Source organism: Sorex araneus, chromosome 1 (assembly GCF_027595985.1).
Source record: "Sorex araneus isolate mSorAra2 chromosome 1, mSorAra2.pri, whole genome shotgun sequence".
In the NCBI taxonomy this organism is placed as follows: domain Eukaryota; kingdom Metazoa; phylum Chordata; class Mammalia; order Eulipotyphla; family Soricidae; genus Sorex; species Sorex araneus.
In genome coordinates this window covers 12863649-12935737 of record NC_073302.1, presented here as the reverse complement: position 1 = coordinate 12935737, position 72089 = coordinate 12863649, and the positions used below count along the sequence as shown (strand labels likewise).

Here is a 72089-nt window from a genome sequence, read left to right as displayed (position 1 = left end):
GCCGAGGATTGAACCCAGGTCGGCCTTGTGCAAGACAAATGCCTTACCACTATACTATCACTCCAGACCCTTATTTCTTTTTTTTTTTTTAATTTTATTTTTTTTATTTTAATAGTTTATTTTTAATTAGTGAGTCAACGTGAGGGTACAGTTACAGATTTATACATTTTTGTGCTCATGTTTCTCCCTTACAAAGTTTGATAACCCATCCCTTCACCAGTGCCCATTCTCCACCACCAGTAAACCCAACATCCCTCCCCCCCTCCCCAGTCCTGTCTCTCCCCACCCCACACTGCCACTATGGCAGGGTATTCCCTTTTGTTCTCTCTTTCTGATTAGGTGTTGTGGTTTGCAATAAAGGTGTTGAGCGGCCATTGTGTTCAGTCTCTAGTCTATATTGGGCCCGCATCATCTTTCCCCCACATGACCTCCAATCACATTTTACTTGGTGTTCCCTTCTCTGAGTTGCCCAGAATGAGAGACCAGCCTCCAAGCCATGGAGACAACCTCCTGGTACTTATTTCTACTATTCTTGGGTGTTAGTCTTATAGTCCAGACCCTTATTTCTAATACTCTTGTTGATTATGATTTTTGGTAGAACCTAGACTTTTAATTTCTTTAAGCTTCCTGTATTTTTATGAAAAATTTTGCATCATGCATGGTCAATGACATATGCACAGATATCACAGATCATTTGGCCAAGTATATCTTTCACATAATAAATGCATGCATAATAAACTTTTAAAGGGTAAATGTGACCCGAAATCACTACATAGTAAGTTAGTAGTAAACTGGGACTAGTAGTGGGCAAACTACTGTCTACTGACACTGCATACTGTTTTTTAAAGCCGAATTGCAAGAGTTTATACTCCATCTTTTCTGTCTTAAATCAATTTAGGAAGTACTTCTTCCTATACGGTACACACCCCACTAGGCAACATCTTACTGCCTGGTAGCTTTTCACACGCACCCTGATGTCCTCCTATTATTAGTTTCCCGATATGGCCAGTGTTTCTTCGCCATACATCTGCTATGTCACAACACTTGAAAAAAGCTTGTGAACAAGCGGGACCGACCGTAATCCGGGCAAATCTTTGCTCGAAGGTCTCCTCCTTTACATAGGCTTCATCATAGCAGCACTTCCGGATTATTGGATGTTTGAATGTGGATCCTAAGAGGAAAATACAATTAGTCTTAGTGAAGTACAGATTCAAAGGACTAGGGTTGGAGATTTGGGTCGAGCTTCCTTTGTGGTATTCCCTTGTGGCGTATCTTTTTTGAATAGCCTTTTGTTTTTCCTTTTTGGGTCACACCCAGCGATACACATGGGTTACTCCTGGCTCTGCACTCAGGAATTACTCCTCGCGGTGCTCAGGGGACCATATGGGATGCTGGGAATCTAACCCGAGTCTGCCGTGTGCAAGGCGAATGCCCTACCCGCTGTGCTATCGCTCCAGCCCCTCAATTTTATACTTGAATGTAAGAAGTGTTTTATCTCTGAGTCAATAAGATTAGAGCTTATTCGTATAAATGCCTTATAAACAAAGTGATATTAAAATTGGTTGCCTTTGAGGGTCAGTTTCTGAACATGCAATAAATTATGTTTTAGTTCATTCCCTGAGAAAACAAGAATTAAGAATTTTGTTTTCCCAAATAAAGCTTTCCCAAATAGCTTCTTGATGGAATTACTTTCTCCCCAGGTAGCTGTTCTATTTCACAGAGCTCCAATTGCTGTAATATTCATCCTGACTTCTGAACCAAAATTTAATTAAAATTACTACTACCTCTGGAGTTCATCCCTTTGTGCATATTTGTGGATATTTGAAGACAGTCTCTCTGACCACCTAAGTCTCATTCTTTCTCTGGTAAACTTTAGTGGTTTTCTTCTATTTAAAAAAATTGAACTTGTTTGCAGGGGATACGACTAGTGTCTAAACCCTCAGACAGTTCTGTCCACTGAGCACTCTTTTGACAGAGAGAGTCAAACTACAGTCAGTGCCTAGCCTGAGAGTTTCCTTAGAGAGAAAAATCTTTCACTGCTATTGCCCTTCTGAGTGAGGGTTGGAGCCAAGAGGTAGCATGATACAGTGTAAGGCCTTTGCATCACAGAACAAAAACTCTGACACCTGTGACTGCTCCAGTGCTCCCCATCATTTTGGACTAATGGGATGGAGTCATTTTTTTCAAAATGCACTTCCCTATCCTAAGTTGATTACAGAGGCCAGAGAAATAGTACAGAGGGTAGGATATTTGCCTTGCATGCAGTCAACCTTGATTCCATCCCTGGCATCTCATATGGTTCCCCAAGACTTTCAGGAGTGATACCTGAATGCAGATCCAGGAGTAAGCTTGGAGCACCATTGGGTGTGGCCCCAACCCAAACAAACAAAAAATAATTTTATTAAAATTCTGTCTAGCTAAAGTCAGAGTGTGGCTTTGGGAAGAGGCTTAAAAAGAACAAAGCCGTATGTTATGCTTTTTGTGTTACCCCTGGATTTAGTGCTCTACTTGCAAATCTCATTTAAGTCTTCTAACTCTGCAAGGAAGAGAGAAATTATTTCAATTTTTCAGAAAAATGGAGGTGCAGCAAGATTAAATAACATGGCAAAGGCCATATAGCTATATATAGAAGCCAACACTCAAATAAGTTAATTATAAGGAACACAGTTTTTGTTCCTCTGTGATGCCTTCTAATGATACTGCTATCTTTTTGGCAAGAACCTTCTGGAATGCTGGGGATTCCAGAAAACCATATCAGTAGCAGTATCCTCATCATTATTAAAACATAGAATCTATAACTCAGCCAGTAATGAACTTTTTAAGCACTGTACCTAAATTCAAGTGACATATACAAATTGGGTTCACTAAGATACACCTTTTCTATAAAGGGGATATAAAGGGGAGGGAACCTGAGAACATAGATGGAGGGATGTTGGCACTGGTGGTGGGATTTGTGCTGCAATATTGTATGATTAAAACTCAGCTATGAATAACTTTGGTGCTTTAATAAAAATACCTTTTTAGTAGTTTGGTTAGGTATTCTGGAACTCATAATATATCAAAGAAAAACAGTGCTTAGTTAGACTAGTGACCCACAGTGCACAACTTCCTGTAACATCCACTATCTGATTTCACAGGGTCTGTTGATTCATTGTGTGTTATTTAATTATCACTAGTTTATCTCTGTTTTCAATGTCTTCATTTGGAAAGTAGGAGTAATGAAAGCAGCTGTAGAATGTAATTAATATGAGGATTCAAAGAGAAACTTATGAGACTTATGAGATTTTCACAAAGCCTGTTATACAGTTAATGATGCATTTATTACCATCACCTTATTAAATGTATTACATGATCACAAAAGTCATATATTTTGGTTTAGTACCATCTAAGAGACAGTTAAAAACAGACTCCTATATAATTACAGACTATGCACATGATGAAGACCTCTTTCCTTTACATCAAGACTATGTAAATAAGTTGGCTTTATTTCCCTAGGGTGCTTGAGCCATGGAAAGTAAAATAATAATAATAATAATAATAATAATAATAAAATGACAGAGCCCATAAATATTTCCCACCTCCTCTATATCGATTAGCCAGAAAGAGAAAATGTCACAGACACTGAGTTAATACAACAGAACATCAGAAAAGAAAACAAAACATTGAGTACTTGTTTCTTCTATTTTCTTCATCAATTCTCTTTTTGATCTGAGATTTTTTGTAAATGATCCATCTATTAAAAATATCAGATTATCACTTAGAATAAGTATTTCAGTAAAATAGAATAAGCACTGGAAATGGTTGTAGATTTGTGGTGGGGGGATGCTTAAAGGGTTGGCGGGTTTGATTTGTCTGTGCAAGGCCCTGACTTCGAGCCCCAGCATTTGCTGACTCTCCTTAGTATCTCCAGGTCTATCCCTGTAGGGCTCCAACCAAACTCATTTTTTCCCAGATGTGTGTCATGCATAACAGATATATGTGATGACCTTTCAAACTATCTTCTTGGCCCCTGGGTAATAATTGTTTTGCTTATGAGAGCTTTAAAAAAAACTGTTTAAAAGTAGCTTTACAATAAAAGAATAAATTTTAAAAAATTAAAAATACAAGTAGCTTTTACTATGGTAAAAAATTAATGAAAAAAAATTCTCAAATCAACATTTGGAGGAATAATGAGTGTCGCATCAGGAAGATCACTGTATTTCTTGGGAATAATTATCAGAATAGGGGCTCAGAGATAGTTTAGGCGTCAAGAGAGGGTGCCTTGCATACCCAAGGCCCCAAGTTCAAGTCCAATCCCCGGCAATGCATATCCTGTAGTATCTCCCAGGACTACTGGACTACATCCCAGAAGGTCCCCCGTCTCCCAGAACTGCCTGAGATGGTCCAGCTGACCCTTGAGTACCACCAGCGTCGAACCATCCTGCCCAGCTGGCTAAGTGGTACGAGGAGTGGTTCCTGGGCTTCTCCAGCATTGTTTGGGAGCCTCCCCCATACAAAGAGAATCTTCAGGTTAGTAGAAAACCAAATGAGTTACCCTCTTGCTGGGAGTGATCTGCATCGACGTTGGTAAGGCCAGTGAGCCCCGTGGAGGGGAGCACCTCAGTTTTATTTCTGCCCCCGCCGGCCCACAGTCCTGGCCACGTTTGGGTAAAGTCTGAAGTATCTGTTCAGAGAAGAAACCATTCCCAACCCCCAAGGAACAACAGTCAGTGGCCGCTATAGGGATGACCTGGATTCTCCAACTTCCCTAAAACTTCCCCCTATTTTTATCTTAACAATTTACAGAGAACTTCTATTCAGATTCATTTGCAAATGAAGCCTTAAGAATATTACTGATATGGGGGCCGGAGAGATAGCACAGCGGGTAGGGCGTTTCCCTTGCACGCGGCCGACCCGGGTTCGATCCCCGGCATCCCATATGGTCCCCCAAGCACCGCCAGGAGTAATTCCTGAGTGCAAAGCCAGGAGTAACCCCTGAGCATCGCTGGGTGTGACCCAAAAAGCAAAAAAAAAAAAAAAAAAAAAAGAATATTACTGATATGAAAGTATTTAGAAAACAATGTATAATCTCCTAAAGCAATCTACATAGAGTTATCTATCGACATCGACAAATGAATGGGTAAATAAAATACTGTCTCTCGTCATTCTCCTCCACATCTAGGCTCTAATTTCTGACAGAAATGAGATTTTTTAATATTAAATTATATTGATTTCCTGAACCTGAGCGATAGCACAGCAGATAGGACATTTTCCTTGCACTCGGCGGACCTGGGTTCGATTCTTCTGACCCTCTCAGAGAGCCTGGCAAGCTATTGAGAGTATCCCGCCCGCATGGCAGAGCCTGACAAGCTCCCAATATTCTGAAAACAGTAACAACAAGTCTCACAATGGAGACATTACTGGTGCCTGCTCCATCCACCATCCACCATCACAATTTCAGTGCTGTTGTTACAGGAGTGTGGGGTAACTACTACAAGAAAAAAAAACTGCCTAAAAGTTTATTATAGGCTTGTGATTACCAATTTCTTGATAAAGAGAGAACTTTGGAAAATGAGTTCAAGCCAGTTGGTAGAGCAAACTCAGTGGATAGTATCCTAACCTTATTTTACTTTTCTTCTTCTTAAGCCCAGAATACAGATTAACGCTTGTGCCCCTTAGATACACATTTAGATTAATGATACAGTGTATGAGCAAGCATTTCCCACATACCATCATGTCTAAATATATAGCACTTATCTCTCATCTATCAGTGATTTAACTTAAGTATGAAGTATCACATATTTAACTACATAGGTACAAGGGATCAATGTATCATCTATGTGTGTTGTGCTTTACAAAAAAAAATCTGACATGTGAAAGAAATGAATACATACAGTTAAGCTTGCAGAGCCTTGAAATTTATTTTCTGGAGATAAATATAGTTGGCCAAGAGAAACTTTTGTGAAAAAGTTTATGTGAAACTTTTGTCAGGATAACTTCTAATAGCAAAGGATTCTATATATCCATGAACTTGAACCATTACATTTTCAGAGGCACCAACATAGAATACTTTAGGTGCTAAGACAGCATACCTGTTGAAAAGTGAAATTATAGAAATAATCTTAATAAAACACAATATTTAAATATTTTTTACTTAGGAGAGTCAAGGTAGTTTATTTGGCTTTTACATTTGGAAATTTTTCAAAATTTTATTGCTTATGATTAAGCTTGACTACATCTCTGAAAGCATCCTAAGGGTGTAAATTTATGGAGGCAGATAAAAGGGAATTTGTTAGTTGCATCAGGTGAAGTTTAACAGAGTCCCCTAAATGAAGTGCAAATGTGGATTGTTCTCTGTCTGTTGAAGAATCAGTTTTAATCAAAATACTAATCAGCAAGTTACTTTTTATGGGTGCAAAATGTAGGTAATAGTCTATACTAGAATGCAAACCATGAATGGCTAGAAATGACATTGAACAACAGAGAAAAGAGAAAATACACTGGCATTTTCAGAAAAAGCAAGTTAATTTCATAGGGTATGGACTGAATTTCTTTTCCTTTATAACAATCATCAAGACACACTGCAATTAAAAATGGGCTCCTTCACTTACATTTGTTCCTGTCCCCAAATTCTTCCCAAGTAGGAAAAAATACACACTATGCTTAAGATTTCCATGGCTGGGGTCAGCCACATCAAACTGTTGCTGAAATCGCTTCCATTTCGCAAGTGTTGCTTAGAATGCTTGTTTAAATATGTCTTTGGATTAATTATTAATGACTGATAATGGGTTCAATGAGAAGAAAAGCCTAGAATTTAAGTGGTAACCTTTTAATGTCCACAGGAAATTTTGGAATTTGAAGGAAAGAAACTTGATTTTGATGAATAAAGTGGAAAATCCAAATGAAAACTTCTTGCAAAAAAAAGTTTCAGTCCTTCAAAAAGTAGAAACTGAGCTTCCATATAACCCTGCAATACCACTTCTGGGAATATATCCCGAGGCTTCAAAAAAAACACAGTAGAAATGACATCTGTAAATATGTTCATTGCAGCACAGTTCACAATAGCTAAAATCTGGAAAGAACCCAACTGCTGAGAATAGACGATTGGTTTAAGAAACTTTGGTACATCTATACAATGCAGCTGTTAGGAGAGATAAAGTCATGAAATTTGCTTATAAGTAGATAGACATGGAGAGTATCATGCTATGTAAAATGTCAGAAAGAGAGGGACAGACATAGAAGGACTGCACTCATTTGTGGAGTATAAAATAACATAACACAAGACTGACACCCAAGGACAGTAGACAGAAGGGTCAGGAAGATTGCTCCATAGTTGAAGCCTGCCTCACAAGCGGGTGGGGAGAGGACAGCTGGAATAGCGAAGGGATCACTAAGAAAACGATGGTTAGAGGAATCAGTTGGGATAGGAGATGTGTGCCAAAAGTAGATAAAGAACCAAACATGATAACATCTCAGTATCTGCATTGCAAACCATAATATGCCCCAAAGTAGAGAGAAGGTATGGGAATATTGTCTACCATGGGGGCAGTGAGAGGGTGGGAAAGGGAGGTATACTGGGGATATTGGTGGTGGGGAATGTGCACTGGTGGAGGGATGGGTGTTTGATCATTGTGTGATTATAACTCAGATATAAAAGCTTATAACTATATCTCATAGTGAATCAATAAAATTTAAAAAAAATGTTTAAAAGGTGGGTACAGATACAAAGTACTTGACAGCCACTGGTGTCCTGAACTATTCTCTTCACAGAGCCTGGTGCATCCATCCTACCGATGTTGTGGTGTCAGTAGCTAAAATTGTCTAATTGCTCTTCTTTTCTAGGTAATTAATCTCACCCACAGAGACGGCTTGTCCAGAAAAGACTTGGGAGTCATTTCTTTTGCTAGGATTGGTGTCCATTGTCAACAACTTTATGATTTGGGGGCTACAAGTAGGTGCCCAAACTCAGTATCAAAACCTTGTGTATTATTCATACTTCTGCGCCCCAGATCAGGCTAAGATCTCAGTTGAATTCCCATGTTCCTTTGCATCTTTTCTGCATGATTCTACTTCTTTGACTGCTTCCAAGTTTCTTTTGAGAGAAGTCTCACTCTAAACTAATTGCAAAAGAATATCTGCCTTAGGTTCAGTTTCTAAACGAAAAGAATATGGGAGGAGGCTACCATGCCCATCTCCTTTCAGAGTGGAAACATTCTGAAATGTCCCCTGGAATGGATGTAGTTTGAATTTGAACCTATCAGTCCTGAATTGATCTACTTTAGAATAGTTCTGAAGTTCCAAAGCAGTCTCTCAAATACTGAGGTATACCTAGAAATTCTAGCACTAGAAATGTCTCATCAATGACTGGGACATGGAAAAGGAAGCTCTGTAGCTGCCTTAATTATTGAGTGTATAGATCCATTCTGGGCTGGATTGATAGCATAGTGGGTAGGGCGTTTGCCTTGTATGCAGCCGACTCGGGTTCGGTTCCTCTTTTCCTCTCTGAGAGCCCGGCAAGCTACTGAGAGTATCCCACCTGCTTGGCAGAGCCTGGAAAGATACCTGTGACATATTCGATATGCCAAAAACAGTAACAACAAGTCTCACAATGAAGATGTTACTGGTGCCCGCTTGAGCATCGATGAACAACGGGACGACAGTGCTACAGTGCATTGGTCCATTCTGAATAACAAGTCTTTAGGTGCAGGTGAGATGGCTGATTACAATGATTTTTTGTAATTGCCTCTTCATTTGTCTGTACTGTTCTCTACACTTTAAGTTTCAAGAGGACTGGTATTGGTTGGATCTGACATATGAAATGTTAGTTGCACTAATACCACTTAGTTTGCAGCTAGTGCAATTAATTTCTCTGGCATCAACCTACTCCAGAAAAATTTCCCACCAACAGTGTCAGAAGCAACTCTGGTGAGAGTGACTGTTGTATTTTATTATTGGATAGATTGTCTCAATAATTGAAGCAATCTTCAGGGAAAACCAAAACTTGTCAAGATGTCAAATGTACTCAGAGCAGCTTCAAACTTATGACCACAAGAGGACACTGTATCTCCTATTTTGGACTCAGTCCGGTCCATGAACTCACATTAGCACTAGGAAGGTACATTCTTAGATACGAAGAATTGTAACTCAAAATATTCTTGGACAAATTTGTATATTATCAGTACTGGCATCACTTAAATAAACCACAAACATTTCATTCTTCCTAATACTAAAATAATTATAGATATTCTTTTTCCTCAACTTTAACCAAAAGAGAGGGAAAAATAGTAGTTGTGGGAGTATGTTAGTCCCATTTGTCTCAACCACAACCCTGCAGTATTAAAAAAATTTTTTAATTGAATCATCGTGAGATACAGTTACAAAGTGTTCATGAAAAGCTTTTATTTTCAGTCATACAATGATCGAACACCAATCCCTCCACCAGTGAGCATTTTCTAACACCGATGTTCCCTGTATCCCTCCTGCTACCCCAACCCCATCCCACCTCCTGCCTCGGTGGCAGACACCTTCCTTCTTACTCTCTATTTTTGGGCATTGTGGTTTGCAATACAGATACTGAGAGGCCATCATGTTTGGTCCTTACTCTACTATTAGCACACATTCTCCTATCTCAAGTGATTTCTACAACCATCATTCACTTAGTGGTCCCTTCTCCATCCCAACTGCCTTTTTGCCTAGCACATGAAGTGGGCTTTAAAACTGTGGACTAATCCTCCTGGCCCTTGTCTCTACTGTCTGTGGGTATTAGTCTCATATTATGTTATTTCATATTCCATATACATGTATGCCTCTTGGAGAGCCCAGCAAACTACCAAGAGTATCTCACTCGCAGGGAAGAGCCTGGCAAGCGCCCCGTGGCGTATTTGATATGGCAAACACAGTAACAATAACAGGTCTCATTTCCCCTGACCCAGAAAAGAGCCTTCAATCATTGGGAAAAACGAGTTAGGAGAGGCTGTTAAAATTTCAGGGCTGGCATTTGACCCAGCATTACCACTGCTGGGAATATATCCCAGAAAAGCCAAAAAGTATAGTCGAAGTGACATATGCACTTATATGTTCACCGCAGCACTGTTTACAATAGCCAGAATCTGGAAAAATCCCGAGTGCCCTAGAACAGATGACTGGTTGAAGAAACTCTGGTACATCTATACAATGGAATACTATGCAGCTGTTAGAAAAAAATGAGGTCATGACGTTTGCATATAAGTGGATCAACATGGAAAGTATCATGCTAAGTGAAATGAGTCAGAAAGAGAGAGACAGACATAGAAAGATTGCACTCATCTGTGGAATATAGAATAATAGACTATAAGACTAACGCCCAAGAATAGTAGAAATAAGTACCAGGAGATTGTTTCCATGGCTTGGAGGCTGGTCTCTCATTCTGGGTAACTCAGGGAAGGGACCACCAAGTAAAATGTGGTTGGAGGTCATGTGGGGGAAGGGTGATGCGGGCCGAATACAGACTAGAGACTGAACACAATGGCCACTCAACACCTTTATTGCAAACCACAACACCTAATCAGAGAGAGAGAACAAAAGGGAATTCCCTGCCATAGTGGCAGGGTGGGGTGGGGGGAGACGGGACTGGGGAGGGGGGGAGGGATGTTGGGTTTACTGGTGGTGGAGAATGGGCACTGGTGAAGGGATGGGTTATCGAACTTTGTGTGGGGGAAATATGAGCACAAAGATGTATGGATCTGTAACTGTACCCTCACGATGACTCTCTAATTAAAAATAAACTAATAAAAAATCTTAAAAAAAAATTTCAGGGCTGGGACAAATGGAGACATTACTGGCGCCTGCTTGAGTAAATCGATGAACAATGGAATGACAGTGATACAGTGATATATTCAACAAATAAGTGCAGTCATTCTATGTTTGTCCCTCTTTTTCTGAACTAATTTCACTTAGCATGACATTCTCCATGTTCATCCACTTATAAGCAAATTTCATGACTTCATCTTTTCTAACAGCTGCATAGTATTCCATTGTGTAGATGTACCAAAGTTTCTCAAGTTTCTTTAACCAGTCATCTATTCTTGGGCACTGGTTTATTTCTGGCTATTGTGAGCAGTTTCCTCCCCCTCCCCCCACACACAGCAGAGGCTGGCAAGTTACCCGTGGCATATTAGATATGCCAAAAACAGTAAGAACAAGTCTCACAATGGAGACATTACTGGTGCCTGCTTGAGCAAATTGATGAACAACTGGACGACAGTGCTACAGTGCTATTATGAACAGTGCTGCAATAAACCTACAAGAACCCTGCACTATTGACAGCTGGATTGGGCAGCAGCCCATTGCATTGTAGGCTGTTTAGTGGCTGCTTAGCATCTATCACTAGTCATCATAGTATCTGCCACATCATGAAAACATTATGTCCTTGACACTGCCATAATGCCCTAGTGCCAGATAGGCAAAACGATCCTAGGTTGAAATACCAGTGAATTGATGTATCGGTTAGTACCTAAAAGGAGGATGTGAAAAGTTCTATCTTGTGTTCTTATCGAATACACACATTTTGGGAAATGGTCCCCTAGTAAAACTTCCAGGCCAGGATAACCTTTGGGCAAAGCAAGTGTAGTTTAGCCTAGACAAAGGGGGCTACAAACATGTAGCCAATCAGGAAAGGTCCTGCTAGAGTAGAATAGGAGGTTAACAGAATTTCAATGTTATTATTATTTTTTAAATTTCATTGAATCACCATGAGATAGTTACAAGCTTTCATGTTTGGGTTACAATCACACATTGATCAAACACCCATCCCTCCACCAGTGCATATTCCCCACCACCAATATCCCCAGTATATCTCCCCTTTCCCACCCTCCCCTTGACTCCATGGCAGACAATATTCCTCACATTCTCTCTCTACTTTTGGGCATTATGACTTTCAACACAAACACTGAGAGGTCATCATATTTGGTCCATTATCTACTTTCGGCACACATCTCCTGTCTGACTGATTCCTCCAGCCATCATTTTCTTAGTGATCCCTTCTCTATTCCATCTGCATTCTCCCCTCCACTCATGAAGCAGTCTTATAGCTATGGGGCAATCCTCTTGGCCCTTGTATCTACTGTCCTTGGTGTCAGCCTCATGTGATGTTATTCTATACTCCACAAATGAGTGCAGTCCTTCTATGTCTGTCCCTCTCTTTCTGAGTCATTTCACTTAGCATGATACTCTCCATGTCTATCCATCTGTAAGCAAATCTCATGACTTCATCTCTTCTAACAGCTGTATAGTATTCCAATGTGTAGATATACCAAAGTACTTGCTGGCTGATCACCATCATAGGGCAAGAACTATGTAAATAGCCCAGCCTTTGTTCCAAAGGTGTGTGTTAACTTGCAAAGAATGGCTTCCCTAATGGAGCTGGAGGAAGGTGTCTTAAATAAACAAACAAACAACAACAACAAAAAAACCAAACTGCCACTTGCCAGGAACTGTCCTGGACAAGTGAGATGTCTGGTCTGACTTATTTGCAACTGACCAACTCTGCAATTCTGTAGGACAGAGATGAAAGTGCCAGATCTGGTTTTATGGTGGCAATCTCCCACATTGGTATATTTTGGGTTTTGACAATTCCTTCAGTTTCCTCACTAGGAAGAAAGTCATTACTTCAAATACCAGCTCTCTATTCCTAACTATTTTATCTATCTATCTATCTATCTGTCTATCTATCTATCTACTATTTATTTATTTATTTTAATAAGCGAGTCACCGTGAGCGTACAGTTACAAATTTACCCAGATTCGTGCTTGTGTTTCCCTCATACAATGTTCGAGAACTCTTCCCTCCACCAGTGTCCATTCTCTACCACCAATGAACCCAGTATCCCTCCCACCCTCCAATCCTGTTCCCCCACCTCACCCCACCTCTGTGGCAGGGTATTCCATTTTGTTCTCTCTCTTTTTGGGTGTTGTGGTTTGCGATAGGGGTATTGAGCGGCCATCATGTTCAGTCTCTAGTCTACTTTCAGCATGCTTCTCTCTTCTCACGCAGAGTCCCCAACCACATTTCACTTGGTGTTCCCTTCTCTATCCGGGCTGCCTTTCCTCCAGCATGTGAGGTCAGCTTCCAAGCCATGGAGCCAACTTCCTTGTATTATATACTACTATTCTTGGGTATTAGTGTCCTACTCTGTTATTTTATATTCCACAGATGAGTGCAATGTTTCTATGTCTGTCCCTCTCTTTCTGACTCATTTCACTTAGCATGATACTTTCCATGTTGATCCACTTATATGCAAAGTTCATGACTTCATCTTTTCTAACAGCTGCATAGTATTCCATTGTATTGATGTACCAAAGTTTCTTTAACCAGTCATCTGTTCCTGGGCACTCAGATTTTCCAGATTCTGGCTATTGTAAACAGTGCCGCAATGAACATATAAATGCAGATGTCATTTCGACTATACCATTTTTTTTTCCTCCGGGATATATTCCCAGAAGCGGTACTGCTGGATCAAAAGGAAGCTCAATTTCTAATTTTTTGAGAAGCGTCCATATTGTTTTCCAAAACGGCTGAACCAGTCAGCATTCCCACCAGCAGTGTAGAAGGGTCCCTTTCTCCCCACATCCTCTCCAACAGCAGTTGCTTTTGTTCTTTTGGATGTGTGCCAGTCTCTGTGGTGTGAGGTGGCATCTCATGGTTGTTTTGATCTGCATCTCCCTAATGATTAGTGATGCAGAGCACTTTTTCATGTCCCTTTTGGCCATTCGTATCTCTTCCTTAGAGAAGTTTCTGTTCATTTCTTTGGCCCATTTTCTGATGGGGTTAGATGTTTTCTTCTTGTAGAGTTCAGCCAGTGCTTTATATACCCTTGATATCAACCCCTTATTGGATGGGTATTGGGTGAATACTTTCCCATTCTGAAGACTGACTTTGTATTTTGGTCACTGTATCTTTTGCGGTGCAGAAGCTTCTTAGTTTAATATAGTCCCATTTGTTTATCTCTGTTTCTACTTGGTTGGTCAGTTGCATGTCATCTTTGAAGATACCTGTAGCTTTAATATCATGGAGGGTTTTGCTGACCTTGTCTTTGATGTACCTTATGGATTATGGTCTGATGTTGAGATCTTTAATCCATTTTGATCTAACTTTTGTGCATGGTATCAGGTCGCGGTCTAAGCCCATTCTTTTGCATTGGTTGTCCAGTTATGCCAGTACCATTTGTTAAAGAGACTTTTCTTGTTCCACTTCACATTTCTTGCTCCCTTATCAAAGATGAGATGATCATACATTTGAGGTTGTGTGTAGGGATATTCCACCCTGTTCCACTGGTCTGCGGCTCTGCCTTTGTTCCAATACCATGCTGTTTTAATTGTTACTGATTTGTAGTAAAGTTTAAGGTTGGGGAGAGTGATGCCTCCCATCATCTTTCTATTCCTAACTTCTAAACTTTTGTTTTCAGTGGGGATCTCTCCCTCTGAACGGTGGGGTGCTCCAGAACTTCTTTTTACCTTTTTCTATGTACATTCATTCTTTAAGATATCCTATCCAGTGTCGAGGTCTGAATAACGTCTTTTTTTTTTTTTTTGCTTTGCTTTTTGGGTCACGCCTGGCAATGCAGAGGAGTTACTCCTAGCTTTGCACTCAAGAATTTCTCTTGTTGGTGCTCAGGGGACCATATGGGATGCTGGGAATCAAACCCGGGTTGGCTACGTGCAAGGCAAATGCCCTACTTGTTGTGGCATTGCTCCAGCCTTCCTGAATAACATCTTTATCTACAAACAACCTAAAATTTATAGACAGGACTTCTCCTGAACTTGAGTTACATATCTTCTACCTTAAAATTTCTACTTGGCCTCTTAAACTGAATATATCTCAAACAAATACTAAATATTTGTCATGAAGGTAGAACAAACACCAAAGATATACCAATATCTGATAAGGGATCTCCTGTGAAATATGAGAACCAAATTCACAGGTCAGTCCCCAAATCCCTTAAATCTCAACATCTCTACAAACCTTGGTATGCCTGGATAAAACCTGAGGAGAAGCTGAGTGGGGTTGTTAGGGGTCAATGTATGTCATTAATCTTTCCCTCTGTGGCTCTAACTCCAAACATGATTCACACAAAACACCACTGTTTCTAACTCCAAGCCATTCCACAGAATTTAATTTTTTTTGTATTTCCCATTAAATTTTATTCTTGGCAGTTCTTTGAGGGATCTGTTTTAACATGGCATTAAAATAGAATGTCACACAGTAGGGTTTTAAAATATAGATATAAGGAATAAAAGAGAAAACAAGGAGAAATGAACAGCAACAGAATAAAAACAGTAGGCAAGCATAGCATAGTGAGATAGTATTCTCAAGGGCTTTATAAGCCAACTGAAGGAGTATAATCCTTTTTTAGGCAGATCAGTTGTATTCTTGTGAGACATCAGTTTGTTTTCCTATATGAGTATTTATTTTATAGGTGTAATGCAAAATTTTCATTTGGACATAGTATATGCTTATATATGTGTGTGTGTAAAAATTATAGCTTACTTGATAAGATTTTTAAAAAATCAGTTTATTTAAAATGTGTCTTAAATTCAGTAAGATATTTTAAAGTCATGCTAGCAAAGAATAGAATGGTCAAAACAGATGCTGTTATATCTGTTAGACAAACTAGTTTGAAGCAAAATTGCAAAATGATCAAACTGGTTTGTGAAACATGCGACCTGTTTAAACAAACAGTAGTTTTCCTACTGGTTGAAGAAAAGAAGCGAAGGACAGCTTGGTCACACCGCCACAGCTAATATTCGTATGTAACTCTGTTGGATTACATACAGGTCTAAGCATTTTAGGTTTAACTTTGGATTGTCCTTGTTCCTTCTGCAGGAGCTTAGGTTTAGTGAGTTGCACCCATCACAGTGCTCCCTAGGCATACCCAATTCCATCAGGCACTCCTAATCCTCTGTTTATCTTTCACTTCTCCTTTGTACTCTTCTTCCCCTATCACTTATATCCCCAAATCAGACTGAAACCTGTAAAGTCAAATACTTCTGAGGGCTCTGGGGGATTTTGTGTTTGTAAATGAAATATTGCTTTTTCTCTTTATGTCCTCTGCATAATTTATTTTAGTGCAATGTCCTTTTCTTTTCTTTTCTTTTCTTTTTTTTTACTTTTTGGGTCACACCCAGCAATGCACAGGGGTTACTTCTGGCTTTGCACTCAGGAATTACTCCTGGCGGTGCTCAGGGGACCATATGGGATGCTGGGAATCGAATCCGGGTCAGCTGCATGCAAGGCAAATGCCCTACCCGCTGTGCTATCACTCCAGCCCCCACATTGCTTTTAATACTGTCTTTAGAGTATAGTTTAAAGTTATGTAATGCAATGCCTTTCATCTTTTATTTATTTATTTATCTTTGTAAATCAGAATTGCTTTCGCTATTCAGGAAGCTTTGGGGTTCTATACAAATTCTGGTAATTTTTTAATATCTTTAAAGAATGTTATTGGAATTTTGATAGTGATTGCATTGAATCTGCATAATGTGCTTTTGATAGTATGGTCATTTTAACAACGTTAAATGTTTCAATCCATAAACATGAAATATTTTTCCTTTTCCTTGTATTGTTGTCTATTTCCTTTACTAGACAGTTTGGAGTTTTTCATTTCACCTGTCATGTTTTTCAAGTCTGTCACTTCTGCTTGTACTTTTATTTGCATTTTCCAATTCTGCTCTCATATACTCCTGTATTTTATTGGCAGTGAATTCCATGGTTTCTTTGAGCTTCTTATGTATCCGTTACAACTCCATTCTAAATTCCTTAGCAAAGAGGTTACATAGCTCGTTATTACTCGTTGGGCCATCTAGGCTAGCTTCTTCACTATCTAATCCTGGTGGCTTTCTGTGTTGCTTTACCATCGTGACCTTTGCCATTTGCCATTAAGTGGTTAGGAGCCTAATTTAGGATGTACTTGCATGCGTAGGATGAGTGACAGAGTGGTGAAGAAACGTGCAGCTGCGGAGAGAAGTGGAGTGAAGCGACACAAAGAGGGACACAAAGAGTGCCCTCCAGTGTCTGTCCATGTGCCTGCCCTGGGGTCCCCGAGTTCCCTCTCTCTCAGTGCTTACATGCTCCTCGGGGCGGTTATTCATGCATTCTAAAATGAAACTATTTGATCGCACCTTATGATTCTTTTGATATTTGTTCAATTATATAAGATTTTGTTGAGGTTTTGCTTTTTGTGTGTATATATTTCTCAATGATGTTGGCCTTTAATTTTTTTGTAGTATCTCTGTTTTCATCATTAGGTAATGTTGTCCTTAAGAAACTGTTAGGAAAAAATGCAGTTTCTTCAATTCCCTGGAATGGCTCTAGAAGCATAGCTAGTAGTTTGTTCTTGAAGATATGCCAGAAATTATTAGTAAACCCACCGGGACATGGGCCTTTGTTTTGGGGGAGATTTGTGATTACTGTTTTAATTTTATCTCTTTAGGTCTTCTACTTTCTGCCGACCCAGTGTGGAAGGTTGTATGAGTCTAAAAATCTAGGTTCTTCAGCAAATGACATTAAATTCACATTTATCTCTCTCTCTTTTTTTTAAGTTCACACCCAGTGATGTACAGGGGATACTCCTGGCTCACACACTCAGAAATTACTTCTGGAGGTGCTCAGGGGACCATATGGGAATCTGGGAATCGAACATCGAACCTGGGTCAGCCTTGTGCAAGGCAAATGACCTATCCGCACGGTCACCTCTTAGGATCTTTTCTATTTCTATGGTATCTGTTGAAACTTTCCCCTTTTTACTTCTGATACTGTTCATTAGAGTTTGTTTTTACTTCTTTCTTTTGTGGGTCGAAAAAAGGTTGTCAAGCTTTAGAAAAAAATCAGCGCCTGGTTAAGTTGACATTTTATATTGTTTCCTCATAATTAATCCTATTTTATTTTATTTTTTATTTATTTATTTATTTATTTATTTTTTGCTTTTTGGGTCACACCCAGCGATGCTCAGAGGTTACTCCTGGCTTTGCACTCAGGAATTACTCCTGGCAGTGCTTGGGGGACCATATGGGATGCCGGGGATCGAACCCGGGTCGGCCGCGTGCAAGGCAAACGCCCTACCCGCTGTGCTATCGCTCCGACCCAATCCTATTTTATTTTAGGTCGTGTTATTTGCAATATTCTTAATGGTAGTATTTCATCCATAAAACATTCAAACACCACACCCTCCACCAGATTGTCCACTTTCCTCCATCACTGTTCCAGTGTTCCCCCATCCTATTTCTTCATTCCCTTGCTGTGGTAGACTTTCTACTGAAAACCAAACCTCAATTCCTGTTGCCTTAAGCCATTCGTTATTTCCTTACTATGTTTCTTTATATCCGACATAGAGGGAGATCACCCTGTGTCTCTCCCGCTCCTTCTGACTAACAATCGCCCAGCATGATACTCTCTAGCTCCATCCCTGTCACTGTCACTGTCATCCCGTTGCTCATCGATTTGCTTGGGCGGGCACCAGTAGCATCTCCATTGTGAGACTTGTTGTTACTGTTTTTGGCATATCAAATATGCCACGGGTAGCTTGCCAGGCTCTGCTGTGCACCGGGTTAGATACTCTTGGTAGTTTGTTGGGCTCTCCAAGAGGGGTGGAGGAATTGAACCCGGGTCTGCCGCGTGCAAGGCAAGTTCCCTACCCACTGTGCTATCGCTCCAGCCCAGCTCCATCCCTATAGCAGCAAATAATTTCATCTTTTCTTATAGCTGAATAGTATTAGACTGTGTATATGTGCCACAATTTCTATATTCAGTCTTATGTTCTTGGATACTTGGGCTGTTTTCAGATTTTGACTACTGTGAAGAGTGCTACAATGAACATAGAAGTGAAAATGTGTAAAAATCTCCCAGGGCAGCTGGGGGAGAGCCCTGGTGGCTCTCCCCATTGGCGCCTGGGTTCAGGGGTGGTCCCTGGCCACTGGCCCAGTCATGGCGGCCCAGGCCATGGGACAGACGGAAGAGGAAACAAGGGCCAAGCTGGTTGATTGATCAGTTGCCATTTATTCCATTTTCCCCAGATGCCGGTTCCAGTCTCTCTGAACCCCCCATTGGAGCCTCACACTGTCCCTCATTCCTGTCTCCTTCTGTCTCTCCTGCTCATCTCTCTGAGCTCCATCTTGCTCCCTGCTCTGTGTCCCAATTCTCTCCTCTCTCTACTCCTAGGACTCTGGGCCAATGCCACACCCAGTCCGTACCAAAATCAACATAAGAAAGCCCTTCCTAACTGCCCATCAGGCTCAAGGGCAGAAACACCACCCAGGGGCAGGTGTTCTTCTTCTCCTTAGTCCAATAATTTAATTAACACCTTAATACTAGTTAGTTTTGTATGGACACAGTAAGAGATTGAGGCTTGTAGGGTGGCTCTCGGGGGAACAACTTGCTACTGACTCAGACTACAGTGCTCAGGCCAGATTAATCATCCCTAACCCTAGCAGGGTTTGAATCTAGTTATTACTTTTTTAATTATGACAGAATTTGTCCATGATCATGCTCTTAACTTATAGTTGAGCAATATGGTTAAGCCCATCTCGATGCCAGAGTAGCACATAGCTCACTGCTTGCCCTGGGTCCATCCCTCGTCAGGACCCTGCTTTTGGAGGGCTAGGAAGTAAGGGCAACTGAGGCTTAAGTTGAGAGAACAGATGCCAGGAGGTATATATCACTGAGAGTCAATTAACTCCCACGTTATAAAAGCATAACATTTATTGTCTTCCTGTGCCCATACAAAAAGGACATTGCTCTGAATAAACCATGCCAAGGACTTGAGGAGAAGAGGAAAAAAATATTTACAAGTCAACAGAGCACAAAGAAAGAAATTACAATAAACACAGAGGAATGGGAGCCCTGCGATGGGAGTAACCCAAATAAACCTAAGCTTCCTCTGGCAATGTTATCCTATACAAATGTCTTTTCTGAAGAGAACTTTCAGGCCCTCAGGTAGATTAGGAAGTGGAATTGCTAGGTCATATGGAAGTTCAATTCCTGGTTTTTTGATAAGTGTTAATATTCGTTTCCCAAGATGTTAAAGTGGGACTGAAATGGTATAAGGGGGTAGGGTGATTGTCTTGCACATGGCTAATCTGTTTTCAATCCCTGAAGCCACATATGTTTGCCTGGTTCTTGCCATAAGTGATTCCTGAGTGCAGAGCCAGGAGTAAGCCTGGCTTACTGGCACTGCTGAATGTGGCCCCAAAATTAAAATATAAATAAATAAAAGGTTAGACTAGTAAATGAGGGAAGCTTTTCCCCATATTCCTGGACAAACTGCTTGTAATATATGCCAGTCTCACTGATATAAGATGTTATCTCATTGTTTTGATTTTGCATTGTTTCTCATTGTATTTCCCAATAATAAGTGATGCAAACTTTATTTTGTATATATTTTGTATAGCTGTTGTTACCTATATGTCTTCTTTGATATGTTTTTGTTCATCTCTTTGCTCAATTTTTTGACTGGGATTTTGTTTGTTTTTCCTTGTTAAGTTATACCAGTGCTTTCCTCTGTCAGATGAGTGGTGGGAGAATATTTCTCCCACTCTGTGAGGTGTATTTTTTCTTCTTCATTTTATTTATTATTTCTTTTGTGGTGCAGAAGATTCTTAGTTTAATGTAGTATCATTTATTTACCCCATTTGCAGAAATTCTTTCTAAATGCATTTTTATTGGGAAAGAAGGTAAAACAAAAGAAAAATGGGTCTATACTTAGAAGTAAGCTCTGCTATATTTAAGAAAATTTAAACAACTGTTTTTTTGTGTGAGATAAACATTTATTTATTTCTCACATGAAAAATCCAAGGCTATAAAGGCAGTTACACAGGTCGTCAAAGTAAGGTGCTATGGTCCTTTGGGTCCTCCTTTTGTTCCATCTAACTTCCATCTTCAGTGTTACCTCATAGTTGATGTTGACAGTTGAAGCTGCTGAAGCTTCAGTTGTTGTTTCTGAAATAAAGAGATTCAGAAAAGAGGACAAAAATAACCGCTTCCTGTTGAATCAATTCTCTTTGTGATTCCGTCCTGGAAGTCTCACGCAATTTAAATTACTTAGGGAGCTTGGGACTTAGATTAACCAAATTTCAAGAGACAGAATATGGCCAGCTAAAACTGACATTCTTAAATAAGTTGAAGAGGAAGGGGGAGGGTGGAGGAGAAAGAGAGGAAGGGAGCGAGAAGAGAATTCTCTGCTAGTTGGAAGTTTTTGACACAAAGTGTTTTTTTTTCTATTTAATATTTTTGAATGTTGAGAATCTAACACTTAGAAACATAATACAGAATTCTAGAGGTACCAAAGATGATTCATTTTGGAATCTGGATACACTAAATGCTTAATTCACTCAGCAGTGAAGTGAATTGTGTACACTGGTTTTTCATCAGATTTTTCACTTATTGGTTCTAGTGACACACATTAATTTAAGTTCCTTGGTGCCATCCACTTACTTAGGTCCTGGAGTCTGGGTGTTGGAAATGCCCCTCTTCATTGGCCCCTGGAGCACTGTCATTTATGACCAAGAAGTGATCTTCATATACCTTCAGTTGCATCACATCAGTAGCACAGAGACCTAGAAGAGGTGATAGTGCACAAGGTGTATCAGAGCTCCCAGGGTTTATTAGCTTCTCTAGACAGCTTGAATTTTCTTTAAGGAAAAGAAGAGTCTCATATCAAGTTTTCTTCCCCTCCCCTATTTCTTCTGAAGGTTCTATGCAAGAATGCAATGGCCCTCATCCCCTAATCAACTTATACTTTGAATATCTATCATGCACAAACCACTGGTTTAGTGTAAGTAGGATGAGTATTTAAAAACAGATCAATCTTCCCTCTAGTTGAGATACAAACCAGCATTCTTCAATCATTTTACACATTGGGAGGGAGAAAAATAGAATAAATATTTTATGGACCTGTTGATGGCTAAGATATAAAAAAAATCAATGCATTGTCCCATTGATCCCCTCAACAATATAATTCAGGAGTTATGAAGCCACTGCATAATGGGGTAGGGGAATTTTGGCTGACTGGCAGGAAGTTTCCATAGACTGACCATACTTGTTTGTGGGTGACAGGTTGAATCAGGGATACAAAGAAATATGTGATAAAATATCAGGACATGATAGAAGTGATATTTACTATAGAGAAGTTAAGGAATGGAAAAAAACTAGTGATAAATGGTTAAAGAGGGGAACAAAGAGCTACAGGAGTTAAGGTGAGTGGCCAAAAGTGATAGCCCTCAGTTTTATCCTGGCCACACTGTCACCTGAGCATCTCTCTGGATGCAGCCCTGGAAGTTCCCAAGAACTGCTGGGGCTAACCCTGGAGGATCTTGAGCACATACAGGTGGCCTGGATAATCCCCCACACCACAGGGCCATAGCAGCACTGCATTCTTGAACCATAAGTTCAGTTGGTGGATATTTGTTGAGGAGTCCCCCGGCTTCTTGAGAGCTTCTTGAGAGAAAGAAAGAAAGAAAGAAAGAAAGAAAGAAAGAAAGAAAGAAAGAAAGAAAGAAAGAAAGAAAGAAAGAAAGAAAGAAAGAAAGAAAGAAAGAAAGAAAGAAAGAAGGAAAGAGAGAAAGAAAGGAGGAAAGAGAGAAAGAAAGATAAAGAAAGAAAGAGAGAAAGGTAGAGAAAGAGAAAGGGAGGGAAAGAGAAATGGAGGTAAAGAGAAAGGGAGTAAAGAGAAAGGGAGGAAAGGAGGGAGGGAAAGGAAAGGAAAGGAAACAAATGGAGGGAAAAGGGGAGGGAGGGAGGGAGAAAGGAGGGAAGGAAGGATATAAGTACAAACTTTCAGTTACAAGATAAATAAACCCTATGGACAGCCTATCATATAGTAGGGCAATAGTTAATGGTAGTATATTTCTCTTTGAAAGTTGATAAGAACATTTAAAAGTGATAAAATAAAAAATGCAATTATATCTAGCAATGAGTATGCTCTAGTCTGATTGAGGCGATCATTCCACAAAACCCACATATATCAAATCATCATTTTATACAACTGAAATGGCTATGTTTCACATGCCAATTATATATCAAAGAAAGGAAGAGGAGGAGGAGAAGGAGGAGGAGAAGGAGAAGGAGGAGAAGGAGGAGGAGGAGAAGTAGAAGGAGGAGGAGAAGGAGGAGGAGGAGGAGGAGGAGAAGGAGGAAGAGAAGGAGAAGGAGAAGAAGGAGAAGAAGGAGAAGGAGAAGAACTTAACTTTTTAAATAGAATGCAATCTCTATAGGGATCAAAATGATTTAATATCTTTTTCAAGACATTAAATCTTTTTTTTTTTACTTTTTGAGTCACACCTGGTGATGCACAGAGATTACTCCTGGCTCTGCACTCAGGAATTACTCTTGGCGGTGCTCGGAGGGCCATATGGGATACTGGGAATCGAACCCAGGTCAGCCGAGTGCAAGGCAAATGCCCTACCCACTGTACTATTACTCCAGCCCCAAGACATCAAATCTTTAATGTTTTCTTTTAGTTGAGGTGTTAGTGCTATCATTACAAATTTTCATAGATATTTTTGACAGTAAGTCTTAATTCTATTCTTCAAAAAGACCATTGCTGTGGAACTCATAATGCACATAAAAGACAAATATTCTTTTAAAAATACCTTGCATATTGAATTGAACTGAACTGTTACCCATATTAAAATGAAAGTTAACTCTAATAAGTCCAACATTGATTTCCCCAAATTAACTCCTCATAAATCAGAAAGGTTTTATGGTTATGAGAACATTAAATAAACTAAATATTTCAAAGACAAATATTTCTTATTAATCTTTGATTATAATGAAGAGTCTGAAATACACTACTGTGAATAAAATGATAAATTCTTTTCATTGAAGAAATTATTCTCTGATTCATTATATCATATAAGATGCTTACCTTTATTTGAAATGCTAACAGCTTGAATTTCCCAGGTAGATGGAGAATAAGGTAGTGTCAAGTCCACCTGATGCCTAGAACATAGAATATTTCATAGCTATTAAATATGAATGAGTCTTAATTTACTTGGATCCAATTTAATACCATCTTCTATTATGCAGAACTATTTTATTTTCCCATATGGACTCTTAAGTTTAAAAATAAGAAAACAAACCAGTGAACATAAGTAGGGATGAGTTAAGAAAAGAGCAGGGCCTCTTTCAGATTCATAATAATTGCCCGTATATTCACGGCATTGGTTAATAAAATATGATTATATGTGTAGACCAAGAATGTTTGGATATATGAAGATGCATACCATTTTCTATAGGATGAATGTTCAAATTCATATTTGAAACCTAATTCCCAAGGTGAGGGTAGTTGGTTGTGAGATATTCCAATGGAATTAGATAATAATGGGATAGCCTACGTAATTAGAATTAATATCCTTATAAAATGGGCCCAAGGAAATTTCTTATGCCTTCTACAATTATAGCTTAGAGTTGAAGATAGTCATCTAAGAACCAGAATCTGGGATCAAAAACTAATAGTTTTTTATTCTTGATTTCCCATTATTTTGAACTCTGAGAATATAAGATTTCCAGTCTCTATTCTCTCAGAGAAGTTCTTTCTAACAGCTTAAGACATAGTCCTACCTAAAATATACCTGTCTTCTGGTTTCATCATCTTATCTTTATAATTTAAAAGGGTTGTGATATCATAAGTTATCCAATAATAATATATTGACTTAACACTGTGAAGAAAAGGGATTATTATATAAAAATGGTTGAAACAAAAACGGCTTTACCAAAATCCAACAGTCATCTTTTCAGGGGATATTTTATGAATATGTATCATCTGTAAGGCATCATCTTGAGACTAGATGATTCCTCATGGAATTAATTATAGAACAAACAGATGTGAGCAAACAAATTTTTTTCACAGAAGTTAATAAGTGCTTTGATGAACATGTATGAATACAGTGTGATAAACATGTATGAATACAGTGTGATGAACATGTATGAATACAGTGTGACTGCAGGAAAATAAGCGTTAAATTTTTGTTGCTTTTTTAAGACCACATCTGGCAGTGTTCAAGGATCACTTCTGGCAGACTTGAAGAACTTTATGGAGTGCCAGTGATTGAACCAAGATTGGCGGCATGGAAGGCAAACATCCTACCCATTGTACCACCATTCCAGCCCAGAGTATTATCATTTTCTTTGATAGCTCCTTTCCTTGTTTTGGGGCTATCCCCCACACTGCTCAGGACTTACTCCTGGTTCTGTGCTCAGGGATTACACCTTGCAGTTCTCAGGGGGCTATATGCAGTACTGGCAATACAACTATGGTCTGCCATATGCAAAGCGAACTCCTTAACCCCTGAACTATTTCTCTAGACCCAATATATACTTTTTTAGAGAACGCAACCTTAAGTTGGGTTGCAAGTAGAATTTATAATTAAAGTGGATTTAGAGGAGGATTTTTTGAAAAATATGACCCTCCTCAAAAAAAATTATTTCTGGAGCAGAAGTTCATAATGGCAGATAGAAGAGAGTGGTGTGGAAGAAGAATTGTAAAGGACCCTGAAGAAAAGCATCATAATAGACATAGATTTTGTTGAGTGAATCATGGGGATGTGGCTGGAGATGGGAATAGGATGTGTATTTTACTATAACCATGTGAGAGTCTGGAATAATGAATTTGAGAGGAGAAATAGACAAGGCTGGAGTCAGGGAGGATAAAGAAGATTGTTGGGCATCTGACAAGTGTGTAACTGGACAAACAAATTATTCCCAAGTCTTATGGATAATAAAGGCCTTAACGTGTGCATTTAGTGTGAAACTAATTATATTTTTTACTTGTTATATAAATAAATAGTATTGTAAGCAGATACCTAAAGGCATGGTATCCATTGTTAGTCATTTGTTTCAGAGCAATTTCTAGAAAAGACTGACATAAGTATAAAGAAGTGAAGAGTTCATATTCACCCCCAAACTGCCTGCTTGATGAAAAATTTTAAGGTAAGTGAAATGGCTATTTCTGAAAGGGTATTTAGTTTTCCCCTTAATTTTGCTACTGACATAAAAACCACCCAACAATCAAACAATGTCAGTACTATTTATTTCCCAATTCCTTCACTATTAAAGTAATCCTTAGCAGAGAAACAGAACCCTTTTTACTATTTAATGTTTGTATTTTATGAATAAAAGATAAGGTAAAAAAGTTAGAATACCTTTTAGGAACGTGATACACCTTCCATAACCAGTTTATTGTTGATTTTTTTCTTGGTTCTAAATTAGAAATGTAAAAACACAATAAATACAACATACAGCAAGGTAATATATAAAAGCCTAATGGTTAACTCTTAATGAAAAAATTTTACTATATTTGGTTATACAATAACCAATAAAGTGAAATTCTTGATTTAAGATATCTAAATTATATATAAAAATAAGGTACAAAAGTACTATTTCACTAGTATAAAATAAAATATATTGATATATATTCAGGTGTAGATATGCGTTAGTGTAACTAGAGAAATTCAGAAACATAAAATTATAAGCAATGGCAATATCTTGGAAAGAAGGTAGGTATGAAGTTAGGTATTTTTACCTTATTCTTCACACTCTTCATACTGTAATAGTTTTATAAAGAAAGTTGGAATAAACTTCAAAATGAAGGGTAAATAAAAAAGGGTGTATGGGTTCAGATGAACAAAATACAAGGAAGGAAATGAATAAGAAAGCATACTTAACCTGTGAAAAAAACAAAACCCAATGTAATTAGATGAATAGTGACTAAAAATATTTATGTCTCAAAGAAAATACAAATGATCAATGAGTCCAGTATCTGGTTCAATGAAAGGATAAATAAGACCAACAAGCCCTTATGTATTTTCATGAAATAAAAAAGAGGGAATGCCCTATTTAACAGGATCAGAACTGAAAGGAGATACAATAGGAAAGATAGCATGAACGTGAATATAAAGAACCCCAAGACACTGCTACAAACAAGTTTACATCACTGTGAGAACCAAATCTATATGAATAAATTCTTAAAATTATACAGCTTCCAAGACTGGATCCAGAAGAAACAGAAAATGTGGATTGATGGATTACAAAGAAATTAAAGCAGTAATAAAAAGGTCTTCTGCTAAACAAAAGCTCAGGAAAGTGTGATTTTATGGGTGAGTTCTGTCAAATCTTGAAAAATCACCTATTAGCCATCCTTTTCAAATTCTCCCAAAAATTGAAGTAGGTCCAGAAACAGTACTTAGGTTAGGAAAAAGACGTTGCATACACAAGGCCCCCTGGTTCTCTCCCAGCACTACTTTCCTCCTACCCCTAAATATTGGTAGACATGGCGTTAATGACTTCTATACATAACTGGGATGGCCTTAGTGGTCCCAAGCACTGCAGATTTTGTGCTACAGGAGTTGGTTCTAACAGTCAACTCTCAGGAACCATTCAAAGAGCCTAAATAGCTAAAGCAATCCTGAGAAAAAGTCAATGGGGAAGCATCATTCCCCAACTTTAATTATACAACAACATTTTGAAATCAAAGCCATTGTGATATTGGAATAAAAGCAGATATACAGATCAAAGGAATAGAATCAAGATCCTGGAGGTAAATTCTTACATATATGAACAGTTAAGATATGACAAGCGAGCTGAGGCCATATAATGGAGGGGGATGTGTTCAACAAATAGCAGGAGATAGAGTGGACTCACAGATAGAGAGAAGAGCAGGTACAATGAACAATGGTGAAGGGATATTGGTATTTTGGTGGTGGTTATGGTATAGCAACATTGCAACACTAAATTATAGACATGCCAATCTTGTAAGTCAAGTTTATCAATACTTCCAAGGTGTCCTTATAGAATGTCTTATAGAATAAGACATAAAGTGCTCTCAGAAGAGAGACAAAGAGACACAAAACATAGGAAATTACAGTCACGTGAAGACATGGATACATGGATTCCAGTGATGCATCCACAAGCCAAGGACAATGAGAAGTTTGAAGAGGCAAGAAAGAATTCTTCCAGAGAGTAACAGATGGAGTGTAGTCTTACAGAGATATTTTTTCTGCTTGATGGATAACTAAACTTATTCTTGTAACCACTCAAAATATATACATAATTCAATCATCTGATTCTATACGTTAAATTCACACAATGATGTGTCAATTATATCTCAAAAATAAACGCTTAAAAATAAAACATTTAAAATTATATAAAAATGTGAAGTTCAAACTCAAACTAACTTTCAAGTTGGCATGATCTCCACAGTGGTATAAAAAATATAAATAAAAAGTAACCCAAGACAATAGGTTGAAAAACAGGTTCTTGAAACTATAACTTTGATAAATTATACCTGCTACTATTTTTCACTGAAACCATGAAAAATTAAATACTTATTTTCTATATATGCACATTGGGATTTTCTCTACTTCTACTATTTCATGGGCTATGATTTGCAACAGATTCTAGAATAATTTTTTGGTTCTTCAAGGCACACTCTTATCTTTATGCAGATGTTAAACATCATCGTGCAGGGTCAGTGATTTATGCACAAGTATCACAGAACTTTATGATCAAATATTTTACTTTGTATGATCACTCGGGCTGAGTGATAGCACAGTGGTAGGGCGTTCGCCTTTCACACCGCCGACCTGTGTTCTATTCCTCCGCCCCTCTTGGAGAGCCTGGCAAGCTACTGAGAGTATCATGCCCGCAAGGCAGAGCCTGGCAAGCTACCCGTGATGTATTTGGATATGCCAAAAAGAGTAACAATAAGTCTCACAATGAGAGACGTTACTAATACCCGCTCGAACAAATCGATGAGCAACGGGATGACAGTGACAGTGATCACTCGTTATGAACCATAGCCACTACACAGTGAATTAGTGGCAAAGGTGGGACTAACAATATCCAAACTGAGATTATTTGCATTTTCTAGTTGCAATGTAGGATCTTAAGTTTCCTCTTTTCTGAATTACACCATTGGAAGTGTTTCTTTCCACGGCAGCACAAACTCTGGCAAGCACCATTTCATGTGGCTTGGAGGTTTGCATACATACCAAAAACAGGTGGAGCTCTCAGTGGTGCAGAGAGATGAGTGCTCTCGAGTCGCCAGAAATTTGCCCTTTCACAACACACAGAAAAAGCCTTTGAACAACGGGGGCCAACCTTAATCCGGGCAGCTCTTTTCTCGCAACTGTCTTCACTTTCATGAGCTCCATCACGACAGCAATTCTGGACCAACGGGTGTTGGTATGTGGATGCTGAGATGATAACACAATTACTCTTAGCAAAGCGCAGATTCAGAGACTGGGGCTGGATTTAAAGGTCCTGGTCAGGGGCTGGAGCAATAACACAGCAGGTGGGGAGTTTGTCTTGCACGCGGCAGACCCGGGTTCGATTCCCAGCATCCCATATGGTCCCCTGAGCACCGCCAGGGGTGATTCCTGAGTGCAGAGCCAGGACTAACCCCTGAGCATCGCCAGGTGTGACCCAAAAAGCAAATAAATGAATAAATAAATAAAATTTTAAAAAATTTAAAAAAGGTCCTGGTTAGCTTCCTTTCTAATGTCTCCCAGCACACCCCTTCTTGTACAACTGCTGACCACCCCAACGAGAACAGCTCCTTGAGTGGGGATTTTCTCCCTAGACTGCTGATCTCACAGAGTTCCAGTTGCTTAAAATTCTTCCTGCCATCCAAACCAAATTCTAACCCTTAATACTGTACCCATTAAGTTTATTCTTTTGTTAAAAAAAAAGTTACAGAACTTATAAATTTTTTTTGTTTGTTTGTTTTCGGGTCACACCTGGCGATGCACAGGGGTTATTCCTGGCTCTGCACTCAGGAATCAACTCTGGCAGTGCTCAGGGGACCATGTGGGATGTTGGGAATCAAACCCAGGGTCAGCCTTGTGCAAGGCAAACGCCCTACCCACTGTGCTATTGCTCCAGCCCCAGAATTTATAAGTCTTAAGATATTTGAGGATAGTCACCACGACTACATAATCCTTACCCTTTCTCTGGTAAACATCCTGCGAACTGTTTTTGAACATGTTTGCACAGAATAAGATTGGTTTTACTTTTTTATTATTTTCTTTTTATTTCTTTTTTTAATTTTTTATTTCTTTTTGGGGTCACACCCAACGATGCTCAGGGGTTTCTCCTGACTTTGCAGTTAGGAGTTACTCCTGGCGGTGCTCAGAGGACTACATGGGATGCTGGGGATCAAACCCGGGTCAGCCACATGCAAGGCAAATGCCTTCCCCGCTGTACTACTGCTCCAGCCCCAAGACTGGTTTTAAAAAACTTCAAACAGTCCCTCTAAATTGAACCCTCACTTGGTAGAGACAGTTGTAACTAGATGGTGCGCCTTAGTGGTGTCTAGAAAACTTAGAGCATTCACTCTGGTTTCCCTCTTGTTTTCTCAAAATTGGAAATTCGTTAGTCATCGTCTCTGTCATTTAGAAATAAGGAGACAGTGGGGCATAGAGTCAGGGAAGGAGTCAAAGAGGCAGTTACATGAAGTAAAAGGAAACGAGGCCTCAGAATAGAAGCTCTATACTACTTAAGGCTTTCCAGCTCTCCCCATCATTCAGACTGGCAGGAAAAGCCCAGTTGTAGTCCTGCACTTAAAGGTTACAAAATTGTTGTAGTACTGTCTCACCAAACTCAGGGTGTGCCTTTTATATGAAGGGGGTTAAAAATAACAAAGCATTCTAAGTTGGCGTTATGAATTCCTCCTGAGCTGACTGCTTTGCTTGCGTGTTTTCATTTAAATCTCCCAACTCTGCAAGATAAAACGAAATGTTTCCCATCTGACAAGAAGGAAACTGAAGCTCAAGTTAAGTAACTTGACTCATAGAACCATATAACTCATATAAGCATAATATGTACCATAAATAGTAAACCATGGCTCTAGCCTTGTTACTAATTCTAAAATCTTTCTTCCTTGTGATGCCTTTACTGATGCTGTTTTGGCAAGTACCTGCTGATGTTGAAGGGGAATTTCTTTATTAATATGTCATTATTATTACATCACAGTACCTGTAATTCCTCCAATAAGTAAACTTATTAGTAGTGTACCTGAAGTTTAAGTGGCATGTAAAATAATTGTTTCTTTCATACTTCTCTTTCAGAGAAGCTGGATGGGTCCCAAACAGTACATCAGCAGAAGAAATGCTTAGTAGGACACAGTGACCTCCAGTGTTACCAGCTCTGCTCAGAATCTGATGTGGATTTAAATTTGGCCTATATCATCTACTACCATCGAGTATTTTAATGAATTATGATAAATTTCTCTCTGTGTCAGATGTCTTAATCTATAAAATGGGGGATAATAAGGTAACTTCAATGTATAATTAATATAAATATTCTAAGACAAACTTATAATGCTGTTTACGATGCTTTCAAAAAGCTTATAACATAGTAAGTGTTCAGTATATTAGTTATTATTTCATCAAGCAAATGGCTTCCATTAAAGGCTCTTAAAAGCCATACATTTTGATAGAGTAAAATATTAGAGAATGAAAAGCCAATTGTATTGTAACTACCCAGAATAGACATAATAGAGACCAATTTCCTTTATATTTAGAATATATATAAAAAATGTGGTATTATTTACTTGACATGCTTGAGACCTCTGGAAAGTAAAAAACAATACAGAACCCACAGATCTTTTTCATCTGCATTAAATAAATTATCTAGAAAGAGAAAACATTGTGGATGCTGAGTTATTTCACCATAACTTTTAGAAACGAAATGAAATGTTGGTGCACCTAGGCTTTCTATTATGTTTTTCAATTCTCTTTTTGACCTGAGAATTTTCTTTCGTGATCCACCTAAAAGAAAACAGAGAACAATGCTTAGAATAACTAGTTCAGTCAAATGATATAGGCACTCAAACTAATCACAGATATATGGAACGCTCAAAGGGATGGAGAACATTTTGCCTATTGGAAACACTGAGTTCAATCCCCAGCACTACATTCTTGAGCATGATCAAGCATCATCCAGGTGGCACTGGTCAAATTCAGGCCCTCACACAGGTCAGGCGTGAGTGAAAGCCTTTGCACTACCTCCATAGCCTATGAATGTCCATTTTATGTTTATGAGAATTAAATTAAAGTAAAAAGATAAGTATGCAGTCAGAGCCCAAGTACAGTGCATAGGGCTCTTGCCTTGCATTTGGTCGACCCAGGTTCGATCTCTGGCATCCCATATGGTCCTCTGAGCACTGCCAGGAGTAATTCGTGAGTACAGAGCCAGGAGTAACCCCTGAGCATCAGTAGATGTGGCCCGTAAACAAACAAACAAAACATATACATGTAAGTATTTACTAAAGTAAAGCATTTAACTATAATATGAATCTAGAGGAGCTGGAACGATAGCACAGCGGGTAGGGCTTTTGTCTCTCACGCGGCGACCCGTATTTGATTCCTCCGCCCTTCTCGGAGAGCCTGTCAAGCTACTGAGAGTATCACGCCCGCAGGGCAGAGCCTGGCAAGCTACCCGTGGCATATTGGATATGCCAAAAACAGTAACAATAAGTCTCACAATGAGATATGTTACTGGTGCCAGCTCAAGCAAATTGATGAGCAACAGGATGACAGTGACAGACAGTGACAGTGACAGATGAATCTAGAGGTAACTCCAGTGATTCAATGTCAAGCAAATAGAAGCAAAGATACACAACTGGAATTACATCAAATTAAGATGGTTTTGCACTGGTGCAGTAGTAAGATGTTTGTCTTTTTTTTTTCTTTTTGGGTCACACCTAGCAATGCACAGGGGTTACTCCTGGCTATGCACTCAGGAATCACCCCTGGCAGTGCTCAGAGGACCATATGGGATGCTGGGAATCAAACCCGGGTCAGCCGTGTGCAAGGCAAATGCCCAACCGCTGTACTATTGCTCCAGCCCCTAAGGTGCTTGTCTTGTGTACATCTAATCCATATAGATCCCTGGCACCACCTATGGTCCTTTGAGGACAGAGCCAGGAGTAAACCCTGAGCATGGCTGAGTATAACACTCACCTCCAAAGGTCCTGCACCACACAAAAAAATGATGACTATAATATAAAGACAACTCAGAGACTAGGATAAAATATCTCCCACCGCCCATCTGACAAAGGATTAATATAAAACATTTACTAAGTACTAGAAAAACTTAACAAAATAATCAAACCCATCAAAAAGTTAGAAAGGAGATGAGCATAAAGTTTCTCAAAGAAGACACACAGATGGCCATTAGTATATGAAAAAGTGCTCTGCATCACTGATCATCAGGGAAATTAAAATCAAAAGAACAATATGATATCAACTTACACCAGTGAAATTGGCATATATAAAAATGAATGAAAACAACCAGTGTCTGGATGTGAGAAAAAATAACCTTCATGTCCGGAGGGCAATGCCACTGGATATAATCTTTTTAGAAAACAATTTGGACATTTCTTAAAAATCTAAAATTTGAGTTTTATGTGATCCAGCAATGTCTCTTCTGGGTATCCCAAGGGCCCAAAAACTCTATTGAGAAAAGACTATTTGTACTTGTATGTTCATTGCAGCATTATTTAAAATAGTCAAAATTCAGAAACAACCTGTGTCCAAGATCAGAGGACTGGATCAAGAAACTGGTATATATACATAATGGAATACCACTTAGATGTAAGAAAAAAAAGAAACACATTCAATCTGCACTCCATGGATGGAACTGAAGGTTATCATGCTGAGTGAATTAAACCTGAAGGAGAGGGACAGAGAGAGGACGCTCTCTCTTCCATTCCTGGCAAACATTCCTCCTCGAAGCCCTCTGCCTCCACCAGCTATCACTCCAGAGGTTTGTGCAAGACCACAAATTCAAGCCAATTCCATAACAAATACTCTCTCAAGCACCACTGACCATAACCCTGGTGGTTCCCCAGCACAGCTGGACATGGGCCTGATGAACCCGAGCACCACTGGCTGCAGTCTGCCTTGTCCCCTGGCATTACCCTGCACTAGCACTGGATGTTCTGCTCCCAGCTAACCAAGCGTCTCCAAGAGTGTTCCCTGGGCACAGTCCTTCAAAAGGGGATCTTCAGGGGAGTAGAAAACCAAATGAGTTACCCTCTCGTTGGGAGTGACCGGCGTCCACGTTGGTAAGGACAGTGAGCCCCGTGGAGTAGAGCACCTCCGCATTATTCCTGCCCCCGCCTGCTCCACAGTCCCGGCCGCGTTTAGATGAAGAATGAAGTATCTGTTCAGAGAAGAAATTGTAAAGCACAGTGGCTAAAATGAAATTTAAAAAAATGAATTGAACCCTGGGCTGGAATGATAGCACAGCGGGTAGGGCGTTTGCCTTGCACGCCGCCGATTCCTTTGTCCCTCTTGGAGAGCCGAGCAAGTTACTGAGTGTATCCTACCCGCACGGCAGAGCCTGGCAAGCTCCCTGTGGCATATTCGATATGCCGCAAAACAGTAACAACAAGTAGTCTCACAATGAGAGACATGACTGGCACCCGCTCGAGCAAATCGATGGGCAACGGGATGACAGTGACAGTGACAATTGAACATCATGTTCTGGGAGATAGAAGAACAGTTAGGGCAGATGTCCAGTGTGTGCCCCATCCAGGTTTGATCCCAGGCACCACACAATCCCTGAACATCACCAAGTGTGGCTCTGGAGTCCTCCAACACTGCCGGGCAGTTCCCCCCCTATTCCCAAGAAACAGCAATCAGTGATTATTAGAAGGAATTGCTGGATTTTGAGTAATGTTATCGGCAAATGACCAGTATACTAAATGTTGAAATCTTATTCTGTTTTCCTATTCCCTGTTTTTGCCTTCTCAATTTATAAGAGAATTCCATTTAAGTCACTCAAGAACAAATATATAGCTTTGGTATAAAATTTCTTTAAAATTTTATAATCTGCTCTCTTCAAAATTTTAAAGAAATTTTTTTAAATTTTATAATCTGCTCTCTAATAACCATGAGTAAATGAAGTGACAAAATACTGTTCCTCACTATCCTTTTCCATTTTTAAATTCAAAGTTCTGAGAGTGATGATTCTGTATTTCTTTATCTTTTGTTTTGGTTATTATATATATATTTTTTGTTTTTTGGGCCACGCATAGGGCATCCTGTTGGGTTTGCTCAGAGACCACTCCTGCAAGGCCTGGGGCCCACATGGAGTACTCAGATCAGCCACATGCAAGGCAAACATCCTGCCCTCTATAAAATCTCTCCAGTCCCTATATTTCTTTTTACATGTAATTGTCCTGAATTACCCTTGCTCTAGTTCCCCTTGCAATATGATAAGCTTCCAGGAATACAGCTTCAAATCTCTATACATGTATAAGGCTCACAACACCCACCACAAGTCCAAAATGACCTCTCTATGTGGAAGATCCAGTTTTAATCAGCAGTGTTACAAGGCCTTTCAACCACTAATGGGAGTAACCACCAAATGCCACCAGGAGAAACCTACAAGCCCAGATGAATGCCTCAAAAAAATAAAAATAAAAAAAGAGGGAAGGCAAGGCAAGGGGAGGGAAGGGGAGGCAAGGGGAGAGAAGAGAAGGGGAGGGGAGGGAAGAGGAGGGAAAAGAGAGGAGAGGGGAGGAAAGGAGAAGGGAGGTGAGGGAAGGGAAGGAGAAAGGAGGAGAGAGAAGGGGGGGAGGGAGGGAAGGGGAGGGAAGGGAAGGGGAGGGAAGGGAAGGGAAGAGGAGTTAAGGGAGGGAAGGGGAGGGAAGGGAAGGGGAGGGAAGGGAAGGGAAGAGGAGTTAAAGGAGGGAAGGGGAGGGAAGGGAAGAGAAGAGGAGTTAAGGGAGGGAAGGGGAGGGGAAAGGAAGAGTTCAAAGCTTCACACTTTGCATGGTCCCCTGAGCACATCCAGGAGTGATCCCTAAACACTGAGCCAGGAGTAAGCTCAGATTATCACTGGGTGTGTTCCTCACACCAAAATAATAATAATAATAATAATAATAATAATAATAATAATAATAAAGAAATACAGAAAAAGGATCACACAAAAAAGAAAACTCTCTTTTGTTTTGGGACCCCCCCTTCCCTCCGTCAGTGGTAGTCAGGGGCTGTTACCAGCCCAGTGCTTGGGGGTTGGTTGAGGGGGTTGGGGAAGACACGGCAGTGCTCAAAGGACCATGAAGTGCCAGGGAACGGAATCTAGGGTTCCTTCATGTAAAACTTGAGTGATAGACCTTGGAGCTACTGTCTGGCCCCCAGTTCAATATATTTGTATAGTGTTATCCCTTTGAAGGGATTGTTGTGAATGTTTAGTAAGATTATAGATGCCAGACCAGAGAGTAAGCCGAAAGGACTGGAGAACATGCTGTACGTAAAGAGATTGAGTTTGGCCCGACTCAGTGTGGCAATGCATGATCTCCGAGGCACCACCTGGAGTGACCCTTGATCAGGATAAGTGTGGCCAGTATGGCCCCAGAAACAAACCAACAAGTAAGAAGATATATATACTTTATAAAGATATTTAGGAAATAGTAAGTTTAGGAAACGTTGGCTGTTGGTAATATGATCCTTAACTCTAACTGATAAGACAAACTTTGGTGTGTAATGGCATATTTCCTGTAGTTTTCTCCCGTGAGCAACCAATGACCCCTGAAAGAAGGATGATGGTCACTAAGTCCAGGATCAAGTGACAGTAATCAAAACATTTTCTTTACTTAACTTTTTCCATGGGATTTGTGCTTCTTTGTTGGAAGTGATATGCAGCAACATCCACTGAGGATAACGCTACCCAGGCTTCTGACTGAGTTTCCAAAGTAAGAGAAATACCTTTGCCTCTGGGACGTGCACCGTTATTTGGAGACAGATGTATCTAAAATTATTTGAAAAAGAAAGAATTTTAGCGTTAGGTTAAACAGTCTAAGTGTTAGAGCAAAGAAGAGGAATTCAGGCTGGCAAGTCTATTTGTGGCTTACCCGGAGCTGATTGCCACACTTTTCTTGAATCTTTAGGCAGACTGAGTCAGACACTAATTCTGTCGTCTGATCTCCTGTGACAAAGTAATAGACCAGGAGACAGGCTGTAGGAGCCATGTGCTGAGTCAGGGGAAGGTTCAAAAGTTGGGAGGATGAACCTGGGAGTTTCTTCTCTGCTCCAAAGTGGACAATTTTGCCCTTAGATGAAATCTAAAAGTACACAGAAAGAAATAAACATCAGTGTGGACTGCAAAGGGGATCAGTAATTGAGCCAGTGATAAAAAAGATAGTGAATTAGTGTCCATCAAGTACCTCACCTGCATTAGACATACATATATGAACAAATTAACTAATTATGATCATATTAACTAACATTTTATTAGCTCCATTAGGTAATTACAGAGATTGAGGTTCATCAATACAAAACATTCATAACCTAAAAGATGCCTTTGTCAGAACCAGTAAGATTCTCCTTCATTTGAACAAATGGCTTAGTCCATAAGATATTATCAATCACTGAAAGAAAGATAATTTAGTATTGTTTACTTTTAAGAATTTCTTTCTAGCAACCGCTGTTGGAGAGGATGTGGGGAGAAAGGGACCCTTCTTCACTGCTGGTGGGAATGCCGACTGGTTCAGCCCTTCTGGAAAACAATTTGGACAACTCTCAAAAAATTAGATATTGAATTCCCATTTGACCCAGCAATACCACTGCTGGGAATATATCCCAGAGAGGCAAAAAAGTACAATCGAAACAACATCTGCACATGTATGTTCATCGCAGCACTGTTTACAATAGCCAGAATCTGGAAAAAACCCGAATGCCCCAGAACGGATGACTGGTTGAGGAAACTTTGGTACATCTATACAATGGAATACTATGCAGCTGTTAGAAAAAAGGAGGTCAAGAATTTTGTAGTTAAGTGGATGGGCATGAAAAGTTTCATGCTGAGTGAAATGAGTCAGAAAGAGAGAGACAGACATAGAAAGATGGCACTCATCTATGGTATATAGAATAACAGAGTGGGAGACTAACACCCAAGAACTGTAGAAATAAGTACCAGGAGGTTGACTCCATGATGATATGCTACCATCTAAATATGAGATGCAGTTATAAAAGAAAAGATGACATCTTATAGCTTGCTGAAACATGAATGTGATGTGAGCCTACCACATTAAGCAAAATTGTCTGAGGAAATATCAGATGATCTCACTCACTGGTGGGCTATAGAGAAACAAGAAAAGGGAGTAGACAACAATAGCACCCTTGGACTTTAATTCCAAACACATTGCCAAGCAGTGGAAGGGAGTGGAAAGGGATATGGAGATGGACTGGAGGAGACATAGGGGCAATGGCGGAGAGTCCTGGTCACTTTGGTAGAGGGGGGTACAGTAACTTTGTACATAAAACCATAAACTTGAACACCTTTACAAACATATTATCTAAACTTTAATATAGATAAATACATTTTAAAAGTTTTATGAGGGCCAGAGAGAAAGCACAGTGGGTAGTGTGCTTGCTTTGTACCATGGCTGACCTGGGTTCAAGTTCTGGCACCCCATATTGTCCCCTGACCACAGCCAGAAGTAATTCCTCAGTACACATCAGGAGTAAGCCCTGAGCATCACCAGGTGTGGGCCCCAAACAAGAACAAGAACAAGAACAAAAACAAACCAAAATAAAACCTCTCCCCCACAAACTAAAAGGTGTTCTGAGGATCTTTTAGAAAGATGTTTGTGAGTGTGTATTTCTTTTTAACTTTTAAACACATTTATTTATTTAGTAAACATCACTTAGGTGTTGCTTAGACTTAGGTAAAGAATCATTTCAAGTTCTGGGGGCAAGAAATAATGTCTCAAGTAGGGGGCTAGATGCAAGTTATATATTTATTTATTGAACTTACTGACAGAGAGTCTCTTGCCCCCGAGCCTGACTATAAAATCAAGCTCCTGGAAGCCTAGTATCTTGTAGCCTAGCTCTCCCTCTAGGAGAACGTGGCAAGCTACCGAGAGTTTCCTGCCCACATGGGAGAGCCTCGCAAACTCCCCGTGGCGTATTCATATGCCAAAACCAGTAACAATGCTGGGTCTCATTCCCCTGACCCTGAATGAGCCTCCAATGTGGCACCATTGGAAAGGATGAGTAAAGAGAGGCTGCTAAACTCTCAGGGCTAGGACAAATGGAGACGTTACTGAGACCGCTCGAGAAATTCGACGATCAACAGTATGATGATGATGATGATGATGATGATGATGATGATGATGATGATGATGAACTTACCAAGTAATTGTAGTGTGTAATCTTGTCAACATAAGGACTTTTAGGAGTGACAGAGATGTCCAGGTGCTCTCCCACAACCAAATCCTTGTAATTTTCTGGCCAGCTGAGGGAAAGGAAACTTTGGCTCTGGGATGAGTAGGGCACTGCTTGATAGTCATTGCTGGCCTGATATTCTGCCGGAAGGTCTGGGTCATCTGTTTTCACCTACAGAAGATAGTGACAAAATTGTGAAGTGCTGACACACCAATTTGCATCAGTGATGGCTATGGTGTGTGTGTAGTGGTGGTGCTGGTCATGATTCATAACACTTTCCTAGCTTTTATGAGAGCCCACCATGGTTCTAAGTGATTGACAGTTATGAACATGTCCATATACTTTTACATCTTGGACTTCCCAACATCATATAAAAAGTCAAATTAGGGGACTGGAGAGAGTATAGCAGGGAGGGTGCTTGCCTTGTACATAGTTCAATCCATGGCATCCCATGTACTCCCCCACCCCTCCTCCCAAATACCAACAGGAGTCATTCCTGAGTGCGGAGCCAGGAATAGCTTTAAGCATCTCTGGTATGGCCCTAAAACCAACCCTCCCCCCTCAAAAGAAAATTAGTCTTCATTGCTTAAACATCATGGTAATCTATACTATCAAATGACTATGGAAAGTTTTTCTTATATGGACCCCCGCAATTTTATGCAAAACTAATTACCTCCTGCAACCTCAAATCTAGATCTCTTCTCAGGAGATTGTTCAAGCAAACTGTCCACAGTTACCCTGTGCTTCACTCTCCACATTGTGGCTAGAGAATTGAAATGCTCTTTCTCAGAGACATCTCTGCTCTCAACTAGCCCTGTTCTTGCCCTCCCCCCTTCCCGAACTCCATGGTACCTCACTTTCAGCAACATGTTGTGGTTCTAAGCTTCTAAATGTATTTTTAGGGCTGGAGCAATAAATAGTACAGTTTGTAAGGCACTTGCCTTGCATGCAGGTGACCCAGATTTAAACCCTGGCATCCCATATGGTGCCCTGGGCACCACCAGGAGTGATTCTTGAGTGCAGAGCCAGGAATGACCTCTAAGCATTGCCCAGTGCGGCCCCAGAATCAATAAAATAAAACCAATGTCCTTTAATCAACTGCTGCAAGTCTTTGAAAGTCAACCTTGAACTCTCCCTGTTCTGAAGGGAGTCCTATTTTTCGTGGGTCTTCTTATTCCCCTTTGCAGTGTTGGGGACCCAACTCAGATCTCATATGGGCAAGGCATGTTCTGTCGCTGAGTCACGGGGGGCTGAGTAGTCCCATCAGGATTATCTTTTAACACATGTCTTCTAAGGATACTTTCCCAAGTCCCCTCTGTTAACGGGAGACTTTCTCTTACTCCATGGAAGTTTTATGGATTTCAAGTGTGCTCAGATTTCTCACAAGTCCATCCTATTAGCCTTTGGGTTTCTGGAAACTACCTTCATTCCTGACACCTATCAGGGGGCCATGAAATATTGATTGCTAAAATGTATATATATTTCCAAAACTAAAAAAGACAATAGTTCACAAGCCAAATGTCTTGGAGAAGACTGGAAAGAAAAAGATAGAAAATGTCAAGTGAGTTTATCAAAGCAGCTAACAGGTAAATTTGGGGAAGGATTTCCAGTGGTATAGCAGGGGTATAATTCAAATCTTGGTAATTTAAAGATATGTGGGAGGAGGCAGTATAGAATGTAGATACTTTTTTTTAAAGAAGAGGTCACATGTGAATTGATAGAGAGGATGTGAACAAGAAATGATGCAGATGGCTTTCTTTTTCCTGTATTCCATTGGAAGTTCACATTCTAAATATGTCATTTTGAATACTATGTTTTGCCAAAGAAGCAAAAATAATTTTTTCAATATAAAATGAACAAACTCATGCCCTTCATGAAATATTCAACACATTAAATCCTATTTCCTGTAGTCACAAATTAAATATATCTGAGAAGTTTACAAGGCTTATATATATAAAATGTTCACATTTTCCCTGTGCATTTACTTGCAACCAGACTGAAGAAATATTTAAAATGTAGCACGTAAGAATTCTGCTCACATGAAAATCCAGTTTTGCCACATCAGAGGAAGTATAAATCACAAATGAGGCTACTCCATCATAATTTGTTGTGCTTTGTTTTATATCCAGATCTGTCTTCAAGTTATCTGTCTTATAAGTTGTTTTTGCTTCCATCGTTACTGGAATTCCTCTTACCAAATGACCATCAGTATCCTTCACCTGTACCTATGGGACCAAATCCATTTCAACAGCTAGTTAACACTGTTAACTATAAAAGCATAGTAAAATAAACAATAGTAAAGATGGACTCCTTTGCAAAAATTCCTAAAACTTTACTCCCAAGCACAAACATTAGAATTTAGTGATCAAGTGCAGTTCTACCAATGTTCCGATCTAAGAACTTCAGACATCTGTATTAATTGCATTCAATTCAGTGTGTGGTAACAGAATTGTCAACTAAGTATTTGTTGTGGGCTGGGAAAATTTTTATTGCCTTGTCCTACTCCTCACCCACTCAGTCTTTTCTCCATTGAAGTATCTTCACTGCAGTTTACGTAGCAACAAAACCTCCCAGAGATCATCTTCCCTTCACAGACCTAGCATGACCCCTGTCAGATTTTCTAGTCATCTCACCTTGATGAGAAATGGAAGTCCAGGCTTCAGGAAAAGAGAAGTATCAACTAAATCCAGTGTGTAGGGAAAAAGGACAAATTTGACAACTGCTTCTTTATCCTCATGGACAAATATACCTAATGGAATAATAGGAGTATCACTCTGAGAATCTGGCAAGTGCTATGCATCACATCTGTCTACATGGGTACCCACTCTGTTCCTCTCTTTATTTGTATAAGAATAAATACACCATATATACCCTGATCATTTAGCACAAAAATATGATCCTAAGATCGGTTGATTTCTGTGGTCATCCTGGAAAACACTGCATGTCCTGATACAGATCATTTCTCAGATCCCATCCCATTTGCTCTTCAGGTATTGGAAAGAGTCTCATGTCCTCAAGAAACCAGTAATCTTATTGGAAGAGATACTCCCATATATATATAGCTGGTTTTCATTTCAAGGCCACTGTTCACATGCTCAGTTGGGTGCTAGAGGACATGGTATTGCTTTAATGATGTATAAGCAAACACTCAAATTCCTCACTGATGCTCTCATGATTGAAATAATTTTATGATGATTTTGTTGCAAATGTAATTTCCTGGTATCAGCCTTATTTCTTCTTTCTAATCACATAAAAGGTTATTCTCTCCATCTATGATTTGGGGTCATCATTATAGGAAGATGTTTTTCATGAGCATCCCATGTGTATGAAGCACATGGACAGTATTTTGATGGAGCAGCTATACTTGTCCAACATCGAATTCATGTAAATTACTGAGCGAAATTCAAACATGAAATCAGAAGTGTGAGAGAGTCCAGAGGAGGACTAAAAGAATATGCACAAGCACCACACCATTCATAACATGTGTGTCCCACAGCTAGAACCCAGGCCAATTGTGTGACCATCATGACCAAGCACCTTTGACCCCAGTCATTACAATAATAAGAACAATAGAAAGGGAAGAAGAAAACTGTGAGAAACAGATTTGTATATTATTTTAGATACTCACTTGCTTCTACATCCACAAAAATATTAAGGAACTTGTTATTTAAATCTTCTAGGCTTTTATTTAATCGTTTAATTTCCTTTGAAGCATTAAAATTGATTTGTGCAACACCATCAACCAGCTGTTTTTCAAAAAGAGGAAAAAATGTTGAAGCTGTAATTTTATAGAAGAACTCACAGAGAAGAGACAACACACTCTACTTTCATCAGTTTGCAAAATCTTCACTTGCCAATGGCATTGTAATTACAGCTAGAGACAAGAAAACCTAAATTCATGCCTGTGAGATCTCTACCCATTGATCAATATTTAGGTCAGTCCTTTTAAGAATAAATAATAGGACATATTACAGAACCATGAAGGAAGATCTCGAATGGCACTGAAAAATATCTGATGTAAAGCCATGTCTTATTCTTTTTAGATTGTGAGGCTGTAATCTGGGTACCATTGATTCTGATGGAATCTAATGTAAAGTACAGGCTTTTGTGTCCATAGAGACTAAATTCCTTAGAAAGAAGGTTTTGGGAATTCAGTGGAATTTATCCAAATATAAATTATTATTAGTTTGGTTTAGTTATATAAATTCTTGGAAGAGAAAGTCCACTTTTATTTCAATACCCTAGTGAATTTCTTCCAATTCTACATTACTATAAAAGTTGCTTAAAAAATTCTTACATTTGTAGACTCTATTCCTGCAAATATATTTTTATGTCCACCATCGTATAAATCTTCTTTTATATTAAAGAGGACAAAAACTTTAGCTTCAGGTAAATTCCTACTATAAGAAAATCTGTCAAAAGAAAATATGAATAACTTCTTTTAGACAAGGCAATTATAGTAATAAGATCAAATGTAACCACATTAAATTTGCTTTATGTCCTGGAAATTGTATTCATATGAAGTAATACATTTCATTTATATATCCTATGGGTGCTGAGCTACAGTAGATACTTTTATCTTCCTGACAAATGAGGAAATTGAGTACTAGAATGATAAAAAGAGATTGCTCAGTTTCCCAGTTCTTAAGTTCATACTGACTTAGTGTAGAACTGAGCTTAGGATCTGTGTGTAAGAGGCTATACTTCATTGATTACTGTAGCATAATGTGGCAATTAGGATTCCACTCCCTGGGGAGAAAGGGGCAATATTACATACAATATTACACTACTCACGTGTAGTGAAGGAAAGTTGTTTATAAATTAGCCCATATCTACGTTTAGAGTCAGAAGAAAATAAGAAATTTCCTTATTGAAATATAAAATAGGAAGCCACTGTTCCTATTTTGAACCTGATAAGTATGGATTCTGAGTCTGTTTACTCTAGAATGGATTTGAATACTAAGGGGTACAACCAATAATTATTTACTTTGGTAAATAAAAACAACCAAAAATTTTGATACAATATTTTAAATTTTTCTTAGCTGAGTAGTTTCATCACTTTAATAGTTATTTAAATGGTAGTATTCAATTTAATAATTATATTCAATCTCTAGGATTCTTTCTCATAAGATTATAGAACAATGGCAAGAATCCAGTTGACAGATAGCCTTTAGACAAATATTGAACAGATTCCAGCAATTATGTCAGTTATTTTTAATTATAGTAGTTTTTAATACATATGTAGTCTTTTCAACATAGTACCTAGGCTAGCACTAACATTAATCATATTAAGTTCTAAAATTATACATTTGTATTCAATAAATGAGTCTAATAATTATAGCTTTCTTACCTAGCTTTTATAGTAATCTTGAAGTTCTCAACATTTTTATGGCTAATAATACTGTTTTCTGGTTCTATGATGACATAGAATTGTGGTTTCCCTGAAGTAAAAAATATATATATAAGCAGAAAATCTAAACACTTGCTGTTGATCAAGTAGAAATCTTTTAGTACAAAGGAACAGATGAACATCAAAAACATGGATATCCTTCTCATTCTGAATAGTCACACTCCTGGGAGTCTCTTTACCTCTGATTTAGGATGAATTATACCTTTTCCTCCCATGTCCTGTCCTAATTGTACATATGCTACCATCTAAATATGAGATCCATGAAGACAAGAGCTAATCTTGCTTCTTTGAGTAAACTGGTCTCCCCAGTAACTTTCATATAGTGTTTGGTAGATGTTTGTTAAATTGGAAATAATTTGCTTCTTTAGTGTATCTGGTATTTAACAATACCATTTAGTGCCCAAAATGTGATAATTAATCTCAAGCTTACTATGGAGGAAAGATATCTTGTTATAACATCCAGAAAATAGCTTTGTGAGAGAGAAAGAGAGAGAGAGAAAGAAAGAGAGAGAGAGAACTAGAACAAAGAGAGAGAAGGGATCTAGGCTCCAGGATGACCAGGTCAGGGGGTGACAGGTAAAGCAAGTGTCTCTCTGTGCTGATTATTTATCTCTGTATCAGAGAAAAATGTCCTCCAATGTAGTAGGAAAAAGGCAAAGCCAGGATTCTATGAAGAGAACTGAGTTCAAGAGAGTTAATAAGTAACTCAAAGTTAATAAATAACTCAGCTTAATCACTTAGGAAGGTATTTGGTTGCATTACGTAAATATGTGAAACATTTCCAATTTTAATATGCAATTCTTTTTCTCTTGGAATTTAGAGATAACTCAGTCTCTGATCAAGCTGGTGGGCAGAAACTATGGTAAAACAGCTTAAGAATAAATTTATGTAAGAGTACTAAAATCAATCGCTTCATAAGCTAGTACAAAATAAAATGGAAGTAGCTAATTATTAGTTCAATTAATATTATTTTAAAAATAAGCAATACTATAATTTGCTAAACACATCACTGGGCTGATGGGAATGAGCACTAACTAGGGCTTAGGGGTGCATTTTCACTCTCAGGCTGGACAAATTGCTCTTGACTTGATCCTCTTTACCTGACCTTGACTTTAGATGAAGGGCATTAAAATAGATGATCCTCGGAGACAAGAACAAGCATGGATCTTTATGGGACATGATCTAATCCTGCACACTAATGGGGTTTGACCCACTGCAGAACCATGAGGGGAAGCAAACCCTAGAGGCATGTGACTAAATTGAATGAGTCAGCGCCAGAGCCCAGGTCCTTGGTCTACTGTCTCCCAGTCCACCTCTGTGCGTCTGTCATCAGTCCCCTCCTTCATCCTTTGATCAGTACTTAGTCTGGAAATTGTAGGAAACCATTCCTTAAAATAGGCACTGGAAATACTAGTCATTTATGAGCTATTACCATGTATTTTCAACTCAAAAAATGCAGTTGCTGTTGTTGTGAAGTCCTCTTTATATTTAGCTTTAACTGTCCATAAACCATAACTGTAAAAACAGAACATTCAAAAATTAGGCATCTTTAATTTACCCAATAATTATATCTAGCACTCAGATGAGTTTGTAGTAAAAGTCAAGCACTGCTCTTAGTGCGTTATATGTGAATTCATGAAATTATCACAAAAACTCCATGGAATCATGATCTTATTTTCTCCACTTTATCATCAGAAAGATGAGGCCCAGAGAGGAAAAGTAACTAGCCCGGGGTACACAGGTGGAGTTGGGATTTTAGTGATCATTCTGGTTCTAAAGTCCCCTTGACTACAACTCAATGCTAGTGGATGCTGACCTCAGTGTCAGATTTATAAGTGACTTGATATACCATGTCCTTAAGATGTTTTAAGACTATAACTATAAATGCTCATGATATACAATGTGCACTTAAGCATATTATATATTTATATATTATGCATATATGAAACATGTGCTTTAATATATAATATTTTATATGTATTAAGAAAACATGTGTATATATTTATATGTTAATGTATAGTATTTATGCATATATAACATGTATTTAATATATATAATATGCATTTAAAGAAGAGTTTCACATATGGAAAACTTTTCATTCTACTTATTCATTCTCTAGGGTATCACAGTATATATTTTTAGCTAGAGACCATTTAAAATTTTCTTGAGACTATTTAAATTTAAAAGCATTGATCGCTCAATCACTCTTGAAGCTTAACCACATACTAGACATCATATACTATGCAGTATGCCAGAAAATATAAACCTTGTTTCTAGGACCATTTTCTCATGTGAAACTTTTTTTTTTTTTTTTTTTTGCTTTTGGGGTCATACCCAGCGATGCACAGGAGTTACTCCTGGCTCATGCACTCAGGAATTACTCCTGGCAGAGCTTGGGGTACCATATGGGATTCTGGGAATTGAACCTGTGTCGGAGGCTGCAAGGCAGACACCCTACCCACGGTGCTATCGCTCCAACCCCATTCATGTGAAACTATTAAAATGACCAAATGAGTTTTTGATTGGTTGTATAGTACATTGAATAGTACAAGTCTCTATGTACTATTCAATGCATACTAGCGAATACCCTGCTTTTGCATTTTGTGTCACTTCTATTAAACTCTCAGCATCTGGGGGACAGCAGCTATCTCTGGCAGTGTCCACTGCTCGGAATTTTCTGTGAGAGGTCCAGCTGAATTTTATAGAGTAGACTAGCTTGGTACTGAGCTGATGCTATTCTATGAGGCCTTTGCTTTACCGTGGAAGAACCCCAGCAGATGTTTCCTTTCCAAAGAGGAAGGAGAGTCACTGGGCCTTGAGAAAAAATACTCAGAATTAAACAATCTTTATATCAGCTCATTTGGGTCATATGTAAATGGTCCCATCAGTCTTTGTCACAACACCAGGTATTCTCTTATGCAAAACAACTTTAACAACAAATCATTTAAAATACTCAGGAAAAGATGGGATCTCGAAGTCAGGGAAAGCGATAATTCCAGGATTTGTATATGTTCCTACCAGGTCCATTTCTTTCCCACCTGGATCCTGTGAAGAAAAAGAAAATAAACCCCAAGTTAGACTTTTTAAAAACAGTCTAAAATATTTGAAGTCAAACATATAATGCATGAAAAATGATTCTTTCTCTCTCTCTCTCTCTCTTTTTTATTTTTTGTGGTCATATTCAGTGATACCCAGGGGTTACTCCTGGCTCTGCACTCAGGAATTAACTCCTGGTGGTGCTGGGGGGACCATATGGGATGCTGGGGATTTAACCCAGGTCAACCAAGTGCAAGGCAAATGCCCTACCCACTGTATTATTACTCCAGTTCCGATCAATTATCCTTGAATAAATATTTGTAAATTTAAAGAAACTGTGTAGAAAGTAGCATATACAACACTGTCCACAATTGAGGCCATGACTGCCAAGTGGTCAGTTTGACATTAGAAGATAAAGTAATTGTAACTGAGGCTTATATTTATAATAGGAATAAATAGAATAATAAATATTCAAGATAGATGAAATAAAATTCTGTAGGTCTCTCCCTACCTTCTCTCTCTCTAAGTGGGACCTCTAGGGTAAACTTCAAGCACAGTTTTCATGCCATGCCCAACAGATTTCCTTGGCTCCCTATCTTCAAAATCAATTCTAACTGCATCAGGACATGCTGTGGCAATGACCTCTGACCTCTCCGACATCTCTTCTCCACCGGGGATTCCAAGAATGGGCTCATGGGCTGTGTGGGACCATTCACATTCACGACAGGTTCATTTGAAAGTGTCCAAGCATCCCACCCTCACAGTCCTCCCACGGTAAAGTAACACTTTACGGTTGTCACTGCATCTCCCTACACCGTTTCAGGGACACTCTGCTGTGGCCAAGCCACTGTCATGGTCAGCAGCACATTTTTGCTTTTTCATGGCTCAGTCTTCTGCTTCTTTTGTAGCTATTGAGACATAATTCTGCTTCTATACAGAAATCCTTCTCGGTGATTTAAAAATCGAAACAAGATCAGGGACTGACTTCATCCTTTAGTGCTACCTTCCAGAGTAATTTACTTATCATTTTGTCTAAGCGAACTGGAGCAATAGCACAGCGGGTAGGCCATTTGCCTGGCACGCGGCCAATCTGGGTTTGAGTCCTCTGCCCCTCTCGAAGAGCCGGTAAGCTACCGAGAATATCCCGCCTGCATGGCAGAACCTGGCAAGCTCCCCGTGGCATATTTGATATGCCAAAAGCAGTAACAACAAGTCTCACAATGGAGACGTAACTGGTGCCCGCTCGAGCAAATCGATGAACAATGGGACAACAGTGCTACAGTGCTTTGTCTAAGCAACTCCTCTTAGGGTTGCTCTGCTTTTGGTCCTGTTATTGCCTTTATGTAGTTGCATTAAATGATAAAATCAGTTGATTTCTATCGGTCTGATCTTGGCAATCATTTAAATTCTCTAAGCCTCAACCCTTTCCTCTATAAAAAGAAATAATAATCTTAATGATCCTATAAGGTTGTCATGATGATACAATGCATGTCACAGACATCTTACAGGTACACCCACAGGGATCCTTCACAGCCCTCACCACAGCTGACTGTGCTACTCAGGGAACATGAGGATACAACGTTCAACAAACCCACTTTAAAGATGGAATCATTGTACCGTGTTCTTTTAATGGACTGTCACAATATATTTCCAATGACATTTGTATACCAAATTGACCATTGGATGAAACTACCAGGTTGTACTCAAAATAGATGTTAAGAGAATTTTTCTATTCTTTATTATTAAATAAGTTTATGTCTCATATGTCTCATTTACTTATTTAAAATAAGTAAAACCCCATATTCATATAATAAAAACACCAAGATTAAACTTTTATTGAAATTAGTGCTATACTCACTATAAAAGTTAAGGTAACTTCTCTTTGGGATGGTTGTAGGTCTTCATCCAGTGAATAAGCTCTAACCTTTACTATAAAAAAAAAGACATTATTATTAAAGCGCTTTCAGTTCTAAGTGACAGATATTACTAATAACTTAGAAGATAAGACCATAAAACTTTAAGAAAGTAGAAATGATAAAAATTTTAGTCTGAATGATAGATATAAACACTATCTTAAAGTAGAACTAATATTATTGTTTTTTTTGGACTGGAGCGATAGCACAGCAGGTAGGGCGTTTGCCTTGCACGCGGCCTACCCGGGTTCGATTCCTCCGTCCCTCTTGGAGAGCCCAGCAAGCTACCGAGAGTATCCCGCCTGCATGGCAGAGCCTGGCAAGCTACCCGTGGCGTATTCAATATGCCAAAAACAGTAACAACAAGTCTCACAATGGAGATGTTACTGGTGCCCACTTGAGCAAATTGATTAATGGGATTACGGTGCTACAGTACTAAATTATTTTCAGATAAAAGTCTTAAATAAACTAAAATGATCTTCAGATAAAAGTCTTAAATGGGCTAACTTAAATATTTCCCTTTGCTTAAAATGCGATTCATTTTATCACAAATTGTTTTACTCAACCTTTTGTATTTTTCAAGCCAGCTCTAGAACAGGGCATCATTCAAAACAGATCTCGTCAAAAAACGTATCTAAGTGTATGAGGTAGGGTTATTGCCTGTGTTGGGACAAAAGCCCTTTTTGGTCTGCTTTGAAGGGCAACACTAATCCCTGGGCTCAGCGCAGATGTGTTGGGAGAGAAAAACCTTTTGCTCTGCTTTGAAGTGCAACCTGTTGCAATGCATAGCACAGGTCAAAGTTATCTGGGGGCAGGATGTTTCCGGCAAATGTGCTGTGCAGGTGTGGTCCTATCTATAGAGAACATGTTTGTTCTGATCACCCTGTGTACGTGACCACTTGCACTCTCCCACGACCCTCCTCAACCTGTATTAAGGTTGATGTCCCTCAATAAAGTGGATCTGCTTTAAAGGACCCCCCAACTGTGCTCATGGGCTTTTTCCTTTTTTCTTTGGAGGAGGCGGTGGCAAGGTTTGCTCTTTTCCTCGGACCCCTTCCCTTAGCTGGAGGGAAGCTCGGCCCTCTCCTTAGGACTCTGAGTGATGATCCCTGGCTGGATGAGGGAGCACGCTGAACAGAGGCCAGGAGAAGACCCCAACAGCCTGGAAGAGATATTGTCCCATTGCTAAAACACCAACCGTGAGGTTCATCTTATCTCACCAAACATCACCATCATTACCATTACCAGATGGTGATGGCGAGACATAAAAGACCACTTCATTCCTCCTACCCCTATGAACTGTTACCTGCTTTACTTGTGAGATAATGGTAAGAGGGAATTTTCTGGAAAAAAAAAGACAGATTATTTCCAGCAGAAACAAATTGAGGCAGACACTGCTCAGTGAATTTTGCAATTTGGTTCAAAATTGCCCCCGTGAAAATGACACTTAGTGGCTTGGGAGAGAGCTCAAAGGGCTGGAGCACATCCTGTACATGCCGGAGTCTCATGTTCTTGCTTCCCCATCACCAGTGAGCATGCCCCAAAGGAAAATAAAAATGAAATTGATATATCATTTGTAAGAGAGAATATTCAGAATTTTAAAGTCCCTTTCAAGTTAAAATTCAGCACTAGTATTAACTTTTCATTCCATAATCCAACACTTTTTAAAAACCATTTTGAAAGAAGACTCGGCATCATCATTAGAAAGGACTTTAAAAAAATCTTGCACTGATAATTTTTATCATTCTTTTTAAAAAATATAATTTGCTACCTAACTCCTTAGTTCATCAATTTTTAACCTTTCTGCGTGGTTTAGAGTAAATAATTGACTTCATTATTTTTTTTTTCACACAAAGAATAACCCATTGTCCTAATTGATCTGTGTTCCACGCACCATTTTTCTTCCAGGGATTAAAACTCCCTCTTCAACTATAAATTCTCCACTAAGATAACTTTCAGGAGCAACAAACTAACACAGCAAAATAGCACAAAAAAAACCACACAAAAATCCGTAGCATTTCTCTATGCAAACAGAGAACTTGAAATAATTATTAAAAAATTTAAATAATGTTTCAAAACTTCAAGTAATGTAGGAAGAGCTTAAAAGAGGTTACTCCTATGATTCCACTGAGTGGGGCTTTGGAGACCCCGAAGCTCTGTGGGGGTTTCCTGGTACTCTTGGGCACCAGAGTGCCTACCAGCACCACATCGGTAGGCCCTAGTACTGAACTGCTAGCCCAGATGGCTGAGTATGCTGGGAATAGGCCCTGGGTCTTCTGAATATTGCATGGGAGCACATCCCCTCTCAAATCAAAGACAGTGACAGACATAAATCAACAATTTTAGTCACTATTAAAAGAAATAGAAGAGAACACATGGGAGTGGGAAAATGTCATACATTCATGGTTTGGAACATTATCAAAATTACTGCCCTCCCCAAAGCATTATAACAGGGTCCAGGCATTCATGAGCAGAGGGGAGAAGGCAAATGGAATAGAGAAGGGATCACTAAGAAAATGATGGCTGGAGGAATCAGTCGGGATGGGAGATGTGTGCCGAAAGTAGATAATGGACCAAACATGATGACCTCTCAGTGTCTGTGTTGCAAGCTATAATGCCCAAAAGTAGAGAGAGAGTATGGGGAATATTGTCTGCCATGGAGGCGGGGGAGGGTGGGATAGGGGGGGAATACCCGGGATATTGGTGGTGGGGAATGTGCACTGGTGGAGGGATGGGTGTTTGATCATTGTGTGATTGTAACCCAAACATGAAAGCTTATAATTATCTCACGGTGATTCAATAAAATTAAAAAAATTAAAAAAATAAGTTTATGCATCAAGAAATTACAAATAGAACTCTCATGTGACCCAGTGATTCTACTCCGTGACTATCTATCTAAAAACACAAAAGAATTAACTTTGTTCAAAGCAGCACTATTTACAATAGCTAAGACTTAGAAACAACTCAAATGTCCAGTGGCAGCGGGTCAATAAACTGAAATTTCTACACAGTAGAAATACTTCTCAGCTCTAGGAGAAGATGAGATATTTCCTTTTGCTACAGTGTGGATAAAGCTAGAGGGTGTCACGTTAAGAGAAATAAGTCAGAGGGAAGATAAATAAATACCAGATCATCTCACTCCTATGTGCCTTAGGCATAAACAAAATAAGAGAAAAGATGGTAAATACTAAAAAACCTTTGGACTTTAACCACAGAACTGAGGTTGCCAAGTGGGAGAGAGGAGAGGGAAGAGGCCAACTAGAAGCAACATAAGGTGAAGGACCTTTGACTCTTTCATGAGGTATAGGTGGAGCACCACAGGCAGCACAAAAATTAGCTAATTATTTTTTAGCTAATTTTAACCCACATTCCCTCAACTATAACAAAAGAACCCCTTCTCATACCTGACTTTTCATTTGAAAAGTAAATAGATTTGTCAGTCTGGATGAAGATGAATCCATTGTCATAGCGTAGTGGAATTTCTGTTGTTTTTGAAAAATGAGCACTCACAACTTCTAAATATACATGTGAAACTGCATTTCCTTCTCCAGCCAAATCTATTAGGTCTACCTGTTAAAAAAAAGTGAATGTAGAATGAGCATGCAGCCCTCTTCAAAATATTGCATAGTTAAGTACATATTTTCTCATTATATTTTTTTTAGAATGCCAAAAAGTTGTTTTGTATTTGTAGCATTATTACACCATGCCCACCACCCGAGTACTAGGGTCGTATTTTAACTTTATATTAGTGTTAACTTTTATAGCTTTAATGTACAGTTATTACCACACCTCATCATTACTAAAGTGCTCCAGATCCACTATTAATATCCTTAAGTCACTTCCAGTAATATCCCATCATTACAACTACCCAATCTTCCCCATACTTGGTCTCCTGAGTTCTGTAATCTGGAGTCAAAGGTTTGTTATCATTTGGTACTGTGTACTGCCTTATCTTTTTCTTTGTATGTATTAATAACTGTCACAATGGAATAGGATTGTGAACACTTCTCTCATTTTCCTTGAATATATGCATCCTGAATTACTTGGAAGAAAATTTGCTTTACTAGAGAGATGCCACAGGGATAAGGTGATTGCCTTTAAAAGAGCTTTTTTTTTCTTTAAAAAAGAAAGGAAGGAAAGAAGAAAGGAAGGAAGGAAGGAAGGAAGGAAGGAAGGAAGGAAGGAAGGAAGGAAGGAAGGAAGGAAGGAAGGAAGGAAGGAAGGGAGGGAGGGAGGGAGGGAGGGAGGGAGGGAGGGAGGAAGGAAGGAAGGAAGGAAGGAAGGAAGGAAGGAAGGAAGGAAGGAAGGAAGGAAGGAAGGAAGGGAGGAAGGGAGGAAGGGAGGAAGGGAGGAAGGAAGGAAGGGAGGGAGGGAGGGAAGGAGAAAGTTTGTTTCAATTAAAATAGAAAGTAAAAAATGCCTATGACAGTTATAGACTTCTGTATATATACAATGTATTGCATGTACTTTATAAAAACACATTTGACATGCAAGAGAACAATGAGAAGAATACATACATTTAAATTTGCAGAGCCTTGAAATCTATTTTCTGGAGACAAATTAATGAGGCCAAGAGAATATGTGAAACTTTTGTCAGGATAGCTTTTAAGAGCAATATTCACAGAAAATGATTCTGTGTATCCATGAGCTTGAATCACTATGTTTTCCAAAGTACCGACACAGAATGCTTTTGGTGCAAAGACAACATATCTGTTGAAACAGCAAAATTACAGAGATAATCCATTAATAAACATACTATTTAAATATCTTCCACTTAGGATAACCAAATCAATTAATCAATGGCCTTTTTATTTGGCAATGTATATATTCTTATTTCTAAAACCTTTACAATCTATGATATAACTAGGAGAGATCCATGAAAGGGTGTTTGTAATCTAGCACTACACTGTTGTCCCATTGTTCATCGATTTGCTCAAGCGGGCACCAGTAGCGTCCCTATCGTGAGACTTGTTGTTACTGTTTTTGGCATATCGAAATGCCACGGGGAGCTTGCCAGGCTCTACCATGCGGGCAGGATACTCTCGGTAGCTTGCCGGGCTCTCCAAGAGGGACAGAAGAATCGAATTAGGCTTGGCTGCGTGCAAGGGTGCTATTTGACAGAGGCAGGTAAAAGAAAGTTGACTTAGTAGCATGCAAGAGGAATGTTTAATTGAATCTCCTAAAAAGTGCACATAGCAATGTTTCTGTCTTTCATAAAATCAATTTTAATTTTATTTGCTTTTGAGGGGACCTCTGAGCAGTGCACAGGGGCTACAGGGGTCACTACCAGAAATATTTTGTCATCTAGCTGGAAATTCAATGTTAGGGCCCCAGAATGTTATATTATTTGGGTCCTATAATACAGGACCATATGCCAACTCAGTGGTGCTCTGGGGGCCATGGGGTGAAGAGGGTCAATGCTGTATTGTCTCCCATAGCAATATTAAATTGCAATGCTAAATATCAAATTACTGTACTTGGGGGAAGATATATTAAAATGAGAATATATTAGAATAAGAGTCATGCTTCCTTAGCAGCAGAATTGAGCAATAGAAAAAAGAGGGATTTCACAAATGTTTTCAGAAGTGGGAAGTTAACTTCATAGGGCTTGACTGGAATTCTACTTCATATATTTAAACTACTACCAATCTATTGCAAGTTAAAATGGGATTCTTCACTTACATTTGCTCCTGTCCCCAATTTCTTCCCAGGTAGAAAAAAATACAGAGTATGCTAAACAGGTTCATGGCTGTGGTAGGTAGCTTGAAAGTGTGGTTGAAAATGCCCTTTGTGCAAATTCAATTTTACATGTTTATTTAAACAAGCTTTCAGGTTAATTATTAATGTCTGGTGAGATGGAAATGCAGGAATTTTAATGATTTTTTTAATGCCATGGGTAAACTTGGAATCGCAAAGAAATTTAACTCTGATGAAAAAAGCAGAAAAGACACCCAAATGGAAGTCTCTTGGAAAGTGTTTCAAAGCTGGGCACAGACACAAAATACTTGAAGGCTTATCTGATCGTCTACATTTTCAGGGAATTAGCAGATGAAGTTGATGCCCTGACCATTCCTCTACTAGACCCTGTGCATCCCTCCTACAGATTTCCTGGGGGTTTGTGGCTAACGTTTCTTCTTCTTTTTTAATATATAATTTTATTTTATTTTTTATATAATTTTTTGATTTTTTAATTAGTGAGTCACAGTGAGGGTACAGTTACAGATTCACACATTTTCATGCTTGTTTTACCCTCATGCAATGTTCGAGAGCCCATCCCTCCACCAGTGTCCATTCTCCACCACCTATGAACCCAGTATCTGTCCCACCCCCCTATCCCATCACCCCCACCCCACTCCACCTCTGTGGCAGAGCATTCCAATTTGTTCTCTCTCTCTCCTTTTGGGTGTCGTGGTTTGAAATAGGGGTATTGAGTGGCATCATGTACAGTCTCTAGTCTACTTTCAGCGTGCATCTCCCTCCCCACTCGGGGTTTCCAATCACATATTACTTGGTGTTCCCTTCTCTATCTGGGATGATTTTCCCCCAGCGTGTGAGGCTAGCTTCCAAGCCATGGAGACAACCTCCTGGTATTATGAACTACTATTCTTGGGTATTAGTCTCCTACTCTGTGTGGCTAACGTTTCTTAATTGCCCCTTTTTCTAGGTAACTCACCTCAGCCACTGAGACAATTTTCTCAGATGTCTGGAAAATCACATCCTCTCACTAGGATCGCCCAAAGTCTACAACTGATTAATGTTGGGGAGGAAGGGCAAAACAGCTAGTTTTCTTACTAACTGCTTACTAGGTGGTGTCATCATGATACTCAGACCCTCAGCAAGGCAGTGAGACAAGATCTTATTTGAATGCAAACCTTTCTTTAGTTTCTTTTGTCCCCTGTTCTGCTTTGTTGATTATCCCAGGTTTCTCTTGAGAGAAGACTGAGGTAGAACATTTTTGTGAGAAAAAGCCTTTCTTATGCTTCTCTGAGGAAGACCAACGGATTGGCAACAGGCACACACACACAAAAAATGCTAATCATCATTTGCTATTAGGGAAATCCAAATTAAGAAGACAGTGAGGCACCATCTTACATTCACAGTAGAACTTTTATAAATGATCTACCAGGGCCCAGGGAGAGAGTTCAGGGTTAAGAGTTCTTTAGCTGACCGAAATCAATTCCTGGCACTACATATTCCCCCGCACTCTACCATGATTGTCCTTGGACACCACTTAGTTTGATTCTGGAGGCTCTCTGAGCACGAGGGGGTGAGCAACCTCCCAGGGTCCTTGGCAACACAGGTTCCAATTGTACCACTGCCTCCTTGGGCTTTATTATTGAACCATCTTGCCCAATTAACTGAGAATCATCACCCCAGAACTCCTTAACATTGCTTGGGTGGTCCCTCCACGCTGCCCTCATCCACCAAAAATAATCTTCTACCACAAAAATAATGATCTACTAATGAAAAAATAATGCTCTATCATAAATGTACCATTTAGGAGTGTGCTATGTAGGAGTCTCATGACTACAGGGGTCTTATGATGACAGGCGTTTCATGACTACAGAGGGAATTTATAAATAGCTGGATATTGTGGAATGATAGAAGGGGTGAATGACCATTCTCATGGAAGTGATATTATTGACTAATATACTGTTGCAGACATTCTTCTGAACTGAAGCGAGTGGCTAATATTTAAACCTGTTTTGGAGCTCTGATCTATATCAAGCAGAAGCAATGACAAGAAAATTACTAATTACAATTTACTGAAGAAGTTAAAAGACTTTTAACATTTAATAGCATCTACAATGACTAAGTCTGGCATCAATCTAGTCCAAAATATTTTCACACCAACAGTGTCAGAAGTGCTCTCATTCTGATGAGACTTACTTCAGTTCCATTTTAATTTATATTAAAATTAATTAAATGGAATTTCAGTTCCATTTAATTATAATTGGGGTGAATTATAGTAGTAATTGAAGCTATATGAAGAAAAAAATTGTTTAACTTGTCAAACGTACTCACATCGGCTTCAAACTTTTGGTCACAGGAGAAAAATGTCTCTTGTTTTGTATTTTAGCCTTACACATGGACTCACTAAATTAAAACAGTACCAACAGAAACAAAGATTTGGAGACTCCTCAAATTTCTGATCAAACTTTATACTATGATCAGTACTGGTAACACTTGAACAGGTCACAAATGTTTCACAATCTCTAACCCTAAACTATTTCTATTTTCGTCCCCTTTATACAAATGGGAGAGAAAAAAATGGTAGAAGTAGAAGTGGATTTTTACCCCATTTTCCTGCCACAACCTGATACTATTGACAGTGGGAGGTAAATGAACACGGTGGGCAGCAGCCTTTATAGGTTTTTTAGTAGCATGCACCAGAATCCACCACTCTAGACATTAGTAGCAACTACCACAATGGAGACGTTACTGGTGCCCCTCAAGCAAATCAGTGAGCAATGGAATGACAGTGACCACATCATGAAGACAAAAGGTTCTTGACATGGCCAAATCTTCCCTGGGGGAACGGATTGATCTCAGGTAGGGCAAAATGATTCCAGGTTGAGAATCAATGAATTTCTATAAAGATGCTTATAACTTGCGCTCTTACCGATTATACACAGTTTGTGGGAGTTTTTCTTGAGCTGTTTGTCTGTTTTGGTTTCCATAAAAATGTGATTCCCTGGGCTTCAGTTTCTTTCACATGGAAGAAAATGAATCCTTCAAAGATCATTGCTCTACTACTAACTTCCAAACTTCTTTTTCCAGTGGGATGTCTCTCTATGAATATTGGTATCCTCCAGGACATAAGCCTCTCTCTTTCTCTTTCTCTCTCTCTCTCTCATACACACACACACACACACACACACACACACACACACACTTAGTGTACATTCAATCCCTAAGCAAACTCATCCAAATCAGGGATCTAAATGGCATCTGTATTCAACAACCTAAAATTTGTTCTCTGGTCCTCTCTCCTAAATGAGTTACATATATTACTGTCTTACTCAAAATTTCCACTCGGTCATCAAACTGACATTTTAAACTAATATACCCCAAACTGACCTTCTAAATGTCTCCTTCCACAGCAGAACATCAAAGATTATCAACATCTGATGAAATCCCTAACATAAAACAGAAGGATCAACCTCATGAGGCAGGCACCAAATTATGTCTCAGGATCTTTAAAAACCTTGGAACTGAAAATAGCCTGAGGTTAAGATGGGTAAGGTTTGCTATGTATTCCTGTATGTCTTTATCTTTTCTGTTCTGAATCTAAACCCAAATATGATTCACATGAAGGTCTCATAATTCTAGGCCATTGCCAGAGTCTTAAGAAGGCAGCAACTGCATCTATTTGTCATAGAATGAACACAGATTTGGCACACATAAGCATTGTGCGACATAAATATAATGAATAAAAAGGAGAACAAGGAGAGATAAACATAAAAAGCAGTAGAGAGCAAGCCTAGTTCATTGAGAAAAGACCCTCAAGGATTTTTCAAGTCAACCTCGAGGATTAGTATTTTGCAAAGAATATAGGCAAGAGAATATAGACAAGAATATTGTCAGATCACCTTATAGACAAGAATATAGGCAAATCACCTTATATTCTTGTCAAGTCAGGTTATTTTTACATATTGCTAGATTGCTAGATCTTTTCTAATCCCATTTAATAAGTTTCCCCTCTTTTTTTGCCTTGTGACTGGAATCAAGGGTTTCTCAATCTGTTTTTTTTTTCCAAATATGTTCCTGATTTAATTGACCTTTTGTTCTGTGTTCTTGATTTCTATAGTGTAAAAAATTACAAAGACACGCACATGGGAGGGGAGGATGGTGTCTCTCTCTCTCTCTCTCTCTCTCTCTCTCTCTCGCCTCTCGTGTTTGGTGCTCTTGACCGAATATATGGACTGGATCAGGATGGCTCCTCCTTGTGCTCTGCTTCTGTGTGTGCCACTGTGCTCTCTTCTATCTGTCTCTCTATCTCTGTCTCTGTCATCTCTCTTCTGGTCTCTTCCGACCTCTCTCTGTCTCTGCTTCTGTGTCTTCTCTCTTGCCTTCTGTGTCTTCTCTCTCGTTTCTGTGTCTTGTCTGCTGTTTCTTCTCCTGTGTCTTCTTCATTGCTTCTGTCTTACCTCTCTCCCTTCTCCCCTTAAAGTCTTAGTTTATATAGCAATCACATAGGGTGGTGATGTAAAGGTGGGTTGAACATTAACAAATCAACAAAGAGGGGTAAGACCACTCCTCCAGGAGATTAACAAAATCTCATCTAAGGAGATTACTCCAGATTGCTAGGAGATCCGATCAAGGGTGGGATCCAGCAAGGGTGTGTCACTTTCTTCCTTCCTCAGTTAGTAATCCATTTAAATAGTTGTAGCAAATTTACTTCTAATATTTCTAGCAATGTCATTCTGTATGAGCACAGTAAGAGATATACCAGACTTAAAGTTTGGTTCTTCCTGAGGACATTCACTATATATTTCAGACCACAGTTCTCAGGCCATGTTAGTCTTCCTAATCCCAGCAGGGTCCAGGTCTCATGATTACTTTTGGATCATGACAGCATTTGTCTATGACCATGCTCTCAACTTATAGTTGAGTATTATGGTGCTTTGGCCTGGCCCATTTCGATGCCAGGGTAGCTCACAGCTTGCCCTGGGTCTATTTCGTCCCTCGTCGGGACCCTGCTTTTGGGGTGCAAGGAACTAAGGGCAACTGAGTCAAGAAAGCAGATGCCCAGGAGTAAATATTATTGGAGTCAATCAGCTCCCAAGTTACAAAGCATAATATTAACTGTCTTCCTGTGTCCATACAGAAAGAACATTGCCTTAAGGTAAACTAAGCTTCCTGTGGCAAGACTGAAAGGACAAACCCAATGTTATCCTATACTATAGCATTGATTTCTATTCTTCCTTTTATTATTTCTTTCTTTCTACTTACTTTGGTTTTATTTGTAGTGAGGATTTTATTTTTATTTTTTATTTTTGGTAGTTTCTCATATTGTGACATTAGAGCATTTATTTGAATTTTTTCTTATTTTCTGATACCTCTATTATTATGAACTTACCATTTAATGATGTTTTTCTATTTCTATATAGCATGTGTTTTCATTCTTGTTTATTTTGAGGTATCTTGTGTTTTTGCTTTGATTTAATTTTTGAGTCAATAATTGTTCAGCAATATATTAAGCTTTCCCCAGATTTCGTTTTATGGGTAATTAATACTTTCATATTATTGCAGTCTGGAAGGGAGTCTTAATATGATTTCTATTTTCATGACTTTATGGACAAATATCTTGTGCCCCAGCATGTGGTATGTCCTAGAGAATGTCTCTAGGAATGCACTGGAGAATGGCATTCCTCATTTTGGAGGTAGAATGTCGTATACAAGTCCATTAATCCCCGAACTTCAAATTGCTCATATAAGACTATTGTTTTCTTACTGGTTTATCTGTCTATTGATAAGAGTTTGGTGTTAAAGTATCACAATATCATTCTACTGTTGTCAATATATCTCCTTAGGTCTATTAGTAGTTTCTTTAAGTACTTCGCTGCTGCTTCATATGGTGCATATGTGTTGATAAACAGTTAAGTCCTCTTGATGTACTTACCCATTAACCAGTGTATAATCAATCAATCCCTATGTTTCCTTCCCTCCTTGTACGATAACGTTGGGTTTGTCCTTTTAGTCTTGCTGCAGGGAACTTAGTTTACCTTAAAGCAATGTCCTTACTGTATGAACACAGGAAGACAGTTAATATTATGCTTTGTAACTTGGGAGCTGACTGACTCCAATAATATTTAATCCCGGGCATCTGCTTTCTCGACTCAGTTGCCCTTAGTTCCTTGCACCCCAAAAGCAGGGTCCCGACGAGGGACAGAATGGACTCAGGGCAAGCTGTGAGCTACCCTGGCATCAAAATGGGCCAGGCCAAAGTGCCATAATACTCAACTATAAATTGAGAGTATGGTCATAGACAAATACAGTCATGATCCAAAAGTAATGATGAGACTACGACCCTGCTGGGGTTAGGAAGACTAACCTGACCTGAGGACTGTGGTCTAGAATATATAGTGAGATATGCTCAGGAAGTAATCTGGTGAGCCCTGTGTACTGGCCCTGCTATCTGCCCATCTCTTCTCCCGTGTGCAGCCCTAAATGAAGCTTAAAGTGCCCAGCAGTGTTCTACATTGCCAACTGTGATCCAGATGGCACTGCCGTCTAGAATCCCTGGGACCACTACAAAAATGTGTAATTTCCTTTATGAGCTTGTTATGACAAAGTGTGCAATCTCCAGGGAGGATCACAACAAAGTGCATGGACATCACAACAAGTTTCCAGCCCCCACTGCCTGACAACCCCCAGTAAGCATTGCCCTGAGGTGTGTGAGCACTGCAGCACTGTAGCACTGTCATCCCATTGTTCATCGAGTTGCTCAAGCGGGCACCAATAATGTCTCCACTGTTGCCGTGCGGGCGGGATACTCTTAGTAGCTTGCCGGGCTCTCCAAAAGGGATGAAGAAATTGAACCCGTCAGCTACGTGCAAGGCAAACGCCTTACCCACTGTGCTATAGCTCCAGTCGGTGACCTCTAGATCACATCATAACAGCAACAGCAAAGGAATGGAAGGGGGGAATCTTTGTATTAATAAAATAAAATTCTTGACTGAAACCCCAGACAACCTCTTCCAAGTATTCTCATTTTTCCATTTCTGTTATAATACTCTATCAAATTTCCCATGTCCTGCTCAGATTAATGTTTGAGTTGAGCAGGCCAAAGGAGACACCAACTTCTTCAGTCCTTCAGGTCTGTGTCCAAGAGCCTGCACTTTAGCTGTAGTATGCAACTCTTCCCCTGGTGTATCAGGTTATCAGTATCAAGCCCCTCCCCCTACAAAAAAACCCTGTTTTCTTACAATCTTGTAACAGAATCCTGTGCCCAGAACCCTATTTTTTCCAACATCAAATCAGATCAGAAACAATCCAAAGCTTTCAGTGGATTTATCAACTGGCATGAGTTGTAGCCTGAAAGTACAACTTTCCAAAGTAGGACAGAAATGTTCTAATCTACAGATGTTTAAGAACAATTTTTGCAGTACTTTCAAAACAAAACAAAACAAAGATAGTATGAAAGAGGCAGCCAGTACCAAGGATTCAACAAAGTGAAGATACAAGAGGTAGGGTCATTCTGGGATAAATTTTTAAGAGCCTGGGTAGGAGGTCACATATGGAGGTTTACTCAGAAACAGGAAATACATAGCAACAAGATGGGTTAGCAGCAGGGTCTGGCCATGATGGAGGCTAGTCTCTGTCAAAAAATAAGACAGAACAAAAATAGACCAGTAAGGGGAGTCCTTGTTGAATGGGTACAGAGTTTTGTAGTGGATAAAAGTATGGGGTATACATGGTGATGGTTGCACATATGACTGTACTTAATAACATGATTATGACCATGATTAGTACCAATGATATATAGTTATTAATGTTTAAAATGATAAGCATTATATTGATTTTACTACAGAGTATGTGGTCTTGAGTATTTAAGTCCTCACACACTCAAGGTGTACACTATACTACTGAACCAAATCCCCAACCAAACTGAATTTTTAACCTAAAAAAGGCAAAAGGAAAATAAGATGATGCTATTAGATATGTGTATAGGGAGAAAATAGAAGTTCTAACATTAGTATATTTAAGAAAAAAGGTACCAGACCCAAATCACACATCCTTAGCATCCTCAGCATCTTACCAGCATCCCATCTCCAGAACACTGAATCACTCAAGAAGTCTGCACTTTCTTTTTGGGAAAACTAAAAACAGTGGAGACAGCTGTGATCTGGTTTGGATGGGGTTGGGACTCCTCCTTCAGGCTAGGCAGAGGAAAAAAGCAGCTTGATGTGGTTCCTTTTCAGCTTCCTGAGTTGCTACCCTCCTTTGAGCAGATGATGTGCTGGGTCTTGGGGGTGGATTATCAGGATGAAACCAAAGGCTTTGGCAAGGTGGAAAGCAAATCATGCTAATCAGAAGGAGTTCTCAGTACAAATAGCCCAAGGCCACAGCTATGGTCCACATCTAGACTTACAGTCATGGTTTATGTATAAATTTGCTTCTCAGAATCCCTGTAGAGCCCTTAGAATCTCATTCCTGGGTTTCATGTGGGATTTAGTTTCTAGTGTGTCGTGTGAACGTTCATGAGGTCGGAGGCAGTGAGGTAAGGAATGCGGAAGAAATATGTTTCATGGAGGTCCAAGGCTCTCTGGCTCTTGGCAAAGGTAGAGAGCCCTGTGATCTCCTTTTTTTGAACATGGTACCTCTAAAGGGCACAATACAGTGACGTCACCAAAGGCATCATAAGAAGTTACAGGGAGAACATTGAGACAGCAGAAACATATTGTTTCCTTGTACCATTAAGCCTGTAGCCTTGGGGAAAAAGATACAGAATTAAGAAGGAAAAGATACAAAACCAAAACTGAAACCTTCTACAGGCACCTGGATACAAAACCAAAACTGAAACCTTTCTTGGGCTACAGGCACCTGGATTTACATCCCAAAGACTAGGCTGTGCTTGCCACTTCGGATACAAACTAGTTAGGCATCTGAAATCTACATCCCAAAGACTAGGCTGGGCCCCAGCCTGCATTTTGCAATCTCAAAGGTCAGGCCTGGCTAACACCAGAGATCTGCATGTCAAAGACCAGCCAGGCTTCTGTGAGAGAAGGAAAACTGCTCTTTTCAATATACTGAAATTATTTTTCTGAAGGCAGCTTGAAGAGGGAAAATGTTCAGCTTCATCCAAACCAGTCAGAACACATGAGAAATCTCGCCCATTTTCATGGGTCCCTATGTTCCTGTCCGTAGTAGGGTACAGTCTACATGGGCTCGCCCTGATAGCTCAGTGTAGCCCTAACATTAATGTGCCCAGAAAGAAGACAGACTTGCATCTTATTCTAGATCCTGACACTTTTGATGACTTGACGAAGTACATCCCAGATACCCTTATGGTGATGAAGGCGAGGTACTGGGATGACTTGGATGACTGAGTTGTCATTAAAGATGGAGAAAGAGAGAGAGAGGCCAGAGAAACAGTATAGTGAATAAGATGCTCATTGCGCATGCAGTTGACTTGGGTTTATACTCAGACACACCATATAGTTCCTTGAGCACTACCAGGCATCAATCCTGCATAATGCCTGGTGAGGTCTGGGTACCACTGAGTGTATTCCAAAACAAAAAGCAGTAATAATGGAGAGAGATGAAGGATAGTTTCATCATATGAAGAAGCTTGGCATATGGTATAATATATACAGGAGAGAAGGCTAAAGCATGGAGGGGAAATACGGTTTCGATGCTCCTGGGTATGTTTATGTAACAAATACTCATTGGGCACCTCAAAGGTTAGACACAAAGCTGGGGGGCCGCTTGACATCAGAGAGAAAGCTCAAGGAGCTTCGGATCTAGGGATGAAAATAGACCCGTTGTGATAAGTATTATGAAAGGAAACTAGGCTGGCCAAGGAAGAAAATGAATTTATGCTTAGAATTAGGTCCTATTGTCTATACAACAGACAACAAAACAACCGTTGGTTATATGAGACAAATATTTATTCATTTCTCACATGGAAAGAATTGAAGACCGGTATGTCAGCCTCAAATGTCATCAGAGTTAGGAATTAGAAAGGACTATTATCTTTTGATTCTTCCATGCTGGATCAATGTTCCATCTTCAGAATTATGTCATGGTCAAAATGGTTGCTGGAGCTTTCGCCATTCTCTCTAAGGTAAGGGCTGCAAGCTAGAAAAAAAAAAGGGATCACTCCCTGTGAATCAACTATCTTTATCCTTCTCTCAGACAAGGTATTTAGAGGAATATGAATTAGGAAGCATATTTGTTGTATTACCTTCTACATTTATACTTGTTTAAAAATTAATTTTTCTTCACACTTTTCAGATCTATGATCCTATTTGATTTCTACGAGGTAGTTGATTTCTACATGTAGTTGAGTAAGTGTTGGATACAGAAAGGTTCAGTGACTTTCTAAGAGCTGCTCAACCAAACATGAGTGATTCCTGCGTTGGAATCCAGGATGAGCACTGCTTGGATGGATAACTAGTGTGGGTCCTCTTCCACTGGGCTGTGTGCTAGTGCTGAGGAGCAAACAGGGAAACACAGCTGCTCTTGGGAGCTCCCGTGGGTGGGCTCAGGAACCAGACTGGTAGGCTTGGGTCTTGTTTCTGCCTCAAGCTGATTCAGCCTGGGAGAACTAGTTTTGTGAGTCGAATTCCCCTTTGTTAGGGGAAATAAATAAAACATGTACTTCACAGGATTGGGCTGGAGCCATAGCTAGGGGTAGGGCGTTTGCCTTTCATGCAGCCAACCCTGTTCGATTCCTCCGCCCCTCTCGGACAGCCTGGCAAGCTACCTAGAGTATTTCTCCCACCTGGCAGAGCCTGGAAAGCTACCCGTGGCATATTCTATATGCCAAAAACAGTAACAGCAAGTCTCACAGACATGTTACTGGTGCCCGCTTGAGCCAATCTATGAGCAATGGGATGACAGTGACAGTGACAGAGACTTCACAGGATTGTCGTGACAATTAGATCAATACATTCTTGTAAAAAGCTCAGTGTCAGGGATAAATTCTGATGTTAAGTAAGTCCTTTGTAACAGATATGATTAGTGGAGAGGCAGACAATAATTACATAAATATTCTGGTAATAGACTTTAATAAAGGATGTCTTGGAACACTAGATGTCTTAAGAAACAGAAGGCGGGGGCGGCGACCCCCGCCCACAGCAGATAGATACTTAAACCCACCTCCCCCACGTGTGCTTCCCTTTGGACCCTGCTGTGGAGCGAGCATGATGGAAGAGCCCAATGAAGCGCCCTTGGACTCCAAACAGCCCACTGAACTAATTCCGGCATGGGACCAGATACCACGGTGAAACAGTGGGAACCGGGCATCCCCCAATTCTTTTAACCTCTCTCTCTCTCCACTCCTCCCTCCTGAGCACAGCGCAGGATTCGCGGTTTTCCTGAGCACAAAATGGAGACGCCGAGCCTCTCTCTAGGCTTCTCCATCTTATGAGCACCATAAAAGGGTAAAAGTTTGTAGTGATGTTATTTCTGGTTGTACTTTCCCTGGACTTTATACAGAAACCCAAAACCGCGCGGCCGCTGCTGCGGCCTCGCGACCTAATGTCATCTTAGCATCAGCAATATGTAATATGTCCCTTTTTAATGGGTCGGACTTTTGTGGGAGATCCTAACAAGAATAGTAAGTCTGTTGCTGAAATATTGACTGCAATCAAAGTGGTAGCCATCTCTCTAGACTGAACTAAGCTATATCCCCACGCCGGCTGAGAAGAAATTTTCTTTCTCGGGAAGAAACGCGGCGTGTCAGTCAACTACAGTGTGATGTCCATTAAGCAAACAGACCTGGTGGCGTGGGAATGGGATATAAGGGGAAAAATTATGTACATGGAACAGTGGGACGCTGGTGGAATCTCGATCCGGAGCCGATACCAGCGCAAGCCCTTCGGTTCCAGAAACTGCTTGCAGACACTCTACTAGTCTATCAACTAAGCCAGAGCCCCACGCCTGCCGATGACGGGAAATAACCATCCTTTTCGGTTTTTTTTTCCCTTGTCAGGCAGCGTGGCGATTACCAAACAGGCGTGAACTCGGTGGCGCGGGGCAAGGGGGAAAAAGAAAAGTTATGTAACAAACAGCGGGACTTAATATCTCTATATTCTTAGCAGTGGAGAACTATCAAATGCCTCCTTGGCAATAGGACTGCTTTTCTTTTTTGGGGGAAACCCCAACAACGGTAGTGAGTTATGTGTTGAAACATGGAATGTAATCGAGATAAGGCATAAATGAAGTGAAACTTATCATGTACAAGGGTGGGGACTGGGGATGTGGGAGGGGGCGGCAGGTATACTGGGGGGGTTGGTGATGGAAGATGGGCACTGGTGAAGGGAAGGGTGTTTGAGAATTGTATAACCGACATAATCCTGAGAACTATGTAACCCTCCACATGGTGATTCAATAAAATTAAAAAAATTAAAAAAAAAATTTAAACCTTAGGTTCTTTTTCAGAATAAGGCTAAAAAAAAAAAAGAAAAAAAAGAAACAGAAGGTTTTTTTTTAATTAAATATCCAGTGTTCTTTCTCTTTGGTCACAAAAACCACTCAGTCACCCAACACCCAGGGTCTTCCCCATTGCCATGTTTCTCTGCATGAAAAGTAATTTCAGGGTGAATAGCAGTTCTGTCATAACTTGGGTTTTGATACTACACTTGATCTTAGCCAAAAGGCCGAGAAGCAATAGTAGCTTGGTTTTGAGATCACTACATGTCCCCCAAGAAAATGGCCTTGAGGGTAGCTCTGAATTTATTTTATTTGCTTTTTTGGGTCACACCTGGAAATGCACAGGGGCTACTCCTGGTTCTGCATTCAGGAATTCCTCCTGGCAGTGCTCAGGGGACCATATGTGTTGCTGGGAATCTAACAAATGCCCTACCTGCTGTGCTATTGCTCCAGCCCTAAAATTTAGAGATGAATTCTTTTTTTTTTTTTTTTGATTCTTTTTTTTTTTAATTTATTTATTTTTAATTAGAGAATCACCGTGAAGGTACAGTTACAGATTTATACACTTTTGTGCTTATACTTCCCTCATACAAAGTTTGGGAACCCATCCCTTCACCAGTGCCCATTCTCCACCACCCGTAAACCCAGTGTCCCTCCCACCCTCCCCAATCCCATCTCCCCCCCACCCCACCCTGCCACTGTGGCAGGGCATTCCCTTCTATTTTCTCTCTCTAATTAGCTGTTGTGGTTTGCAATAAAGGTGTTGAGTGGCCGCTGTGCTCAGTCTCTAGCCCTCATTCAGCCCGCAACTCCCTTCCCCCACATGGCCTTCGACTACAATGTAGTTGGTGATCGCTTCTCTGAGTTGACCTTTCCCCGGAACGTGAGGCCAGCCTCGAAGCCATGGAGTCAACCTCCTGGCACTTATTTCTACAGTTCTTGGGTGTTAGTCTCCCACTCTGTTATTCTATATACCATAGATGAGTGCAATCTTTCTATGTCTGTCTCTCTCTTTCTGACTCATTTCACTCAGCATGAAACTTTTCATGCCCATCCACTTAACTACAAAATTCTTGACCTCCTTTTTTCTAACAGCTGCATAGTATTCCATTGTATAGATGTACCAAAGTTTCCTCAACCAGTCATCCGTTCTGGGGCATTCGGGTTTTTTCCAGATTCTGGCTATTGTAAACAGTGCTGCGATGAACATACATGTGCAGATGTTGTTTCGATTGTACTTTTTTGCCTCTCTGGGATATATTCCCAGCAGTGGTATTGCTGGGTCAAATGGGAATTCAATATCTAATTTTTTGAGAGTCGTCCAAATTGTTTTCCAGAAGGGCTGAACCAGTCGGCATTCCCACCAGCAATGAAGAAGGGTCCCTTTCTCCCCACATCCTCTCCAACAGCGGTTGCTTTTGTTCTTTTGGATGTGTGCTAGTCTCTGTGGTGTGAGGTGGTATCTCAAAGTTGTTTTGATCTGCATTAGAGATGAATTCTTATCGACTATTTTCACACCAGTCATTCTCATAACAAAAGTAAGCATCCAAATACATTTCCAAATTTTCCTCACAGTGAGCAATTGAGTGGTACTGAGTCCACGGACAGTGTTGTCATGTTCTACAAAGTGCTATCTCATCTCATTCCTAAATACTTTTAAAAAATAGCCTCTTACACATTAAGCAATTATTCCCGTTCTGTCAACCTCTACCTACGGACACCACTAGCCTGCTTTGTATTCCTAGGGGATTACTTGAGAACTATTTCTCTCCCTTCTCATAATTACCCAGAAAATGTAAGGTTTGTCTTTGTCTAAAATTTCAATGAACTCCCTGTTGATACAAGATGACAGGTATGTGCATTTTGACAGTCATTGCTACCTCCCTCTCCAGTTGATGCCGAGTTCACTCAGATGCTCTGATCACTCAGCACAGAATAGTGTTTATTTCTTATTTCACAGCTACTGAATCTAGTGTCACACATTGACTGATTTAGGTACCATGGTGCAATCCACTTACCTACTTAAATTCTGGAGTCCCTCTCAGGTGGCTCTGTGACATTATTGTTCCTGACTCACTCGTCCCTGCAGCACATCAGCAACACACAGACCTAGCAGAGGCAACAGTACACAAGATATTTCAGGGCTCCCAGGTTGCTAAAACACCTCTAAATGGCTTGATTTGGTTTAAGGAAAAAAAATCCTCTAATATAAAGGTTTCATTTTCTTTTCTCCTCTTTTTCTATCTTCTGGAAAATTCTGTTTAGTAATCCTGACTCAAAATCAATTAATATTTTGAAAGATTGTGTGCACAGCCCCTATTCACTATGAAACAAAAAAAAATCTGCTTACTCGTAAAGGTGGCATAAAGAAATATGTTATAAAATATGAGCATGCAATATAAATACTATAGAGAATGTAAGAGCGGAGGAAAATAGTAAATGTGGTCAAAAAGTAAAAATTCCAGTTATAAGATAAAGACTTAAATAGTTTGATCATAGGAGTAGACCAAACTTACAGCACAGTAGTAAAGATACCATATTTATAAGATAGCAGATTTTTCCCCTGTTCATTTTCTTTCCCCTTTTGTTTAGTCTGGCTTTGCCTAGGGCTAACTCCTGGCTCTGTGCTCAAGGATCACTTCTGATGGCCTCAGGGGACCATATAAGGGTATCGGGGATTGAATTTGGATTGGCCACATACAAGAAAAGCACCTTACCTGCTGTATTATTGCTCCACCCCAAGATAGTTTATCTTAGAAATTCTTACACAAACCATTTGTATTTGTACTTGTGTCTAGCATACACGTTAACTAGACTCAGCGAGGTGACCATTTTGCAACTTAAAACGTATAGAAACATCGCTTTACATAACATAAACTAACATATGTATAAGAATTTTAGCTCCATAAAAAGAATTAATAGGGAAATTAGGAGAAAGCATGATGGAGCTTGATTTCTGTTTAGACAGGCTGGCCAGAATAGGTTTGAAAGTTGTGAGAGTGAACCACAGCGGTATTTGCAGAATCTGTCTTGATCTTGTACACACAGAGAAATGCCATCAATAAAGAGTATCTCATTGTTATGACTTAAAATTTATTTTTTCGTTGGGAAGAAGAATTCCACTGGACAATTCGCACCTATATAAAAAGTAGTGAGAATGTCATAATGAGCTCCCATGTACCAATGACAAAACTTCAGTTATTATCAGCTCATGACCTCTTCTGTTTCCATATATTCATTTTTCCCTACAAACCCCAGATTATTTTGGGAAAAATAATCTTAGCATCATGTAATTTAATCTGTAAATTGTCCCATGAACATCTCTCAAAGAAAATGATCCAGGGCTAAAGTGATTGTACAGTGGGTAGGTCATTTGCTTTGCACACAATTGACCAGGATTGGATCTCAGCATTCCCTACGGTCCCATGAGCATCATCAGTAGTAATTAGTAATTCCGGAGGGCAGAGCCAGGAATAACCCCAGAGCATCACCGGGTATGACCCATAATACAAAAAGAAAAAGGTTCCCTTTTGGGGAAAAATGTTTTATCCTCAAACAAGAATTTCTTAATATTGTGAAATTCTCATTTTTTTCATGAATGTTACACAGGATGGACACGGAGTTATTTACTTCTACTAGTGGTTGTTTTCTTGATGTCATTATGCTAATAACATTAATTATATATTCATAACTTTAATTAAAGGTACAGTTTATTCTGAAACTGGTACAAGTCAGGAAGCTAATTTGTTCAACATAACTGACAAGTAAATGTATAATAAGGTATGTCACTGGTTCACATGGGGCTGCTTGGCTTTTCCCACCAAGGAGTATCAGCTGGATGCAACCAATGCAACCAATAAATGAGAAACTGAGGACAGTGACAGGTTTATCCATCCATGCTACTTGTTTCCTTGGCTCTAATTGGCCAATGGTTTCTCCAGGTGTCTATGAGCTTTATGTCTACTTAACCCACCCTCTTTTATCTTTTTTCACACCACCTTTTTCTTTCTTTATTTTTCCTCCCTTGGTTCAATTTTGGCCATTCCTTATAGTGCTCAGGGCTCACTCCTGCTCTGTGCTCAGGGATCATTCCTGGCAGCTCGGGGGTACTGTATGAGATGCTGGGAATCAAACTTGGGTCAGTCATGTGCAAATGCTCTACCTGCTATGCTATTTTTCTAGTCTCTCACTTCACCTTTGATAACCCACATTCGTTTTCTTTTTCAAGTAAACAGCTATATTTTTGGTCAGAGAGTAATCTTTTTGTTTATTTATATGGTCCCAGAGAGTGAAACAACTTTAAGGTCTTTTTAACATTATTGGTATTGTTGTTCTTTTGGTTTTGTTGTGAATTTCTAACTGCAAAGGTGCATAGATTTGTTAGCTATGTCTTCCAATTCTTTACTTCAGTGGAACAAAAACTTTTTGATTATTATGGAACTCAGA

The 72089-nt window shown here is 39.5% G+C and overlaps 1 protein-coding gene and 1 pseudogene across 1 annotated transcript; both read right to left on the bottom strand.

Moving 5' to 3' along the window:
* Positions 1 to 20818: 20818 nt before the first annotated feature.
* On the bottom strand, positions 20819 to 70475 carry LOC129403555 (complement C5-like). Its single transcript, XM_055132350.1, has 21 exons — positions 70411 to 70475; positions 54056 to 54248; positions 52943 to 53108; positions 49484 to 49554; positions 47543 to 47634; positions 46022 to 46104; positions 44530 to 44620; positions 43477 to 43591; positions 42808 to 42925; positions 41813 to 41928; positions 41219 to 41404; positions 39147 to 39350; positions 36866 to 37075; positions 36613 to 36762; positions 34038 to 34167; positions 31707 to 31769; positions 28992 to 29195; positions 26145 to 26202; positions 23870 to 23943; positions 21439 to 21560; positions 20819 to 20943 (listed from the first exon to the last, which is right to left on the bottom strand). Exons 1-20 carry the CDS (start codon positions 70473 to 70475, stop codon positions 21439 to 21441), a joined length of 2511 nt encoding a protein of 836 aa, XP_054988325.1. The 3' UTR covers positions 20819 to 20943.
* LOC129401161 (U2 spliceosomal RNA) lies at positions 67795 to 67882 on the bottom strand (annotated as a pseudogene).
* Positions 70476 to 72089: the final 1614 nt, after the last annotated feature.

Bases quoted from the DNA above. Each gene is read 5' to 3' on its own strand.
- LOC129403555 (XM_055132350.1), bottom strand. From the start codon at position 70,475: ATGGTCACCTCGCTGAGTCTAGTTAACGTGTATGCTAGACACAAGTAC. The intron at 36,763-36,865 runs GTAAGCCACAAA...AAATAATTTTAG, and splicing joins AGTGTGGCAATCAGCTCCGG to ATACATCTGTCTCCAAATAA. The intron at 31,770-34,037 runs GTAACTCATTTG...GTTTTCTTTTAG, and splicing joins CGGTCACTCCCAACGAGAGG to GTGGATCACGAAAGAAAATT.